The sequence below is a fragment of the Lissotriton helveticus genome, chromosome 4_1, assembly GCF_964261635.1.
Source record: "Lissotriton helveticus chromosome 4_1, aLisHel1.1, whole genome shotgun sequence".
In the NCBI taxonomy this organism is placed as follows: domain Eukaryota; kingdom Metazoa; phylum Chordata; class Amphibia; order Caudata; family Salamandridae; genus Lissotriton; species Lissotriton helveticus.
In genome coordinates, this window is record NC_136063.1 from 814,953,808 (window position 1) to 815,025,896 (window position 72,089).

A 72,089-nucleotide genomic window follows, 5' to 3' on the forward strand; every position below is an offset into this window, starting at 1 on the left:
GTAGAACTTGTCCTTGTTTCTGAATTTACGACGACAATACTTTCCACAACGATGGCTTTGAAAGCGTAAAACTTGTTCTCTTAGGCTTTTGTCTTCCTTTGTCTTTGGAACAGCACATGTAGAATACTGTTCTATGAAACTCATCACTAAGTCATCCGGATCTGTTCCAAATTTGGGTGCATCTTTGATCCATAGCAGCATATGTGTATGAGGAGCACCTCTTGCTTGATACTCCTTTCTTTAGAAGAAATCCAACACCTCTCCAAGAGGTGGATTTTTCTTGTTCATGATGAAAGACATCATAGCTTCAAATCTATGATTGAAGTACCTGCCTACATTCACTGGATCCAAAGAGCACAGTTCTCCGGGTGTCTTGAATTCGATATTTTCAATGTTTCCATTTGTCTCTCGTAGAAATTCAAGTAAGTCTTCCCAGCCATACTCGGCACAGCTGAGAGTGAGGAACCATGTGGGAGTTCCTAAGTTCCTCAACATACATTTTAAATCACCATGACGACGGTACCAGTACTCATTAGTACCACGCTGACATGCCATGAGATTAATCAGGTGAGAATCCAAAATACTGTCTTGCACATTGACTTTATCCATAAAGTCCCTTGCCGAGATATTTTGCATCTGTACACCACTTTTCAAGATGTGGTTCACTGCATATGACACTCCAGACAGATCACTTTCAAACAGTAGATGGAACAAATAGGGAATGCATTGACGAAACCTAGGATCTTCTTCATACAATCGTAAAGTCCGGTATTCAGAAGCAGGAATTTGATCAGGTCGCTCATCATATCTTCCTCCTTGACCTGTTGGAAATAGCTGTGGGAAACACCGAGCTTCCAAACTTTCCTCCCAAACACAAATGGGACTCCCTTTGGCTTGTTTTATTTGAAACAACTCAATAGCATTCCCCATGACTTCCTTGGAATGCAAAGGATGAACACTATAATGTTCATATATTTCTTCATTTTTAGAGGGTTCTACTTTCTCAATTTGTCCATCACACAAATCGCTGTCCTCTTCTTCACTTACTTCCTCTTCTGCAACACATACATTCTTGTAGTACTCATTGTTTTTCATCAAATACAATGTTGCCTTTTTGACTTTCCTAACATCCACTAAATCTTGCCAGATTTTCTTACTCTTTGTCGGAACCCCATTAACTAAGATAACCAGAGGTTCCTCTTCCACTTTCTCTACTCCAATTGTATTAATGTTTTTCTTCAAATCTAGAGGCAAATAAACAACTCTTCCCTTTAATCCTCTCTGTAAATCTGATGGGACAATTTCCCTGTCTTTGGCTCCATTCGTACAATAGCCTGAAAGGGATGGACACTTTGAATCAAAATAGATTCATAAGTATTTAAATCCTTCAATTCAGAAGGAATGTCAACCTATTCCAGATTATTATGAACCGCTCTAGCAGGCATCCGGTTTTGATTTAATTTGTTACAACAATAAGTACACACACGTTGATCCAATCCCAAATCAAAACAATTTTCTACCATCAAGTATGTTGCAAAATCCTTCCATTCACTATTATTTTCCCTTTCACTTTTTGCATATAAATCCACTAACTTAGTCTGATTCTTATAGTAAGTGCGTCGACAACACACACAAGTGAAATTAGGCCTCTCACTTGATTTCACCTGAAACGTGGCAATTTCCTTCTGAAAATTATCTGTACTGGAAACCTGTACACTCTCTTCCACATTACCTTCTTCTTCTGGGTCAATTTTAACATTCTCCTCTTTACTTGCAAAGTAACAAAACTCAATTTCTTCACAAATATTCTTCACATCTACATCAGAACCATGCAAAAGAGCACTGCTTAATTGTTTAAGCTTAATTGCTGGACTCTTAGCAAAATACAACATTCTCACTAATTTCCTCACTTTATTATGATGGACTGCTAGCATCCTGAAATGATGAAAAACACTCTGGCATACTCTCCTGGAAAGACAAGCCAGTGAATGACCATGCAAACCTGTCACTTCTCTCACTCTGCATGGATCTAATTCCTGCAACAACTTCATTTTCTGTTTTAAACTTTTCTTATTAAATGTCCGTACAAAATCACAAAGCAAATTGATGGAATCCTGTCGCACACTGCAAATACTACTACACTTCCAGGTGTACACTGGACCCTTAGCACGTCTCCCTAAAACTTCATCACCTAACACCGCTTCTGCCTCTGTTGACACAAGTTTTTCTTTTTCAACCGGACAACCATCTTTCACCTCATATGCTCGACCACTGGTGTCAACTGCATGCACCAAATCATTATCCTGAAAATAACTCTCCTCATTAAAAAATGCCTCACAACTTGAACTATGCATCCATTCTCCAGAAAAAACTTCACAAAAATTACTAGGATTAACTGTTGTCTTCCATCTACTATTTGATTTGAAATCATAAATTGCCTTGCTTAGTTTCCTAATTCTATTGATTATCAAAATAAATAACTTTCGCTTAATTTCGAAAGCCTGATCAATAATTTTCTCTACATTTTTTTTTCTCTTATAAAAAGCCACTTTCTGTTGACCTTTCTTAATATTTTTTAACAAATTGCCAATTATCCTGTTGCGGAACATTCGTCTACGAATGTCCCTAAACAGATTTTTCCTTCTACTACCATGCACAGAGTTATCTCCTGCTCTAGCAGTAACATTTTTGAGTGGCCTTTCCTTCCCATTTAAATTGTCTCTCTTCTTCTGGACTAAAATATGTTCTGTAGTGATACTTTTTCGTCTGCAAATGTTTCTTAAAAAAGATTTTGTTGTCTTACCCGGAGTTTTTCTGGTGACTTGACAAGTTTTTATTGTAGAGGACTGCTGCAAAGGTTTACCAAGGTGGGGTGTAAGTCGCTTTGCTTCTTTTCTTTTTCTTTGCCTTGAGGGCATTTTTGAATTTTTCAAAAGATCTTCAGTTGAATCTGTGGTAAAAAATTTAGAAAAAAGGTATTAATCACTATTACCAAACAGTAAATCAATAACAGTCGTCAAAAAATTAACACACTAGTTGTCAATTCTACATACAATAATGTTTAGTGCATTGACAAATTTAAAACTCACAAATAGTAGCAAAGAAATGGAATGCTTCTACATTTGACTTGTGCTCTTTTATATGTGAATCTGAACAAATTTTATTAGCATATTTCACTATTTTATCAAAGACACTTCACACAAGCTGTTTTTGAAGTTGTATTTAATTTTAAATAAAACGGTTAACATGGTTACTTTTCATTTCCAGTAACTTTTAAAAATAAGTCTTTATAGTTCCATAGGCTCGAGCAGGTCAGCTTCCCACCCTATGTCATACAATTCTGACAAATCGGCATCCTCATCATATTCTTCATCATCCACAGGATATAAATCATCCAAGGGATCCACTTCCACTGACGTTTTAATGACAAGTTCAATGATAGGATCAAGATCAACAGATTGCTCATTATCACTCATGGTTGATGTTGTCGTTATCTTTAAAGAAAGAGAACAACAATGAGATGTTGCAGAGTAAGAGACAAATCTCAGAGACTATAATAGTAAAATTGTTTAACAAGAGTAACATTTTGCAGATATTATTTAGCCATGTCCAGCGATGCTGAGGAGGTGAGGCCTATGTCCAAGTTTTCAGTGAACAGGACTCATCTCTTCTTAACCTTGGATAAGCCTCACCGACTCTGTGTCCCCTGCTCATACTTAAATGTAAAGGGGCAGATTTATGTTAACTGGCGCATCCCCAGGGATGCACCAGTTAACGTGCGCCGCTGCTCTGCCACCCATGGTGTGCCGCATTTACAATGCGGAGCACCATGGGGCAAAAACAGCACAGATGCGTCACGCATCTGTACCGCAAAAGCGGCGCATTGCAGAAATCACGTCGCAAGCGCGACATGACTACTGCAATGCACAGTGGCAAGCCACACATTGCATGGTGCATCACTCCTTATGCCTGTTTCAAACAGGCTTAAGGATTTGATTCAGCAATGCCATAAAGCTGACTCAGTGAAATCTTGTAAATTTCACTGTGTTAGTTTTACAGGGCTTTCATGCAAGTGAATGCCCACCCTGCAACAAAACGCCCACATGAAACCTGACGCAGGTTTCATGTGGCACAAGACTTTACAGCGTAACGCATCTGCCTAGATGCATCAAGTTGTAAATATGTCGTAACATAGCGCATCTTTTGCGCCACCGCTGCGTCACAAAAGTGACGCAACGGCGTCGCAAAAGAGGCGCACGGCCATCATAAATCTGCCCCTAACATTTTAAATGATTGGTTCAGGATGCCGATAAGGTGTGGCCTATTCAGAGGTTTGTTTGAGGTGAGGCCTACTCAGGGTTGCAGATGAAATTTAGGCTTGTTGAAGAGTACAGAGGAGATAATACATGTGCAGGCCTACCAACGAAGTGAGTCATGTCCACTGCACTCTTGAACAAAGGCCAGACCTCCTCTGTCTCCCTGGACAGGCCTAAACCTCATCTGCACAATGTGATTCGTAATGTTAGGAAACACAGGTGATGTAATTGAAAAACGTGCAATTTTTTTGCTCATTTCACAATCACATCACCTGTGTTTCCTTTGCTTAGGTATCTCATTGTGCAGATGTAGTCTAGCATATCAAAGAGTACGCAGAAGATGAGCACTGTATGCAACAACTTTGACACTTACAGAAGCCTCAGCTTCTCCATGCCCCCTACACAGTCCTAAATATATACATTTTAAGCTGACGGTATCTTGTTGCAGATGAAGTGAGGCCTATCTTGCAACATGGTGCATCTTTTGCACCGCCGCTGCGTCACAAAAGTGACGCAACGGCGGCGCAAAAGAGGCGCACGGCCATCATAAATCTGCCCCTAACATTTTAAATGATTGTTTCAGAATGCCGATAAGGTATGGCCTATTCAGAGGTTTGTTTGAGGTAAGGCCTACTCAGGGTTGCAGATGAAATTTAGGCTTGTTGAAGAGTACAGAGGAGATAATACATGTGCAGGCCTACCAACAAAGTGAGTCGTGTCCACTGCACTCTTGAACAAAGGCCAGACCTCCTCTGTCTCCCTGGACAGGCCTAAACCTCATCTGCACAATGTGATTCGTAATGTTAGGAAACACAGGTGATGTAATTGAAAAACGTGCAATTTTTTTTGCTCATTTCACAATCACATCACCTGTGTTTCCTTTGCTTAGGTATCTCATTGTGCAGATGTAGTCTAGCATATCCAAGAGTACGCAGAAGATGAGGACTGTATGCAACAGAGCAATGTACATTACTCACCTCCCTTGATATTTATTTAAAGAAGCAGACACCTTTTTGTCATTGTCAAAAATGTAAAAACCATTCCTTTTCTTTATGAACCATGTTCATGTCATAATTTGAAAACACAGCACAACTCCTATGTACAAGTACACCCTGTCAGTACTTAAATTTGCCAAGCACACATGCGGGCGTATTGACAAGAGCCTTGCACCACGGAGAAATGACTTAAATTTACCAAGCACTCATGAGGGCTTATTTACAAGGACCTTGCACCACCTTTAAAGTCACTTTTAACGTGGGGAAAATAACGTGAATGTGGCTCATAATCTTTGTAAATTTGCCCCCATGTTAACTATGAAACTCTTGCAGAACATATTGTGAAACCTTAATGACTTAAAGAAACTTGTTTTTAAACCGACAAACAAGGAAATTATTCTCCCATATTCATGGTGGAAAGTGAAATATTTATTTAAAGAAGCAGACACCATTTTGACCTTCTCATAAATGCAAAAAGCATTTCTTTTTTTTTTTAAACGATTTATTTTCTGGTCATAATTTGAAAACACAACACAGCTCCTATGTACAAGCACACCCTGTCAGTACTTAAATATACCAAGCACACATGGGGGCGTATTTACAAGGTCCTTGTACCACGGGGAAATGACTTAAATTTGCAAAGCACTCATGAGGGCGTATTTACAAGGACCTTGCACCACCTTTAAAGTCACTTTTAACATGGGGAAAATAACGTGAACGTGGCTCAAAGGCCTTGTAAATATGGCCCATGCTGACTATGAAACTCTATCAGTACATATCAAGTAACCTAAATGATTTCAAGAAACGTTCTTAAACACATCAAGTAACCAAATTATTCACCCTGATTCATGGGGAAGTGATTTAAAATGCCCTAACACACATCAAAGCGTATTTTAAGGCCCTTGCACCACTTTTGCGTCACTTTTAACATGGCTATGAAACTCAAAGAAACAAAATCTATTTGTAAAACACTTGACACAAAGCAACATTTTAAATACACAACTTTCTTCATAATTTTTTCCCTAAAGCCTACTATTCTCTATCTAAATTAAATGAATCTTTTCTCAACTTAGCAAATACTTTTTGAGTTTCAAAACAGTCTCAGACACACACCAATTTTTCTTTAGCAGAGCAAAGGGTATGCACTCCAGAGGCTGCAACCAACAAAGGCACAGAAATGCTGTAATTCATCACACATATCTCTCATGTCACCCAATCAAAACTCTTCCCTCACTTTTTTCAAATCAACACCCTTCCCCCCTCTGCCCTTTCTGCCTTTTGTCAATAGCAACCACCTCCTGAAAGACCTCTCATGTTTACAAGTTCACACAACAATGTTTCAATTGAACTCTGAACTCTCAGTACACCTGCATATCCAGTGCAATCTTTCATAAAATGATTTTTTCTTGACCACTCAAATTACATCTTTCAAAGAACTCATCCATGCACCCTAACTTTCTGTGTTCACCAATCAAAATCCACCAATCACTGCTACTGAATCATTAGCACTGAAACTCGACAGTTTTTTTCATTACAAACTCCTACTGTTTCAACTGCCATTTCATTCCCACACTTCATCTGACTGCAGCAGAACCTCCTCTCACCATGTTTTCTGTCTGGATTGTTGGACATAGTTACATCCACCGGGCTCAAAGGTATGCTGATAACAGAAATTTACACAACCTCAATTTACAAAATGTGGAAATCAACTGGATTGGCCACAGAGGATTAAGATGTCACCAATTGATACCATTGGTGAAAACCTTTTTGCATTTGCCAAACCCTGACCTGTTAATTGTGCACTGTGGAGGAAATGACTTGGGCACTTTGACTGGGGTAGGTCTGGAAATGCTTTTAAAGGACACCTTTGAGCAATTGATGGCACTTTTTCCTCAAACTGCCTTGGTATATTCAAATATATGCCAAAGACAGAAATGGAGGTGGTCCAACCAATTTTGTCCACAAATTGAGAAATCGAGGAAACATGTAAATAAGTCTGTTTCAGCTTACATGAGAGACCATGGAATGGGCTCCATCTACAACAATAACTTGCGTTACTACATGCAAGATATCTACAGTGGAGATGGAGTTCACTTCTCAGATGAGGGGAACAGAATTTTCATCCTGAATTTAAGACTATGTATTGGTACCTACTTATAAGTACCTAGAACTTACACAGAACCCAAAAGCTCTTTTTAGAGTTACCTTAACTATGATTACTCTTTTAAAATTTCAAATGTACCTTTTTTCACTAATTTTCACTTTTGTTCGCTTCCCGGTTCGCTACCCGGTTCGCGTACCGGCAGCTAACCTCGCGAAAAATTCAATTTTTTTCTTCTTTTTCGACATATATGAGCCTCCTCAGCCACCCTTAGAAAACCTAGGGGGTCAGGATACGTCTCCCGTGCCCCCTTATACCCTTTCCCAACATTCTTTATCCTCCATCTTGTGTCTAAATTCATCCGAAACACAAGATGGCGGACTCCCGTTACGCTATCGGTTAACTTCCCGGTCCGTGAACCGGGGCGCGCAACGGCAAACGCAGTTAAAAAAAAGGTGGGAAGTTAATATACAAAGAAAGCACTGCAGACAGTTTCACCAAATTTGAAATAGTTCCTAATGCATACCAGTCCCTACCATTTCCCCAAATTTGAATGAATTCCATCGAGCCATTCAGGCTCTAGCCCTGTCTAAATATCCTTAGGTAAATTACATGACAAAAACACATTGGAAAGAGTTGACATTTTCAACCAATGATAACATAACTTTCAAGTTGTATTTTTATGTGCTGTCATTTGATTGGTTTGGTACATGAATATATATGAAAAATAAGAGGGAATGACAGCCATTTTGACTGGAACTCCCTGAGGCACATTTAAAGAGCATTTCCTGGCAAAACCTTAGACACTTTTGTAAAGGTGAGTTAATAGTTTCTATGAGGAGATATGTTGTGCACCTAAAGTTAATTTTTTTTAAACGTTTTCTGTAAGTTATTTACTGTCCCTCAGTTATAGTTATAGATTAACTTAGGCTTCTCTGTTGTAGTCATGGTTTGAGTTAGACATGGTTTGAGTTAGAGTTTCTAAGGGGAAATATGTTGTGCACCTAAAGTTATTTTTATTAAAACGTTTTCTGTTAGTTATTTACTGTCCCTCAGTTATAGTTATGGATTGACTTAGGCTTCTCTGTTGTAGTCATTGTTTGAGTTAGAGTTCATCACATGCTGTACTTTATATTTCTACTTCCTGCCTTGTACCATACAATGTCCAAACATAAATTCACTGTTAAAAACTCAGAACTATGTTGTACACGTTAATTAAAAAATAAAAATGTAGAAGTTTCTAACTTATATCTCTATTTCTCTCTCTCTTTTTATGCTACCTTAACAGCAAATATGGATAAAGAAGCTCAGGAAGCCAAACTTCAATCAGAAATTCAACAGGACATAGATGATTTTTATAATGAGGCTGTGGACAACTTTTAGAATTCATGGACAATTTTGATAAAAAAGAGACAATTCATGAAAATAAAGATGAAGAAATTCCAGATGAACTTTTACTCGAAATTTCCAACAATTTTTAAAATTAACATAAATAAAATGTTATTTATAAATTAAAAATTGTTTGAGACATTATTTTTTTTTCCAAATATAAGATATAATAGTAGAGTAATTATTTAAAAAAGTCAGACTAATGGTTAAAGATTCAACATTTTAATATTACTATGTGCTCAGGGAGTGCTCAAAGGATCTGTTTCTGCTTTCCTGACAGACAATGTTATGGATTCCATATTAGAACATGCAAGACATCTAGAGAGGAGACGGTGTACACTGAATTTTAGACTCTTCATTGGTACCTACATGTTGGTACTTTCATCACCCACACAACACAACAGCTCTATTCAGAGCTACCCTACCTCAAAGCACTCTAAATATATTATTTTACTGTTTCCCTTGGTTTTCCCCTTGTTACGCTATCCGGAACGCTACCCAGTACGCGAACCGGATGCTAACCGCGCGAAAATTTGAAAAAAATGTGGGGTTTTTTTCTCTCGCATATATGGGCCTCCTCAGCCACCCTCAGAAAACCTAGGGGGTCAGGATACGTCTCCCGTGCCCCCTTATACCCATTTCCCACATTGTTTTTCCTCCATCTTGTGATTAAATTCGACCGAAACACAAGATGGCGGACTCCCGTTACGCTACCGGTTAGCTACCCGGTTCGCGTACAGGGTAGCGCCTCTACCGCGAAAAAACATTTTTTTTTTGCCCCGCGGGACCCTTTAATAGCCCCCTCATCCATCCTAGGGGGTCAGGAGGGGTCTACCTTGCCCCCTTTTATTAATTTCCCCCTTTAGTTTTTCTTCACCTCTTGTCTCTTGATCCTACCGAGTGACAAGATGGCGGCCGCTCCGGACTGTTTAGAATGTTGACAGACACCGGAGAGCCAATCAGCTTCGCTTCGCGAAGTTCCGTTACGCGTCAGGTACGCGAACCGGGGCGCTAACCGGAGCGCTGTTACAGATATATATATTTTTTGGAACATTAATTTATCAAAATCCACTGGAGCACATATATTGAGACCTAGCAAAGGCACATCTGGCAAACAATATCTACAATTTTGCCAAGTTTCGTGGAAATCCATTCAGCCGTTCGAGCTAAAAGTGAGTCCAACCGCCCTATGGAAAATTGCATGGGAAAAACGCGTTTTGGGACCCCCTTTTTTCTCGGCCCCCCCTTGACGAAACCCCCCAAATTTCCAGGGGCTGCTCAGAAACAAAATGTTCAATTTTCCTGAAAATTTCAGCCAATTCCGTCCTCAAACGCCAAAGTTATTCGACATAGAATTTTCAAAAATCCAATAGGAAAAAAATCCTAACTATATATACCTACTGGCGACCGCCAGTAGGTAATATATATATATATATATATATATATATATATGTAGATATATATGGTTTTAAAGGTGAAGCGACGTTATATTTTAGCCTTGTAGTAATATATAAAATATTGTTTTAAAACAAACAACTAATATTCACCAGTTTAGTATATTGAGTAAACTAACGTGTGCCCCCGCCATGCACTGCTTACTATCTCACATATTACATTAATGATGGCATGTGCTTTGCTCCAATTGGACAATCACATAGGCAATTTCCACCTACTTGACTCCCTTCAATCTGCTTTCAGGAAAGGCTGCAGTGCAAAAACAGCTGTGCTGAACATTGTGGATGACATCCACAAATCCCAGGATAATGGAGAGGCTTGCCTTCTCATACTCTTCGACCTCTCTGCAGCATTTGATACAGTTAATCACTCTTCCTCACTTAATTTGCTTCAAACTTGCTTAGGCCTTAATGGTGTGGTCCTCAAATGGTTCACTTCTTCCCTCCAACACAGGCCACCTGCCTATAGGTAGGAATTGCAATAGGCCCAAGGAGAGGGTCCCAAAATTATACACCAATAACTGGGGCTGACAGATGCATATATTCAAAAGACTCAACCATAGAATTAATTAGCAAAATTATTTTTCTTTTATTTTCATTATGTCAAGCATAGTTATCAAACTTCAACAATACATAACTAATAACATAAGATATCATCAAAAATGTATACAATGTCCCACAAGTAACATTCATAACCATCAGTCATGCTTACACAAGGTGCTTAGAGAACATACTAGCTCCTGGAGATTGGGGGTGCGCTGGATGCCGCCGCCTAGGGGCTTTGGCGGGAAGGCGAGCAAAGCTGCAGCAGCCGACCCTCATCAGAGCCTGGGGACTACAGATGCCACTAGGGTGGAGATACAGGAGGATGGCACCATGGCTCTGGCTCCCACTGAAGAGCACTCAGAAACATGAGGAGGTACAGCGCAGCTGGAAGAGGATGAACACGAGACAGCTTTTGAAGGACTCAGTTGAATATTCTACACACAGTTGGTCTAGTGTACTGTTTTTCCATCTACAGGTGTGTGTGTTTTGTGTGATAGATAGTTAAAGCCTCCTGCAGGAGAATTGGGAGAATGGCATCCACTGATGCAGTCAGTCTGTATTTTCTACGAAAAGGCGTAAAATATGTTGTACTGGCATCTTGTAAGACTTGTTGGCTTCAGCGTTCTGTATTGCGGGATCTGATTTGCTGGGGTGCCACCTCGTAGTGGTGGTAGCTGAAGCAGTTGGGATATAGTTAGGTTGTAGGTCCTGACCGCAAGAATACGCTTGGAATTGCAGTGGGAAGGATTGTTGTTCCACTTTATGTTCGGGGAGGGGGGAAGTTCCATGTACCGCCCATTTGGGAAGTCACAGTTTTTTATTGTTCTGTTTCATGTTCTGCAGCAGTGCAAAATGTGATTGGCTTTCTGGGCCTTCTGTTGACCCTTCCGAATTATGAGGGAGAGAGGAGGGTGAGAGGGAGCACTTATCCAAAGTATGGTTCACTGATTTAACATTGTCACATGGAATGTCCAGGGGCTCCTAGACTACGCCAAGCACTATTGGAGCCATTCCTTCCTTAGATTCCACAAGATCCAAATTGCCTGTTTACAGTAGACATCCCTTGGGAATGATGAGGTGCAAAAGTTGCAAAAAAAGTGGAGGGGTCAGGTGTACTCTGCATTCTTATGCTAGGGGGTGGCCATTTGGGTAGCTCTGGGGATCCTCTTTTGGCTCACTTATCGTGATACAGATGTGGAAGGGCTATATGTACTAATACAGGGTTTTCTGGAGGGAGGGAGATCACATTGCATAATCCATATGCCTCCAACTTATATGATAGGTTCTTCTTTGAGAGGTTGCAGGATCTACTATCATATAGTATAGGATCCCATTCATTTGGGCGGGAGATTTTAATTGTGTATTGGGTAGAGTGGGAGACCGCTACCACCAGGTTGGGCCTAAATCTCCGATGAGACAGCTCTGGAAAGGGCAAAGTGGATTCTGGGGCAACAGGATGGGTGGTGTCTTTTGCACCCAGAGGACAGCAGATATACATGTGACTCCCTAACATATTATACTTAAAGCCGGCTGTACAGCAGTTTGGTGGGTGGCCTGGATCGCTTTAAGATCAATGCTGTGATGCATATGGCCTGGTTTCTGTCTGATCAAACCCAGCCCTGTTGGCATTGGAATGGACTGAGGAGTTGGTTGGTTGCAGATTGTGACGTATACCTTCTGACTTGCTGGAGTATCCCGTGTGTAGGGAAGACAAGCGAACTGTCCTGACCACGTACATTGGCAACAATTGAGGACAATGTACACTATGGCCTTTAAATAGGAGGTCTTAAAAGGCTATTGTAAGGGAATTATGTATTAGTACTGTTTGTGGGGTGCGTAGGATACTTAAAACAAACTTAAAAAGCTAGGAGCATCGATTGGCCACTCTTCAAAAATTGGCGGATTTCGCTGCTGAGGAATATGCGGCTGTACTAGTGGCTCATAGAGAGGAACCCTCCATCTGGGACACGTTGGACAAAACAGATCTTAAATCCTACGACCAACTGCTGCATAGGGAAGGGAACAAGTCTGGTAAATTGTTGGCATGGATTCTATATAAAACTTTGCAAATAAAATAAATATATAAAGAGGGAGGTGGAGATGCCCCGTATTATCTCAATACGGGACGCACAGGGTCGGCGATGCTCTCTGCACCACGAAATGCTAATGCAGCTTCTAGACCACTTTAAGGTACTCTATAAGGTGGGCCACTAGATGTTGAGGGCAGGACAGAGGGCTTTCTGGCTCGAGCAGGGCTCTCACAGTTGCAGAGGACAGCCATGTTAGAACTGGAAAAGAACCTCTCAGTGGAGGAGGTGGGCGAGGCCATTAAGGATTTACGCAAATCTAAAGACCCCGGTGGAGATGGGTTCCCAGCGGAATTTTATCTGGCTTATTCCTTGACTCTTAGAAAGAAACTGCTTGAGGTTTATTGGGAATCTAAAGTTCATGGACATTTACCACGGACTATGGGAGAGGGAGTGGTATGCTTAATGTTGACACCTGGAGGGGACCAATCCACCTACAGGCCACTAACCATGCTTAATAACAATCTAAAAATATTGTGTAGGATTCTGATGACATGACTGGGGGTGGTTATCAAAGACCTAGTCCACTAGGACCAATGTGGTTTTATGCAGGCGTGCAGTACTGTGCATAATATTCGTAGATTGACACATGTGCTCCACACTATCCTCGATGGTGAGGAGGAGATGGCACTGATCTCACTGGATTTAGAAAAGGTCTTCTGTGCCTGGATTCAGCTTTTATGCACCGAGCCCCCAATATGTATCAGGGTAGGAGGGCAGCTCTTGGAGTACTGGCCGGTAGGGAGGGGCACTCACCTGGGCTGTGCCATCTCACCTTTGTTGTTCGCTTTGGTGATTGAGCTGCTGGGACAATTGCTGTGCACAGAAATGGCCCCCTGGGGCATTTGGGTAGGGAATATAACCATGTAGTCTCACTCTGCGTGGAGAATGCTCATGTGTATGTTCATGAACCGGGAGAGTCCTTCCCTTTGTTGGTGAGGCATTTTGGTGATGTCTCAGCCAGGACTAAAACTTATCATTCGCAAGTCCTTGGTGTTTCCCTCAGGGGAACTGATTGGGAAACTGCCACATCAGCTACTAGCTGTAGACCTACAATGGAAATTGGACGGGTTTTGCTACTTTGAAATTTGGGTTACCCATAGGGGGGCCCAGAGCCAGGTGTTGTCCAGTCTGGAAAACTCCATATCCTTTTGGAATCAGCTCCCCCTCTCTCTAATGGGCAAAGTGGAAAAAGCAAAAATTGTCTTTCTACTGAGGTGTCTGTATCTTGTGCAAAACTATTTCCTTCCACTTAAGGATCATTTGTTTAATGGTTGTACAGTCTGTTGCTGACACTTCAATGATCGAGTAAGCATAGTAGAGTGGAACTTGCTACACTAAAACGGGACATGGAGCATGGGGGGTTGGTGGGTCTGGACTTATAGTTTTATTACTACGCTGCTCATCTACAACATGCTGCCCAATGGCTGGCGGAGTCTGACAACTGGGAGAAACGGCTTCTAGGATCCAAGTTTGGGGGGACCCTGCCTCAGCTGCAAGGTCAGAGGTCCAGTTACCATACTTGATCACCAACACTGCAGGGATCTGTGAAAGGGTGGTTCAGAGGGTAAGGCTCCCTTTCGTAGGGAACTGAAAACTGTGGGATCATCTGGCACCCTTTAGAAACATTGACTCCACTATAACAATTGAGCTGTGGAGGGGAGAGGGCTGTTTGGAAGCAGGTGACCTTCATATCATTTCAGGATGCGCAGGACTCATTTGGGGTGGGACTGTCTCATTTTCTTCACTATGCCAAGATGGAGAGTGTGTCCAAAGATCTCTGAGTGGATTTCTTGTCGGCCTGGGCCACTGGGGGTTCTTGAGGGCCTCATTGGATGGGGGAGGAGCGCCATCTCATCACTCATTTCTTTAAAGCCCTTAGGAGCGACATGCAGCCATGACAATATCCTGAGCAACTGGCCTGGGAGGAAGACATGGGCGTGCAGATCTCCAATGCGGACTGGAATATGGCTTTGAACCTTGTTAGCACTGTCGCCTGCAATAATGACTTCAAACTATTACATTTCTATTTCATACACCGCACATACATCATCCCACACAGTATCAACAGGATAGACCCCACAAGGAATGCTGCTTGTTCGCGATGCAGGAAGTTTGGCGCCCCCTTTCCACATTTAGCCCGGAAGTGTACATTAGTTCAGTCCTACTGGGCCCTGGAGGTACCTCGCATAGAGGCAGCCACGGTGATTAGTGTCCAAATGACTCTGCTTGCCTATTTGTTGGGAGTGGTGTTGCGCCCCAGAGTTCGTAGGATCTGTCACTGATTGGCTCAACTGGCTCTGCTCCTGGCAAAGTATTGGGTGGCTATTAGGTGGATGGGGCCAGGGCCACGCTACGCACCTGTTGGTTGAAGGATTTGATGGGGAGGGTGGCTGTGGAAGAACAACACATGCGCCTCTCTTGTACTTATGACATGGCGTCCGCTGCTATATTACAGTGAGTACAACAGGTGGGTATGTACCAAGAAGATGGGGGCTGCCCCATGGAGGGTGGCTTGGAAGGGGAAGATTGAAGGGTTCCAGAAATGTCTCTCTCTCTGTTGGTTTTCTGATGACCAAGTAGACATTAATACGTAGCTCCATGTTTTGGAGCTCGATGTCTTGGTTCTATTCTGTGCTGTCTTGGAACACCCTTGGATATATGTATATTCCATATCTTTTTTGTAGATCTGGTTGGACTGCATACGTTTTTAATTTATGTCTGCTGAAGATTCTCTTCCGGATTTGCCAACATTCAGTGTATGTTTGCTGTACGTGAAAAATCACTAGAATACTGTTTTCTTTTTAACTGACAGCCACAACATTTCAGTTGATGTTGCAGCCAGTCAATCAGATTGGTCAGTATCACAGGATTGTTCCAGTGCCATGGTACTAAAATGGTCAGTGTGGAAAAAATGTAATCTGGGCCAATCAGATCACTTAATTTTTTTCAAGGAATCGCAGGAGTGTAGTGCAACCAACCATCCAGATGCCACCAATTTTGCACCTTTATTTCTCAGAAGTGGCAGAACAAAGTTACACCAAATCACAGAAAGCACACCTTTAAAGTAAAGATCTACATTTCTGGCAAATTTGGTAAAATTCTGTTCAGCCATTTTTGTCTAAAATGCTTCTTAAAACGCCTAAATGAAATTGCATGGGCAAAATGCTTTTTGGGACACCCCCTTCCCCCGCCCATCGATTTCTCTGCCTCAGTTTGATGGATCACCCCAAAACCTTTGAGGGATGAGCTGAGAAAGATGAACTTTTTTTTGTTTGTAAAGTTTTTTTGTTACGATTCATCAAATTACGCCAAAGGTATTAACAACACAAAAAAATTATTTTCTTTCCTGTATATATTAGAAATAGAATTTTATAAACCTTAGAAAGGCACTGAAAAAAACAAAACTTACAGGGACCTTATAGCTAGGCTCAGATTTTACTTGTACAAAACCATTGACATTCAGCAATTGTAGTTAGCTGAGCAAACTGTAACGTACTCCCCCGCAATGCACTGCTTATGACCTCACATATTACATCACTCGTGATATGGTCATGCCTGTTTCTGCTTCTTTCTTAACTTTATTTTGCCTCTTTTTTATTTCCCTCTCACACCAACTCATAAAAATATTAGCTTAAAAGCCAGCAAACCTGGTATAAATAGGTGTTCTGAAAACCTGTTGGTATACATTGTTTCAGGAAAAAAACAGTTCTGGTTCAGTTCAAATATGGTCATCTCCAAAATCATCAGAACATGCTTGATACAACTTGCAGATTTAGTGGCAAAGGAGGACTCCAAAGCCTTTTATTGTGTTCAAAAACAGTTAGCCCAGCACACTTTTTGAAAAGTCAAACAATTATCAGATTTATAGTACAGTTATTGCACAAAGGCAAGTCGATGTTATGTTTTTCTTATTGAACTTCATCCTTTATTTTCCTTTTGTTTTAAAATGTTTTGCAACCGCCAACGCGTTTTGTCCACACATGGACTTCTTCATGGCTACAAAAGTACATAAAAAACACTTATTTACAATACTAAAGACAGACATTTAAAATCCAAGACAATTATATACATCAAACATCGACTTCATTATTTAGATATTCTCTAAACGGAAGAGCTTTTCTCATACAGTTTTTTGTTACATGAACTTTTATTACAATTTATTTCATCAAGAAAAATGTTTTTTGAACCCAAGTTGGGGTGTCACACACCACAATAACAATGGGAAAAAAAAGATGAAAAAGGGAGGAATAATTCTGAATAGTCAACAAGGAGAGCCAATTGTACAAAATAAAAACCATATATTAGATTTGCAGAACCCAATCTATAGCAGTCCTGTTTTAATCAATCAAATATATACATATATTCAAAAAAGTTTTCTGAACATCAACATACCTCGCAATGTGTTTTTATGATGCGCTTTCACATGACCAATTTGACCGTATTTGTGACCAGTCAATCTGTAAAAAAACTGAACATTTGCAGAAAGGACAGTCAGATTGGGATTTATTCTTTCAAGTATGTCATACTTCATAAGGACTACTTGACCACATTATTACTACCTTTGGCAAGTTAGGTAGGAATGGATATCCTGGTCCATTGACATGCCCACTAACACTTTCACTCAATCTATCAACATATTTATATTTAGGGCCCGTGAATAAAACAGATATGTTTTAATAATCTGGTCTTTTTCTAGGATGACATTTCTTTATTACTCGTTATGAATAGAAACATAATCCATTCAAGAAACCACAGAATTATTTTTATTTTTAAAGAGACACAGGTTTTCTGGTAGCTTTAACCACTATACTATTTGTCTTTTGTGAGACGAGCAGGAGCATTTTTATCTATTTGCGTGACATTATTGATTATAAGTAAAACCACAACATGGCACCTACTTGAGGATAATCGGCGGCCCGTGTATCTGGTATTTTTTTCAATTTTCCTTTGTATGTATGCCTCTTTTGCGCCAAGTAACTTACAATGTTGTATTTTATAGCCTGAAAAGAGAGGTGCAATAAATCACTACTTATAGAAGTGAATCAGATCATACATTAGGTCACCTTCCTAATGTCGCGACAATGCACTTTTTTAATTTTAAAGTCATATATTCCAGAAACACAGCAGAAATCGTACAAGTGGTTTGGTCTATCCCTTTTATAACATGCCCGTCGACCCGTCGAGCATATTTTTTTAAAAAGTCATGAAATTATTATAGCGTTTAGTCCGTTTTCCTATGGTACTAGCCACTGCACATTTAGTCTTCTCCGCACCAAGTGGCTGCCATTACCAACTACTTCGACATTAGCCAATCTCTTGTCTATAAGTATACTTAATATTTGTCATGGTGTAAACATCTACACATTATGTCTCCTTTACACCGTGACAACAGGATAACTTTTTTTGTTTTTAAGCCCATATATTACAACAGGTCACAGCTAGATCACACATTTGATTTCTCCGTTTATAGCACAGAAGTAATCGGTGTACATTAAAAAAAACACGAAATTGTTGTTACGATGGCCCAGTTAGCATGCGATTAAGCTTAGATCAGGCAAACGCCCGCCCTCTTGGAATGCATATATTAAAGCATGTCTCACACCGCGGAGTACCGATTATGTCTCCTTTACACCCTGACGACAGGATAACATTGTTAGTTTTAAAACCATATATTAAAACAGGTCACGTCTAGACCACACATTTGGTTTCTCCGTTAATAACACAGGAGTAATCGGTGTACATCCAAGAAACCACAGTATTATTATTACGATTGCCCCGTTAGCGAGCGATTAAGCTTTGACCCAGCAAACGCCCGCCATCTTGGAATGCATATATTAAAGCATGTCTCACACAGTGGAGTACCGCAAACCCACATTCCAATCATTTGTTATATTTGTTGATAAGTCCCAAACTCAGGCGGATATTTAACGCCAAAGATTCTAACAGAGCACGTCCCGAATTCTTAAAACGTAAAACCGCTAGGGATTTAATAAAGACCAACAATTGCACTGCATCACCCTAGATATATAGTCTCCCATGTCTTATCTCACCCAAGAGAGTCAGTGTGTATTGACAAAGTATGCTTTTAGGATTTATCTACACAATGCAGTTATTCATATCAGTGGATTTTATCATTCCTTAAACGCAATTGTTAAAAATAATCTGACACATACACTATGGTCAAATTAGCCATTTTTATTGGCTCCCGTTTCCTCACTATGAACAATTTATCAGTAGCAGTGAGTATTGCAGTAAAAAGGATGATGAAACCTGTAAGCCACATCCAAGATATTCTAGATATCCAAAAGATCATAAAATTCATTATTAGGATGTAACCTGTAGCTTATGATGAAAATATAAAAGATTTCCCCAGTTCCTCACAGGAAATAAGGAAATTCGTCATTAACATTTAAACCCAGTGTCACACAGCGTAATCTACAAATCCACTGGGATTCCATTTGTCTGAGCTGCAAGGTCCTATCGCCCCCTCTAACATTGATCCCAATACAATCAATCGCATGAAATGTGATGTTTTTATCATTCGGATGGTGTTCAAAAATATGTTGCACTACTGGATTGCTCATATCTCCATGCCTTATGTTTCTGACATGCTCTTGAATTCAAGTCTTAAGACACCAGACACTTCTCCCCAAATACATTTTGTTACATGCACAGATAATCGCATAAACTGTGTAAGTCGTATTACAGTTAATGAAGGTCATTATTTGATGTTCTCTTGGTCCATTGTATCTAAAGGATTTCTTTTTATTCACCCCATATTTACAGATAGAGCAACTCCCCCAAGTGTAGAAACCCTGCGGTTTCTCTGGTAACCATGTTGATGGTGATATTTTGGGTGGCTTGACATGACTTGGACATAACATTTTCTTTATAGTTGACCCTTTTCGATAGACAACTTTTGGTTTTTGCAAGACTAAATCAGGTGGCAGGGTGTCAGATTTAAGCAAATGCCAATTTTTTCTTTGTATGTTATAGACATGATTGCTATGAGTTCCATACTCAGTGATAAATGCACACTGGCCTTGAGTGGCGTTATCAGGCACTTGTGTCTTTTTCAAAAGAGTGTCCCTTCTTTCACGATTTCTGATTTTATTCTCAGCCTTCTTTAAGCACTTTTCATCATAGCCTCTAGCTTCAAAGTCACGCTTAATCCTACATATCTTCTGCTCAAAGTTGTTATCCTCACTACAGTTATGGCGAATTCTCACCATTTCACTGTAAGGTATAGCAGCAATTGTTGTTTTCGGATGACAGCTAGTGGCATGCAACACACTGTTGCATGCCATGGGTTTTCTATATAGATCACTCTGAACAATACGATTTTCACATATAGCCTTAAATCCTAGAAGGTGACCTCATGTCTGGAGCAATTTATAGTTAGCCTGATATTTCTGGTATTGCTGTTAAGATAAAGAAAGTAATCATTAAGTTTCTCAGAACTTCCTTTCCATATCAGGAAGATGTCATCTATATATCGTGTATAGAAAAGGACACTATCGAACCATCTCCCAGCACCAGGGCCCCAGGCATTCTCAACCTCATACATCCCCATAAAGAGGTTAGCATAAGATGGAGCAAACCTGGAGCCCATAGCTGTCCCCTGCTTCTGTATAAACCAGTCTTCTCCATGTATGAATGCATTTTGAGTCAGGATCATTTCTCCCATTGACAGCAACATCTGGGTGTGCTCCAAATGGCACGCATTGCGTTTAAACAGACAATATTCCAGTGCCCTCAGTCCTTCTTACAACCCTACACATGTATATAGACTCTCCACGTACATTGTAAACGAACGTGAAGATGTCTTTTTTCTTTGTGAAGCATGGAAAAGACCCAATAGGTGACAGAGAGCTTCATTTAAGACCAATCACACACAACAAGTGGTAAATATAACAAATTATCTCATGCAAAATAAAATATTATACTATGGATTTAAATGGTGCCAGAGAGCACATGTTCATATCCTGGTGTAATGTTTCATCCTAGGCATCCTCCCTCTCAGACCAACTCATAAAAAGATTAGCTTAAAAGCCAGCAAACCTGGTATAAATAGGTGTTCTGAAAACCTGTTGATATACATTGTTTTGGAAAAAACTGTTCTGGTTAAGTTCAAAGATGGTCATCTCCAAAATCATCAGAACATGATTGATACAACTTGCAGATTTAGTGGCAAAGAAGGACTCCAAAGCCTTTTATTGTGTTCAATGATCTTATATTTATTTGTTTAGAATGCTTTAATGTGATCATATAAGTACATCAATTAAGCTAAATATGCAGGCACTTCAGTCCAAGCAGAATGCATGAGAGAATGAAATAAGAACAGTCATTAGTTTCATTAACCAGAAATTAGCAAATAACAAAATGTAAAACCAGCAAAGCTTAATAATGCATAAACTGGTGTATTAATATACCATAGAGCTTCAATTGAAAAATATAAGCTTTTTACCAAACCAAATGCATTTTAAATTTTCATAAGAGGAAGAAGAAAGATAAGAGGTAGAAAGAGAAGAAGGGGGTGAGAAGGGAAAAAGAGGGAAAGCAACATCACCCTAAAACAGTGTTAGCCTGCTAAAGTTTACAACATTTATGGTGGCTCATAATTGGTAGCACTGGATATTGATTGAGCAGACTGTTTGGATAAGAAAGATGTAAGTGGTGACCATAATAAAACCATTTTAATTAATAACGGAGTAGAGGTAGCATATGCACAGTCTAATCGATTGTGATGGCATAATAGATTCCGCTGACCAGTAAAAGAAATTTTAGTGGAGTCTTTCCAATTTGTGGTGATGGTCTGTAGGGCTATAGCTATAATCAAGTCTACGAACATTCCTGCCTACCCTGGGAGTGCCATTAAGGGGAGAAACCTCCCAAGAAGATATGTAAGATATCAAAAGGAAAAGGCGTGGACAAACTGTCATTCAACTTCTCCCATATGAGCATCCAAAGCTGCTTAACCAGAGGGCAAAGAAAAAACATATGTAAAAATCACTCGTACCATATGAACAAGACCAGCATTTTGCAATATTAGTCAACTTAAATCTCTGAATAATCGTAGGGATGAGGAATAGTTTATTGTAAAAATAGTATAATGACTGTGTTGTGCTTGCTGAGAAAGATGAAGTTTGAATGTTAGCCCAGTTGGATTCCCATGTCTGAAGAGAGAACTCTTGGTTAAGGTCTGCTTCCCACAAGAGCTCCACCATGGATTTAGTGCTCAGAACAGAAGGGCAAGACAAATTCCTGTATATGCGCCAGAAGCTTTCATGTGAGAGGAAAAATCTAAATTGAGAGAGAGGGGATTGACCCCCTGGAAGAGGGATGGAAGCCTGAGAGAGAAGAGGAAGAGTCTTGAGATGAAGGTAATGTGTGGCAGAATAAGAAGATATGTCATACTTTTCCTGAATCTCAGAAAAATCCATGAGAGAGCCTTCAAGTATATGGCCAATGGTAATACTACCTTTGTTATTCCACTCTCTCCAAGAGAGAGCTCTGGTATTTAGTTTTAGGTGCCTTTTATACCAGATTTCCATTTGTAAAACAGTATCCATATGGTAATTAGAAGAAACAATTAAAGGTTTAGCAAGTATGGTAGAGAAAAATGACTTATGGGATTGAGAGATAAGAACCGCCTTGTTCAAAGAAAATGGTGTACATTGAGCCTGTTCCAATTGACCCCAAGTAGTCAATTATGCTGGAGAGGTTAACAAAAGGGAAGTCCAAATTTGTTTGAACATAAAGGCAGAAAGGTACCGTCTAAGATTTAGAAACTTGACACCTCCAGTTTCCTTCGATTGATGACATCGTACTAATGAGATTCTAGGCTTGCGACTGGTCCATAAGATTTTGATTAAGTAGGATTAATATTCTTAAAAAAAGAAAGTGGAAGGGATACTGTCAACATAGATAAGTAAAAATTACCTATCGGTAACAACATCATTTTAATGGTTGCCAGTCTACCCCACCAAGACAAAAATAATGGGAACCCACCCTCTATCAAAGCCAATTTTAAAAAAAAAGGTTTCATTTAGGTTAATTTTCATAGTATCTTGAATGTTGTTTGTAGATAAAATACCTAAATATTTTATACTTTTCGAATTCCACGTAAAGCCTGTGTCCTGAAACATATCTAGAATGCAATATTTATTTAGAGGAAGGACCTCTGAGTTGTCTATATTAAGCTTATACCCAGAAACTATGGAATATTCACATAATAATGAAAAAAATCCAGGACAAATGTGCTTGGGTTAGTAAGGTATAGTAAAATATCATCTGCATAGGCAGTATGTTTAATGTCTATATCTTTAAATTGGAAATCTGTGAATTGTGAAGAACAGCTAATTGTTTCCATGAAGTGTTCAAGTGACAAGATAAACAATAGTGGGGATAAAGGACAACCTTGTCTAGTCTCCCTCTGGAGGGAACAATAACTGGATTGATGACCATTGACCCAAATAGAGGTGGAGGCATCAGAATATAGTATATTGATATATTGAAGGATATGAGGACTGAAGCCATGTAATTTCAATGCACTGAAAATGAACTCCCAATTCACATGATCAAATGCCTTTTCTGCATCCAGCGTTATGGCTGCCACAGGGAAGTTCAACTTGGAAGCCAAATGAATTGTATTAAGAAAAGTTCTAGAATTGTGTGTGATGGAGCAACCTTTCATGAACCCTGAATGATGTATATCAAATAAGTCAGGGACAGTCTGAATAATACAGAGTGCCAATAATTTTGCAAAAATCTTACCGTCTTTGTTTATCTGTGTAATAGGTCTGAAATGACTGCACAGAGAGAGATCCCTGCCTTTCTTTGTGATTAAACAAAGCATGGCTTGAGTAAAAGACCCATGTGCTCTTCCCATGATTAAAAAATGGGTAATGAGAAGCAACAGCTTAGGAACCAGCAGTTGTTTGAAATATAGAAAAAAGCACACTAAAAATTCAGTAGACCCAGGGGTTTTGTCTTTTGGAAGGTGAATCATGGCATTTGACATGTCTTGCTCACAAATTGGAATATCCAAAAAGGATAGATCTATATTAGTTTAGCTGACTTGGGAATGGAATGGAAGAAAGCATCTATCTGATCCTCTGAAGGAGGGGACTCAGAGGTATATACATTGGCGTAGAAGTCTGTAAAGCATTCTAATATTATGGAATCACTAACACACCTAACCCCAGCTGTATGTGTTATAGCAACAATCTTAGTCTTTGGCTTTTTAATTTTAAGGTAGTTGGCCAGAGATTTTATCATTAAACTTTAGCAAACTGTCACAAGCATCATCCTAAGACTGTTTATTATATAAAATTTTTGCCTTTATAATTTTAGACAGTGTCATTATGATTTGAAGAAAAGTATCTGTGTTCTAAGGATTTAATTTGCTTAATAGATAGTGTTGATTCTTTAAGTATCTTCCTCCTTTTATGCAACAAAATCTTGTATAAATCCCATGGCCATTCTCTTAAACGTGTCCCAGACAAAATTCATCTGTGAGTCTGAGGGAAGATTATTATCAAAAGATTCTTGTGCCAATGCTGTAAACTGCTCTGTAAATTGATTATCCAGTAAAAGGGTATTATTATATCTTAAATTACGTGTAGTGGGCGTAGAAGTAGGGTAATCCAAATCTACTATGACTTGGGCATGATCTGAAATAAGTATTGAACCCATCTCACCGTGTGTCAAAATTTGAAGAGTGGGCTGTGTACAAAATATGTAATGTATTCTAGAGTGGGATCTGTGCACAGGAAGAAGAAGGAAAACTCTAGGTGAGAGATTCCCCAATTATCTATCAGCCCTCTAGAAGAGATGGCCCTGTGAAAGGTCTTGTGCATTTTGTTTGCAATAAACTTGGTTTGAGATTTCCGATCTAAAAAGGTGTCCATAAGCTGGTTGCAGTCACCACCCACTATGAGATTTTCGTATGCATGGGAAGAAAGGAGAGCGGAAGGTGCATTCTAAAATACTAAATTAGGACCATAAACATTCCAAATAGAAAACTGGGTATTATTTATCTTAATCTCTAACAGAAGCCATCTACCGTTGTCATCTTTGGCCTCGTTCAGCAATTTAATACATAGCGATTTATGAAATATTATTACAACGCCATTCTTATTATTAACAGCTGGGGAGCAAAAAACACTCCCGGCCCATTACCTAGGCAAAGAGTTTGAATCCTGTTCTTTAAGATGTGCTTCTTGTAATAAAGATACTTGACACTTCAATCTTAATAAATGAGACAACACGAATTCCCTTGACGTTCCAGGAAACAATTCGCAAACTACTCATCAGAGAGATAAATAAGGAGCTATTAAAAAGCTCATAAGAAACCAGTAAGAACTATAAAACATGACCAACCAGAACAATTTTGAGAAAAAGTAGTGGAGAACCTAAAGACAGAAAAGTTTTTATAAAAAAGATTCTAAGAGAAAATTTAAGATAACACATAGAGGGTAGTTTGAAAAAGTACAGATACCTTGCCATCCGTATGAAACCAAGTTATAAGTAATAGAGAACCAGGAAAACAGAAATGCTTACCAAGAAGTTTGCTGCATAGCAATGAGGAAAAGAAAAGGGATAAGCGAGAAAGGAAAGTGAAGTAAAAGATGAAGAAGAGACGAGAAAGGCATGGGGAGATCACTAACTCCCATATACCCATATAAAAGAGAGATGACAAGAAGCTTTAGCCATGAGAGTAAAGAACAAAAAGAAATAATGTCAAAGAGATCGGGGAACAAGAAAAACAGATACCGCTTAAAACGGAAACATGGAGATTTAAAAAATATGATCACAACAGGTAGTGGGAAGACATTCTAAGGGAAAAGAAAAGCTTAACCAACATCGCACCATAAGGACTTACCATACAATAGGGAGACAGCACATCTGAACAAAACATGGACATTGGATATGGGGACAATAATGAACAAATACATCTTCATTGATACAAGAGGGATTTGGGGTCCTGCAAGATAAAAAAACAAAAAGTAGAGAAGCCCCTTGTTAGATATTTAAAAATAAAACATTCTACGTTTTGTTAGTTCCATCTTTTCCCCTTCATGTACATGTATACGTTTCTAAAGCTCGGAAGGATCTTCAACTGTATTTGTCCTGTCTTTATAACAAGAAAGGCCATAAAAAGCATTCATGGATTGAAGCATTGGTCTGAGATGTAAAAACTCCTTCCTATGATTAGCAGTAGTCTTTGAAACATCTTGACTGAAAAACATCTTCTGGCCAGTTGATCCTGTTGAGCCTCAGAATCCTCCGGAATGCCATAAATTTGTAAATTGCGCCTGTTGTGATTCTCCAAATCCTCTGTTAACATCTTGAGATGAGTGACTTCTTTGGATAAGATGTCCACCTTAGCAACAACATCCTGAGCATCACTAATCCTCCGTTCAACCTCTGAGAGTCTTGCGTCTAGATGAGACCACTTATCCTCAATTCTTTGGAGTGTCGCTCTAGTGTCTACATAAAAGGTCTTATATTATTCGGCTCCTCCAGGATGTCCTCTAATGTCGAAAGTAACAAGGATTTGGTCAGAGGGGAAGTGTCTTTTTTAACCCTTTTATTAGCATTACCTCCAGATTCTTTGCAACCCTTGGCAGTGGAATTGATAGAGGCCAATGATTTAGTTGAGTATGCATATTTGTAAAAGCCCAAGAACCAGCAGAACACCTTATATATTCCATCAGTAACCACCAACACAATGGATATATTTGATGGGCAACTACTATTGAGGAGAATCTATGAGAAAAGACTTCTTCAGTGACTAAGTAACGTTAGGAGTCACAGAAAAAGCAGACCAGCGATTGACAGGTAATACATTCTTGAAAGAGCCCCTTAAAATTAAGTCTGTCATATGAATATTGGAGAAGTATCCAAAATAGCAGTAGCATCCATAAAGAGTAGGAAAGCAAAGGAGAGATTACATTTCTTCAGCTTATATATTGTTTAGACACGCTAAACCAATTGTGTGCTGACTCCTGAGGTAAAACAAGCTTTGGAGCTCTCAAAATGGTGGCTGGAGTACAGAGCACAACGTGAGCCGCAAGGGAAAAGCCATATCTAAGTCTCAAAACCTACCTCATCGCTCCCGGGAGCTTCTGCTACATTTCTGCATGGTTATGAAGCTGTAGGGTGCTGAATAGCCGTCTTTCCCCAAATGTTGTTTCCTCGATATGCAGTTCTGCCATTGTGATTCTATGGAGACTCTTTACATCAGTAATATAATAAAATATATATTATCCCATGTCATGTCAAGTAACTAGTTTACAACATACTTAGTTTCCTTTATAAAAGATGGTAACTCTAAAACCATTGGTGCCAAAATCGTGACAAAATACTCATATAATCGTTCAATGAAGGATCCAATACCAGAAATTATTCAATGAAATGGGTAAAAGGCCCCCACTCGTGATTTTTAAGTAGGAAATAAATCAAAGGAATCCTGTTTTTTTAAACCCAAATAGACATCATGCTCATTATCAAGAATGTCATCATCCCTCCCCTTCAGACGTTTTCTATGTGGCAACACCTTTGCATTGTCTGTTTTAAAACACACCTCATTTAAAGCTTAAAAGTGGTAAATAGCAAAACCCCCCACAACCACTTTCCCTCCTTTATCTGTTTCTCAGATAATAATGGAGAAACTATTTTGTTAAGGTCATTCAGGTCAAGTCTTTCATTGTTTGTCAAGTTACAAATGGTTTTGCCTATTAACATTGTACCTAAATTATGGTTTACAAGATCATGAAAAATGCGACTTACATTATTATTAGAAAATTGTGGGTTAAATTTAGATTTTTCATTTAGGGCCACTCTCAAATAACATGGAATCCTCAATGTCATATGTCTTTGCTCCCTCTTCCACCTACTTTAAACTGTGAACATGTTGAGCATTTTCAAATCACTAATGGAAATTGTTTATATATTTTGGGTGATTTGAGAAGACAGTGATATAATTGATTCCCTCTCTAAGCAGAACAGAAGAAATTAATCAATTACTTTGAATATCTCTAAGAGAAGTCTAACACTGGCTGAAGCAGCAGTTTATCAAAAAGCTTAATCCTTTGTATACAATGGATAGTTTGACATGATAGGAACAAAAGCAGAGTTGCACAGATTTATTGGAAAGTTGCAACTGATAAAAATTATTTGAGCACTATTTAATATGTTATTGGCACCATGGTGAAAATTATCCGCGGCCAGAATACCTGTACATGGATGACACCCAGATTCACATAAGAATTCCCAAATATATGAGTGCAATGTTCTCAAAGACTGCTTTTCCATTGTACTCTGGCGCAGATTTGTCCTTCATTCCTCAAATTAATAATATCACCGAGAACAATTTAACAATGTTATGCTGGTCTTCCCTTAAAAATAATAAGCAATAAGTAAACATTTTGCAGTCTCATTGGGAATGTGAAACCACATTTTGCCAGCACTGTTGTCAGTCAAGGAGAGCTGAGTTCAAAGGTTGAATCTTGCTTTCCCTTAGGACCCAACTGGACGGGGAACATCCTTTACAACGCAACTTTTACAACGAAGTACCTTTACGACGCAACCATTACAACGCAACTTTTACAACGTCTTGCGCTGGGGGGCGCTCTAGGATAGGGAATAGTTTCCAACACCTTCCCTAATATCCACGGGGACTGGAGTTGGAATAGTAAATTAAACTATTCACTATCCAGCGCCCCCCAACGCAAGTCGTTGTAACGACTTGCATTGTAAAACTTGCTTCGTAAAGGCATGCGTTGTAATAGCATGCGTTGTAACGTCATACATCCCAACTGGACACCTAGGGTTGCCTTCTTAGATTTGCCTAGAGATGTATCCCATCTAGATGCAAATTATTTAGGGAAAAGTCACTATACTTTCAAGACTCGACCTACGGAACACTCTGTCCCTGCCTCTTTGTCTGAAGAGACTGAAGAAAACAGACTGAGGAAAATGCTGGTAAACCCTGAAGACCCACCTCTTCTGTCCAGCTTTTAATTTCGAATCTGCTTAATCTGGCCAATGATGTTTTAACCACACACCCAAACACACGTCTTCGTTGTGCACTTTGGAGCAAATTTTCAGCTGCACTAGCACGTTCAGAAATTAAGGGCCATATGTATCAACATTCCTTTTTGCGATTCCTAAATAGCGATTTTTAAGGAATCGCTATTTAGAAATCGCAAAATGGTATGTATGTAGGAAATCGCTTCTTTTTAGCGATTCCTTAACATTCCTAAATTGCGATTAGCAAATTGCTAATCGCAAATTTCCCATTCATTTCTATGGGCCAGGAGGCCCATAGGAATGAAGGGGAAATCTGCGATTAGCAATTTGCTAATTGCAAATTGTGAATATTTTCAAGGGTGCAGGGGTGTCTCAAGAACACCCTGCTGCACCCCTGAAAATGACAAGTGGCGCACATACACGCCCTAAGGGCATGTATGAGCGTTATATGGCACCTTTGGATTTTAAAAAAATTGCTTTTTTAAAAGAATTCGCAACTTACCACCAACTAGAAGTTGGTGGTAATTTGCGAATCCTTGTGGGCATTTTTGAATTAATTTTTCTTTGATACATTGCATTTAAGGAATCGCAAAATTTGCGATTCCTTAAGTGCAATCGCAAAATAAGGAATGGCAAATTTTGCGATTCCTTATTTTGCAGCCAAAATGTTTCATACATACCATTTAGCAAATTAGCATTCGCAAAGGCCGAAATTCTGCGAATTTTGGCATTTGCGAATGCTAATTTGCTTGATACATATGGCCCATAGTAAGTTAAATAAAGTCAGTGATTTTTTCCAAAATCACACAATTATTTGGTGTAGAAATCTGTGCAATGCATAAACATTACCTAATACAATATCTTGATAAAATCCAAAGAAAAACAACTCTCAAAATGCAAATTCTTCCAAATATATGTTCTGTTTTGTACATGTTTTACCCAACCCTAGCATTCTGGTAACTAATAGTTCTGCTGATTACTCTATTGGCAAAGTCAATTTACTTTCAATAAATTCCAATGCAAAAGCATTATCCATAAAAGGTTCAAGTAGAAGCAATTCCATTAAGATATAAATACACCAAAGACACCTTAAAATCCATACTTTAAGGCATTTGGCGAGCAAAATAGAAAGGCATTATTCTCTATCCCTGTATTTCACATTATAAATTATAACGTAAAGTACAGGGATAGAGAGAAGATTATCATTGATAATGGAAGTGCATTACAAGATTTTATTCCATAAAACGTTTGGCAGAGTAATAAGAAGTTCCCATTTATCTCGACTTTGCTCCTTGTTTACTTTCTATCACATATTTCCATATGTAAACCATTGCCATAGCCCTATAGTTCTGACAGAGCCAGCTCATTCAACCACAATTTAATGTAGAAGATTCTTAATTCTAAGGTATATTTTTGTGTAAGCGTCATGTCCTTTCTAATTTTATCAGGATGCTCACAGTAATTCTGCTTTAACCGGTCGGTCTATGGATTTTTTATTTTTATGCTATCGTGTTTGCTGGGGTTTCTGGCATAGGCCGTATATGTGGAAGAGCAAATAAAGCTGCCATATTTTGGGATATGAAAATTATTATCTCGACTGAATCTTGACATCTGGTAGTTAGGGTTCAGGCCATCCCAGATCTTCAAGCCAGAAATTATATTGTCTTTTGCACCCATTTCATAAGTATGATAGTGTGATAATTAACACAGCTGCATGAGAGTAAAAAAAGCGTTTCACACACATTCCAAAATGTACTCTTCCTTGAAAACACTGCCTGACCAGAACCACGTTTCAGTGTGACATTCTTTTCTCTGTGCACAAAATACCAAGGCCCTTCAGTATACAAAATTAATTGTTCAAATCAAGATATTTCATGTCCCCAGCTAATGGCCATTGTAAGCGTGCATGTAGGAAGTATATTGTTTATTCAAAGAATGAGTAATCGGACAAAGGTTCATTGATATTTAGATCAGTGCCAATGTAAGGCTGGCAGTCTAAATCATTCAGGGAATCTATTATAACTAAAAGTTAATGGGGAGGATTTTCAAGCACCTTGCGCCACCGGTGCGTCACATTTTGTGAGGCACCGGTGGCACATTTTCCTGCCACATGAATATGTCTTCCTATCCTTGTGAATACAAGGACAGGAAGAGCTACCCTGTGTGACTTCCTGTCCTTGGAAATATGGCCCTTCACCCAGCACTTTGAGTGAAAGGGGCGCTCAATTGGTGTTGCTGTGGGTTTTCCCACGCTTCAATAATGGACCCAGACACATTTCCAGATTCATGAGAAATCGTAAACCTGGAATTGTGTTTGAATGACACGCCTTCCCAGGGGAGGTGTAGGGAGGTGCAAGGAGGAGAAGTGTTTTCCTCTTTCTATGCGTGCTGCATTCTGCAGCACACATAGAAAGAGGAAATCACCTCTGACGATTGTTTATGTACAGGAAGGTGTACCTTCCTGCACATAAACAATCAGTAAAACAATGACGTTTTGCAAGTTCTATATGTGCTAATGCAGCACACATAGAAGTTGAAAATTTTAATTTCTGATTGTTTATGTGCAGGAAGGAAAACCTTCCTGCACTGGCCGACAGACTGGGAGGCTATGTCTGCTCTCTCCAACCTGGCAATACGGTTTGGGTTGGAGAGAGCTTCAGTGGGCATGACGGTTTGGCCATTCTGAGACAGCCGGCCAAACTGTCATGCTCACTGAAAACACTGCCCAACACTCCTCTCCTTCCAGTACAGCCACCTCCCCAGCCCCATCCCGAAGACTCAGCACACAGTCACTTAGAAGTAAAATAAAACGATAATAAAATGTGTTTATAGTATTATCTTTTAGGGTGCTGCCGGAGGGGGGGGAGGGTGAGACTCCTCCACCATAGTGGAAGAGCTGCCGCTGGTTCATTTGTAGCCTGTTTTTGGTCGCATCTTCCCTGGTGTAGCTCAATTGCATCAAACAGGCCCTTGAAATATGTTCTGCCTTTGACATAGAAGTCTCAAAATTAGTACAAATAGTGCACACTGAAAATGAATACTATAGACCAACAGCCAACTGATAACAAAAGGCAAATTCTTGAATAAAATAACAGTAAGTCAATCCCAAATTCAACCACAGTTCCATAGTCCCTTTGAATTCACACAATCATGTTATTATTACCGCTACAATGATTAAGCAACATCAATTTCCAGGAAATCATGACATTCATTTCTATAAAAGGCAGTAAAACAATAGTGGATATGATTACCACCAGCCATCTTGAGACTACCTTTCACCTACATGCACCAACAAGCATTGGAAATGCCAGTAGGTAATAGCATGGAAATAGATATGTATTTGTGTGAAAACAAAGAACTGTAGAATAATATTGCTGTAGGTTAAAACTTCAGGTGACAGTTGCACTATAAAGCCATACCTAAAAATACATAGTTAAATGAGTACTCTCCTCCCATCTGTGCTGCTGTTTGTTAGAGAAAAATAACATACATTATCTAGTTATGCAAGACATTTCAATGGCATTCCAATGGCATGTGTGTGCTTCTGAAAGTTCAAGCTTAAGCAGCTGGATAAATAAACAGAATGATCACAGCTGTGTGGAGGGAAAACAATTAATTTTTGTGGAAGCACTCAACGTCTGCCTAATAAAAAGATGTACTCCCGGGTACTAACCTGTCGATAGAGTCGAAGCCCTTCTCTAGTTACCTCCCAAAGGGCCCCTTACCATCCAATTCAACAAGCTTTTGAGAGAATGGTACACATCAGGTCTCCTCATTGAGGATGAGCATTTATACCTTAAGGTTTACAGACCAACATTCCCTGTCCTATTCACTCTACCGAAGGTGCATAAACACTTACATTTCCCTCCAGGCAGACCCATAGTTTCCTGCATAGGAGGCACAACAGAACGGTTAGCAGAATATGTGGATGTTTCTGCAATCCATAGTGTAGAATCTTCCTTCCTGTATTCGGGATACCAAGTACATTCTTAGCCTTCTAGCAGACCTCACATGGGGAGACGACATTACATCGCAATCTTAGACGTGGTGTCTCTTTAAAGTAACATCAAATCGGATCTTGGCATTCATGCCGTGGGTTGGCATCTCAATAAGAGGTCTGCAACCAAGTGGGAACATACCAGGATGTTATTATCAATGATGGATCTCATTCTGAATAATATTTCCTTTATGTTTGAGACCCAATGGTGCAAACAAACTCAAGGCGTGGCCATGGGTTTGAAGTTCTCACCATAGTTCGCTAACCTTTTCATAGGGTTTTTTTAAACACAATGGGTGTGGCACACGAGGGGCAACAACTACAATCAACATATTGTTTACTGGGAACGATACATTGACGACTGCCTTATGCTCTGGTCAGGAACAGAATAGAATTAACAGAGAAATGATATGAATTCCAAAACATTGGGGGTCAAGTTCACACACCATCACAGCAGGACCAGCATAATCTTTCTGGACATAGAACTTTAAATAAACAACAGCATCCTTCAGAGTAAACTGCATCGCAAACCTACATCTTGTAATGCGATTCTGCACGCCAGTAGCTCACACCCTTTGCATCAAATCTATGCTATCCCCTTTGGAGAATTCACTATGACTAGGAGAAACTGCAGCAAGGAGGGTGTGTTTCTCTCTTGCCTTGAGTCCATGAAAAACAGATTCAGGGCAAGAGGATACAACCATTCCACCCTGAACAGGACACCCCCAAATCAATTGGTCAGACTGATCACGAATCACAATGAACTATCACAAGATCTGCTTAAGAGCATGAAAAAGCATTGGCACATCCTTAGAGCTGATAAATCATTTCAAGAATGTACAACTCACACACCCCTCATTACATATAGAAGAGGCAGAACCCTAAAGGCTGTGCTTAGCCCTACTGTTCCCATATCTAAAAGGGACAGCAACTGGCTCAACCTTCACTCTTAAAGTTTCCACAAATGTAGGTGCTGTAGGGTATGCAGATGGGCTCTCAACAAGGTGTTCAGTGGGCCTGAAAGAGAATTAACTGTTTCTCCAAATTTGAGGTGTACGTGATCGCATGTAAATGTAACAAACAATACGTAGGCAGCACTATCAGGACACTGAAAGACAGCATCAGTAAGCACACCAGGGCACTGAAAATGTGCGATGAAAAGTACCTGATGGCAATCCATGCCACTGAATGCAAGGCTCAGGACCCATATAAACAATTTGCATTCTTTGGCATTGAACACGTCCCACCTAGACCAAGAGAGGGGATCTGAGGCGACCTGGATCATGCATCTGAAAGTAGTAGAGTTTGGTCTAAATACTGACCATGAGATGCAGTATTTTCTGAAGGACTAGGTCTACCCACCCTGAGTTTAGCCTTCCAGCCAACATTATTTGCCCTACAGTAAACAGTAATACTTATATGGTTCTTTGTCTGGTTTAACTACCCCCTCACTACATTTGTCTGACCATTGGTTTGACTATAACCAGCATGCAATGTCGTGTCAACACTGTTTATGATGTCTCATCCATGTTGTCTAATCTGATGTATAACAACCCATATGTTCAGCACTAAGTTGTACATTCTTGCTGACTGCGGCCCGGATGTAACTATGCTACCGGTTAAATCCAACCCTACTACAGTTGCGTGCAACCCACGCCTGGTGTGCCCACTTTCTCTTGCAATCATTGAATGTACATTTCCATATTCTGTTAGTTACTCATTAATGATGGTTCTATAGTAGCGAGTGGCAACTTACTGATGTATTCTCGTATGTGGGAGGACCCTGTGGTCATCGATAAGTGTATCAATTGAGCCCTGCTGTAACCATGCTCTCCCAAAAATCACATTCAATGTTGTCACTTGCCACCTACAATTCATGTACTCATTGTTCCTCTGCAATTACTGGATGGGTATCTTGAATTACTTAGAATCAGTGAAGTTTGATATCCACATTGCATGTAAGAAAATACGTTGAGGATCACACTCATGTCACTGATCATGGCTCATCCTCCACTTCACTGTCTCCTCTACCCTCTGCTCTACCAATACTTATGTTTATTCAGCCGCAATGCTTTTTACTCACGACTTGGAGAAGAATTCAAGCATCCTGCTTGGGTTGCTTTTGCGCTGTCCGTGGACACACTTCCTGGGTCCACAGTCTTGAGAGCGTCTATTTTATGTTCTCTTAGGTTATCGCTCAAGTCTTCTTACGTCGCCTTCATCTTAAGAAGAGTGGTAACAACGGGACCTCACTTTCGGTTCAATCTGTTGTGGTCGTTGTTTCCACCAGCGTACTCGCTTTGATCAGGTATGTCCAGCCTCCTGGAAAATGGGTGTTTTCCCACTACTTTTAGATCCCCCAGGCTATGATACATTACGCATGTGTTCAGGAACACATTGTATTCCGGCCGACTTGCCTTGCTACCCCTTCCCCATCCCGGAAACTTTTTTCATTGTCAGTGTCGGAGTCTCCTATTCGAGAGTTCCCTCTCTCGAGGGCAAGTTTCTCACCCTCCCGTAGCTGCAGGCACACCAATATTACAATTATTGTGTTTAATACATAGTTGCTTCCAGGACCCATTATACACGTGACTTCCTAGCCATGTCTACTAACGGTACAACGACCTGGCGTGACCGCTGTCTCATCGCTGGGAGATGTGCCTGACCTTTTCTGACACTGTCAGCCAGATTAATTCTGGATTACCACACACGCCATATCTGTAAGTATAGTTGAACATCATAAATACAGTCCGACCCTACTCTTTTCGATGCATGGCCAGTTTTATGCCTGTGGTCTTGTTTTATCTTTCAGAATTGCCCCCTTGGGCATTCACAGAGGGTCCCCCGCTGTCGACTTCTCCATACTCTGTACTCAGTAGCTCCCAGCCGGGACAGAATTACAACCGGTTTGGCTGTGAGAGTCTCATCCGGTGTGCACCAATTCCTTTTGCCATTTCTTTAAGCCTGGAATTCACTCACCTTTTCTGTTTTCCTTAGTGAAGCGCACTCGGTGAGCAGTCAAAATATAGATTTGTTTCATATCGACCTACACTAATATCGAGTTTTTAATATCGTACGGACAGACTATCGATGTCAAGAATATCGTTGACCAGAATATCAACCTTGAGGTAAGTAATATCGATTTTTTATATCGAAGTAAGTAATATCGAAGTTAGTAATATCGAAGTAAGTAATACCGTTAGCAAAAATACTGTTGTTAATAATATCAATATTTATATTAGTGTTATGTATTTTAGTATGTATTTTACATGTATGTTTAACAAATTTTGTTATGTATTTTTACTATTTTTAACTATATGTATTAAGGGGCCGATTATGATGGCGGACGGACTTGAGTCCGTCCGCCACCATAGAGTAGGAGGTGCCTGCCGCTTTGTGCACGCAAATGCAGGGGGGTATCATAGGTACCCCCCATGTGCACCCCCCACCCCCCCTTCACCCAGGGGGCTCGCAACGGGCCCCCGAAGTGAAGGTCCGTATGCTTTTCCACGGCGGAAAAGCCGCCGTGGAAAAGCATACTTTTTACTCCATCCTAATATGGCTGGCGGTGTCTGATAGACACCACCAGCCATGTTACAGCTTATCCGCCGCGGTTGTAAGTCAACCGCGGCGGAAAAGCGGCGGACTGAAACCAGGACCCACCAGCCATCCTAATGTGGCGGTGGGTCTTTGGTGGGTCCGCAGAGGATTTTCCGCATCCTCCGGGCCGGCGGTAGCTTCCGCCGGCCCGGAGGATGCGGAAAATCCTCCATCATAATGAGCCCCTTAATGTTTAGCAATGAGTAGTTTTTTTAAGTAAATGTTGTGTTTTAGTATCAGAGCGGGTTGTAGGTTTATAGGGGAATAGGGTGGGAAGTAATTTAACTATAATTAATTAATTATTATGTTTTTATTGATTGTTACTGAATATTCATTTATTGATAATTAATTATTAATTGGTAAATAATTTATTATTGATTAATTTATCATTATATTAATTATAATAATGTATTGTTTTATTTATTCATTGTAATTGTTAATTAGTTATTCATTGGTAAATAATTTGTATTAATTGATTAATTGATAATTACATTAATTATGTTAAGTTTTATGTGTATCCGGTTGTGGGTTTATAGGGGAATAGGGTGGGAAGTAATTTCATTATCATAAATGTATTAATATTTTTATGTATTTATTGTAATTGATAATTCACTGTTAAATAATTATTAATTGTTTATTAATTTTCAATAATTTAATAATGTATAAGTATATCAATTATAATTAATGTATTGGCATTTTTTATTTATTGCTATTGTTAATTAATTTATTGTTAATTTATTATGAACTGGTAATTCATTTTAATTAATTGATTAATTGACAATTAAATTATTTATGTTTTTTGTTATGTGTATTGGATTGTGTGTTAATAGGTGAAAAGGCTGGGAGGTAATTTGATGTTATTTAAGTAAATATTAATTTAATTGTTTTGGTATTTAATATTAATGTTTTAGTTAATTAATTTGTTAATGTTATTTATTTTACAAACTTCACTTAATTATTAGGTATGTTAATTTAACCCCTGCGCTAATCTACATTTTCCACACTGTTACATTCACTGGAGTTGCAATATACATTTTTTGCCCTACGCTATCCAACACTGTCCCTACTGTTGCACTCCCTGGAGTGTGAATAGAAATTTTTACACCTACGCTATCCAACACTTTCCCTACTGTTGCACTCCCTGGAGTGGTAATAGTAATTTTAACCCCTATGCTATCCAACACTTTCCCCACTGTTGCACTCACTGGAGTGGTAATAGTAATTTTTATCCCTATGCAATCCAACACTTTCCCTACTGTTGCTTTCCCTGGACTGGGAATAGTAATTTTAACCCCTACCCTGTCCAACCCTTTCCCTACTGTTGAACTCAATAGAGTGGGAATAGTAATTTTTACCCCTATGCTGTCCAAAACTTTCCCTACTGTTGCACTCCCTGGAGTGGGAATAGTCATTTTAACCCCTATGCTAGCCAACACTTTCCCTACTGTTGCACTCAATGGAGTGGGAAGAGTAATTTTTACCCCTATGCTAGCCAACACTTTCCCTACTGTTGCACTCTCTGAAGTTAAAATAGTAATTTTTACCCCTACGTTATCCTACATTTACCCTACTGTTGCACTGTTTTTAGTTGGAATAGTAATTACATTACCTCCGCTATCTAATATTTTGTGTATTATTTTAGTTAATGTAGTGTATAATTAATATTAAAAAGATAAAAAATAATAAAATTTGTTTAATTCATTAGATATATTTATTCAATTTGTATTTATAGGTTTTATGTGTATAGATGTATTAATAATTTATATTTGTTTAAAAAAAACGTATAAGTTATTCAAATAAGTATTATAAATTATTATTAACTAAATATATATATACATTATATATTATATGTATATATATTTAATTTATATTTACATTATATATATATATACATATATATTAATTATATATTTTTTTAACTTTTTAAAATATTTTTACCTATGTTTATTTTATTTATGTGTATTATTTACTTTATTTCACATTATTATTTTAACTTAAGCAAAAAAACGATATTTTTAACAACGATGTTTTTAACATTGATATTTTTTTCCAATATTTTTGTACTTACCATAATGTAGATAGAAAGTCGATATTCTTGACTTCGATATTCTTGCTTTGATATTTTTGTATGTCGCTATTCTGAACTTCGATATTTTGTCAGTGATTCAGCGCACTCTTGGCTCCACAGCAGCGTCCTGCATTAAGGACCCCACATTCTGGCGGATCGCATTCAACTTCTTTTAGATTGCCGGGACAGATTTGCTACCAGCTTAGAGGTGAGATTTCCTTGACATCAGAACAGTTCTGCCTACTTTTACTTGTCTCCTGACACATCTTCTTCTGAACTTCTTCCACAGAACACAGATTCCTCCTGGCTTTGCCTCATAGGTAATATGTTTTTCTTGTTCCACCCATCCCCTTGGTGATGCGTTACGCATTGACCACGGGCAGCATGGGTTCTAGGTACCCACTATTTTTTGGGCATTTCTGCTCTACTGTCCTCATTGGGATATTCTCATCATCTCACATTTGAGTTCCTGGCGTACTGCTTCCCAGAGAAGCCCCGGTTCAATTCTCTTCCTTCTCGTCTTTTTACTTATCTTTTAACTTATCTTTACTCATGCCTTATTTATCTTTACTCATGCCTGTTCCCCAGGATTTCCTCCCTCTCTCTTCCTCCTCACTCCTTTCTACTTTTGAATCATCACACCAAACACCAACATCGCCACTGTTCAATTGTGTGTTTAAATTGTGTCACGTTTGTTCACAGCTGTTAACTTCACCGGGGTCAGTGATGGACACGTGTATGTGCAGATTCCTGCTTCACATAGGGTATCATGTCACATAGGGTGTACACTCATTCACCTCTGTCGCCTTACACAGATTCAAATGACCCTTGTAGGGTTCTTTCTGCTCAGTTTCTGTTTATTATGTATATCTTCAGCCCTGAAGAAGTCTTGGGGTACCTCCCCAGACGAAACACGTGTTGGCTGCGCAATTGATCACCAGTAAAAGAAGAACACAACACACAAGACTGTTCACTTTTATTCAAATATAGATTGTTTTTGGTATGAAAGTACTACTTCATTACGTTGGCGTGTGCACAGGCTTGCAGCAACCCTTCTCTAGTGGTGGTCACATAATTGTCTGGTGACAGCTGTGCTGTTTAGTCAAACCATAGACAAATCTATACCCTGTTATTACTCATCAAGAGATTAAGAAAGATTTCCTATGCACCGCAGCCCCAGATTCTCACCAAAATTAGGCTCTAATTAACATACAGATGAAAAAAAATCCTCTTTAAAGTTACCAAGGCTCCAAATGCTAGTAGGAAAAAAGGAATTTGATCCATATAGAGGCTCCTTGCAATGCAATGTGTTAGGGTGCTCTGCAAGCTGTCTGGTCCAGAAGAATTCCTCTGTACAAAGGGGCTGTGTGCAGTGAGGCACAAACATTTGCCTTGTTAATTGAAGAATTAGATGTGTGCTTCATTGTTGAAAGTAGCATATGCAGACATGAAAGCCTGCATTGGACTCGATCTCTTTCACAGCAATCCCTTTCTCAGGTTTCTGGAATTGCGTTAGTTGTAAAACAAAATAAAATAAATCACCAAAAGTGGCCCAGTATAAGGGTGATATGTCGTATGAAGCAGTCCAACGGACCACTATCTGACACCTAACCCTCACACCAGAAAGTTGCGCAAGCACAGTGGAAGCAGTCTGAAAAGGACAGGTTCTTATTTGTGAACATTAACCATTTTCCCATTGAACTTGGCAATCAATTTGGGCAATCAATTTGTGCGAGATATACTTTGCCCTTTTGTGGTCACAAACCATACCATCCTCATAATCATAGGGTTTGAGACTGCAAAAGGATAATTTCTTTTTTTTTCTTTCTTATTTCAATCCATACCATAAATACACAGTAAATTCATTTGAGACATATAACAAAGCACATAGAGTTAAGAAAAAAAACAATGAATCCAGCAAGGTAAAAACAGGGTTAAATACATAAGTGAGGCAGTAAAAACATTATTACAAGAGGTATTTGTTCAAATCTTTCATGTGTTTGATCATTGGGCCCAATATCTGTGAGCCCATTTTTTTTCTACGCGATCCTTTGAAAAGGTTAAGACTATATTCACGATTCAAAACAGCATAAAAGCTAGCTCTCCACATCTCAAAAATAGGGGCTACCTTCTGTAGCCACATAGAGGCTATACATAGCTGAGCCACAGCCTTGGCTATAAAAATCAAATAACAAAAATTATAGGCCGGCTGCCCCTTAGGCAGGCCACTCCTTATGCCAAGCCACATTATGGATGATGTGATTCTTATTCCAACCCCTGTGATCTCCAAGAGAAACTTTTCAATGCGCTCCACTTGCTGAGTCATATGCTAATAAATATGTAAGATATCTGCCAGCTATGCCAGCTATGCTCCACAGCAGAAACACTTCCCATCATTAACCCCACCCCATTAAAAGCATTATAGCAGGGGTGTGATAAAGGTTAAACAAAGTCTTAAAATCCTGTGCCTTTAAATTAGCGGAGATAAAAATCCTCCCAGCTGTATTAATCGATAGCTCCACACAGAAACCTTGAACCACATCCAGTTATCCCATTTAAAGGTTTTGAGCCTCTAGATCAGTGGTTCCCAAACTTTTCACTCGGGAGGACCCCCATTGAGTCACTATTGGAAGCCGGGAACCCCCAAGCAATTTGTACGATTTAAATGTCAAGCATTAACACTGTAATTAAAAAAAAATAAACACACACGTGTGCACATCAAACAAGAACCAGACTTGAATTACTAAAGATTTTTGTATTTTTATTTTTAAAATATTTTCAAAAATTGAACAATCTTAATGAGAAGGTTGATGCTGCATCTTGCGACTTACTTTTCATTGTTTGGTTTTATTTTGCTGCCCAAGGCTCCTCCTCCTGCCAAGGATGGACTGGATTCTTAAAGCTCCTCTGGCAAATGTTGTCATACCAGTTCCTGTAGAGAGCACACTAAGTGCAACAAGTGAGTTTCGGGTAAGTGCAACAAATGAGTTTCGGGGAACTCTTCCTCAAGAAAATTGGGGGGAAATTATGCATTTTACAACACATTTGACATTATATATTGAATTGTATTAGCTTTTAAAGCATAGTAAATAATAACCTTACTATGAACCAGGATACAACATTCTTTTTTCAATGTTCAATGATTGACAATCTTCAATGATCCCCTCATTACTAACCTCCAACAGTGCCTCTCATCTCTCCATATTTACAACAAGGGGTGGTGAGGGACAGAGTCTCTGAATTAAGCAGAATACTCTCACCCAGTCAAAAGATCAGGGCTAGATCCAACACCGTTTTTTAGCTCATTGCACCATCCCAGTTTCAGAACCTGGCTGTATGCAAATCAGTCTGTTCCTGTCTCAGTGCATGATGGGAACAGGGCAAACCAAACTACAAAAGCCAATTCTTACACTGGGAAGGAAACAAGCTTCCGGGGACCGGTTTCTGGCATTACAGCCGTCTTCGGCCCGGCTTGCTTGAATCCTGATGGTGCAATGAGCAAGGGACTCATGTCTGAGTATACCCTTCCACGCTTAGGGTGGACAAAAATATTTACAACAAGGGGTGGTGAGGGACAGAGTCTCTGAATTAAGCAGAATACTCTCACCCAGTCAAAAGATCAGGGCTAGATCCAACACCGTTTTTTAGCTCATTGCACCATCCCAGTTTCAGAACCTGGCCGTATGCAAATTAGTCTGTTCCTGTCCCAGTGCATGATGGGAACAGGGCAAACCAAACTACAAAAGCCAATTCTTACACTGGTGTTGGATCTAGCCCTGATCTCTTGACTGGGTGAGAGTACTCTGCTTAATTCAGGGACTCTGTCCATCACCACCCCTTGTTGTAAATAATTTTGTCCACCCTAAGCGTGGAAGGGTATACTCAGATGTGAGTCCCTTGCTCATTGCACCATCAGGATTCAAGCAAGCCGGGCCGAAGACGCCTGAAATGGCAGAAACCGGTCCCCGGAAGCTTGTTTCCTTTCCAGTGTAAGAATTGGCTTTTGTAGTCTGGTCTGCCCTGTTCCCATGATGCACTGGGCCAGGGACAGACTAATTTGCATACAGCCAGGTTCTGAAACTGGGATGGTGCAATGAGCTAAAAAACGGTGTTGGGTCTAGCCCTGATCTCTTGACTGGGTGAGAGTACTCTGCTTAATTCAGGGACTCTGTCCATCACCACCCCTTGTTGTAAATAATTTTGTCCACCCTAAGCGTGGAAGGGTATACTCAGATGTGAGTCCCTTGCTCATTGCACCATCAGGATTCAAGCAAGCCGGGCCGAAGACGCCTGAAATGGCAGAAACCGGTCCCCGGAAGCGTGTTTCCTTTCCAGTGTAAGAATTGGCTTTTGTAGTCTGGTCTGCCCTGTTCCCATGATGCACTGGGCCAGGGACAGACTAATTTGCATACAGCCAGGTTCTGAAACTGGGATGGTGCAATGAGCTAAAAAACAGTGTTGGATCTAGCCCTGATCTCTTGACTGGGTGAGAGTACTCTGCTTAATTCAGGGACTCTGTCCATCACCACCCCTTGTTGTAAATAATTTTGTCCACCCTAAGCGTGGAAGGGTATACTCAGATGTGAGTCCCTTGCTCATTGCACCATCAGGATTCAAGCAAGCCGGGCCAAAGACGCCTGAAATGGCAGAAACCGGTCCCCAGAAGCTTGTTTCCTTTCCAGTGTAAGAATTGGCTTTTGTAGTCTGGTCTGCCCTGTTCCCATGATGCACTGGGCCAGGGACAGACTAATTTGCATACAGCCAGGTTCTGAAACTGGGATGGTGCAATGAGCTAAAAAACGGTGTTGGATCTAGCCCTGATCTCTTGACTGGGTGAGAGTACTCTGCTTAATTCAGGGACTCTGTCCATCACCACCCCTTGTTGTAAATAATTTTGTCCACCCTAAGCGTGGAAGGGTATACTCAGATGTGAGTCCCTTGCTCATTGCACCATCAGGATTCAAGCAAGCCGGGCCGAAGACGCCTGAAATGGCAGAAACCGGTCCCCGGAAGCTTGTTTCCTTTCCAGTGTAAGAATTGGCTTTTGTAGTCTGGTCTGCCCTGTTCCCATGATGCACTGGGCCAGGGACAGACTAATTTGCATACAGCCAGGTTCTGAAACTGGGATGGTGCAATGAGCTAAAAAACGGTGTTGGATCTAGCCCTGATCTCTTGACTGGGTGAGAGTACTCTGCTTAATTCAGGGACTCTGTCCATCACCACCCCTTGTTGTAAATAATTTTGTCCACCCTAAGCGTGGAAGGGTATACTCAGATGTGAGTCCCTTGCTCATTGCACCATCAGGATTCAAGCAAGCCGGGCCGAAGACGCCTGAAATGGCAGAAACCGGTCCCCGGAAGCTTGTTTCCTTTCCAGTGTAAGAATTGGCTTTTGTAGTCTGGTCTGCCCTGTTCCCATGATGCACTGGGCCAGGGACAGACTAATTTGCATACAGCCAGGTTCTGAAACTGGGATGGTGCAATGAGCTAAAAAACGGTGTTGGATCTAGCCCTGATCTCTTGACTGGGTGAGAGTACTCTGCTTAATTCAGGGACTCTGTCCATCACCACCCCTTGTTGTAAATAATTTTGTCCACCCTAAGCGTGGAAGGGCATACTCAGATGTGAGTCCCTTGCTCATTGCACCATCAGGATTCAAGCAAGCCGGACCGAAGACGCCTGAAATGGCAGAAACCGGTCCCCGGAAGCTTGTTTCCTTTCCAGTGTAAGAATTGGCTTTTGTAGTCTGGTCTGCCCTGTTCCCATGATGCACTGGGCCAGGGACAGACTAATTTGCATACAGCCAGGTTCTGAAACTGGGATGGTGCAATGAGCTAAAAAACGGTGTTGGATCTAGCCCTGATCTCTTGACTGGGTGAGAGTACTCTGCTTAATTCAGGGACTCTGTCCATCACCACTCCTTGTTGTAAATAATTTTGTCCACCCTAAGCGTGGAAGGGTATACTCAGATGTGAGTCCCTTGCTCATTGCACCATCAGGATTCAAGCAAGCCGGGCCGAAGACGCCTGAAATGGCAGAAACCGGTCCCCGGAAGCTTGTTTCCTTTCCAGTGTAAGAATTGGCTTTTGTAGTCTGGTCTGCCCTGTTCCCATGATGCACTGGGCCAGGGACAGACTAATTTGCATACAGCCAGGTTCTGAAACTGGGATGGGGCAATGAGCTAAAAAACGGTGTTGGATCTAGCCCTGATCTCTTGACTGGGTGAGAGTACTCTGCTTAATTCAGGGACTCTGTCCATCACCACCCCTTGTTGTAAATAATTTTGTCCACCCTAAGCGTGGAAGGGCATACTCAGATGTGAGTCCCTTGCTCATTGCACCATCAGGATTCAAGCAAGCCGGGCCGAAGACGCCTGAAATGGCAGAAACCGGTCCCCGGAAGCTTGTTTCCTTTCCAGTGTAAGAATTGGCTTTTGTAGTCTGGTCTGCCCTGTTCCCATGATGCACTGGGCCAGGGACAGACTAATTTGCATACAGCCAGGTTCTGAAACTGGGATGGTGCAATGAGCTAAAAAACGGTGTTGGATCTAGCCCTGATCTCTTGACTGGGTGAGAGTACTCTGCTTAATTCAGGGACTCTGTCCATCACCACCCCTTGTTGTAAATAATCTCATCTCTCCATAGCCCCACTGTCACATGTATTCAATTTATTTTATAGCACCTCTCATACCACTGTAGTGTGTTAGAGCACTTCACATCACACACATACAGAGACAATGAATCATACATGTGTAGATCAGTGAATTGAAAATGTTACATAAGGCAAAGGGGACTACAAGGTGTAGGATTCACATGTCATCCATACTGGTAGGCATTTTTTAAGAGTGCATGGTCTGGAGAAGCACAAACTCAGGATTCAGAACATAACACAGGGGTTAGCATTGACTTTAATAATAATAGGGATTAATTTCTACCCAAACAAACCTTTTTAGCAGCATCGGGATAATGAAAGACTGGGAAAAAGCATAACTTACTAACTTGTACCATGCACTTTGCATGCAGCCCTTTGATGACAGTTTATAGCTCACTGTGCTAGATTATGATGGGAACTTGTGAACTGCACAATAACAAAATAATCTCTGTGTCAAAAGCAGGAACCCACTGACCTATGCACAAATCAAAATTCATTTTCTTTGAAAATGCATGGTAGATATTCTTTGCAGCAGGCATATTAACCATCTGCTTCCTTAGATGAGTCAAAGCTGCCACTGGACAAAACCCCCATCTCTCTCCAGCATGTACATTAATCACCAGAGTTATCTTGACACTTGTATTGCTGGCCAAAAACTGCTGATTATACAAGGAACTTTGCAGTGCTTTTAAAACTGCTGCCTGCGGACCCCCTGGGAATGTGTCACGGACCCCAGTTTGGGTATCACTGCTCTAGATCATCCCTCTGTGTATCCAGCAAGCAGTTATATTAAACAGATACAATCCTTGCGTCTGATGGCCTCAGCCAAAGGGTTTGACTCTATCATCCTGTGACTTTTACATAAGAAATCACAGATTTGTAAAAACTTTAAAAACTCTGGGGCATATTACCAACAAATAGCGATATTTATCGCTAAGTAGGGTTAGCGGCAATATTTTTATCGCCGCGCATCTCCGGTCTTTATCGCTGAGATAACTTGCTATTAGCAAGGTTTATCTCAAAAGCGATTAAAATCAGGCGAAATGCGTGAATATCGCTGAGAATACAGCGATATTCACGCATTAGCGACGAAATGTTCTTAGTCATGTTATCCACCTACCATTGGATAACATGGCTAAGAACTGGTCTGAGCAGGCATTGGTTTTTGGCGATAGCGGGAATATTTCCATTGCTACGCCTTCCTTGCTAATAATCGATAGCGACGTTGGCGACTGCTTTCAGTCGCTAACAGGTTGGGTACACCCACTTTGCATGTCATTAGCGATAAATATCGCTGACATGCAAAGCGGGCCCCAAACCGCTCGCTATTGCCTAAAAGCTGTCGCTAACATCAGTTAGCGACAGCTTGCTAATAGAGAGATAGAATTATCGCCGCTTAGCATCCGAAAACGGCCGCTAAACCGGCGATAATTGCCTATCGCCACCCTTGGTAATATGCCCCTCTGCTTTAGACAAGTGGTATTTATCAGCCAATATTGCAAAAGAAAAGAGACTTCCATCATTATAAAAATCACTAATTTGCATGATCCCTTTACATCTCCACCTATATACTATTCTATTCCAAAAGATAGCGGGTAATAAAGTTGATGCAGCTGTAGGTGTGTAATAACAGACCCCTCAATCTGGAAACATCTCCTTACGGCCTTTCAGTCCTTAAAAGAACCTTAAAACAGGTGTTTTTTATAGTAGCTAGGCTTCAGCATCTTAAATAAACAGTTCTTGGCCTCCGCATCTAGCAGCATCTGATAGATAGATGGGGTCTCAACCATGTTTTTGACCTCCTCTCCTGTTAAAAAATCTGCATATTTTTCTACATATAGGCATAGTAATAAAATGCAAAGTCAGTGACTGCACGGCAGCCTCTCTCCCAGGGCAGGGTCATGAAACGCTATGCTCTGCCCGGTTTCCCTTGAGCCCATAAAAATCTAGCACATAATGACTGAAGCTGCTGTAGCTGCCCCGAGTAAGCTCCAGTAATACTGATTTAAAATAGTATAATTCTTTAGGTAAGATATTAATTGCATCTTCCCACCAGTGACAAGTGCTGACACTCAAACTTCTCTAACTGTTGTTTAACACTCCCTCCCTCCACCCTCAACCAGTTCTTTTAGACATGTCCTGATTCTGATACCCAAATATATGACCTCATCGGTCACCCTGAGGTCACCACTAAAGACTTGATTTGTACAGATAATCTGATATAGACCCAAACCTGTGCGCAAGTTGCACTATCTCGGGAATGGCTGTAGCTGGGTCATAAGTTACAACAGCTATGTAATCCGTGTAGGCAAATACTCAGAACTGTTCTTGTATACAGACTACAGGTTTAATAGTTTGGCTTCCCTCCAACATGGTTAAAAAAGGGTAATGTGTCGCACAAATAGCAATGGGGAGCACGGACATCTCTGCCTCGTGCCTCTAGATATGCGTATCGGTTCAGACTCTAGGCCCATTATACAGATTCCAACAATTGGGGTCCTATAAATAACCTAAATATGGTTGAAAAAACCTAGTCCAAACCCCAAACGTTGCAGAGGCGCACATAAAAAGTCCCAGGAAACATGTTCAAATGCTTTCTCGGTGTCCATTAATACCAGGCCGAATGTGGTACCTTGAGCGTTAGCTGCATCAAGCAGGGTCACCACCCAGTTGATGTGGTTGACCGTGCCCCTAGCAGGTATAAGCCCATGTTGTCGTATCGAGACCAGCGGAGTGATAACCTTAGCCAAACGAGATGCCAACATTTAGTCATAAATTTTCCCATCACAGTTCAGCAGGGATATAGGTTGATAGGAACCAGGAAGATCTGAAGGCTTATCCTGTTTTTTTTTAAAAACAATAATATTTGCCTCATCCCAAGATGGCGGTGCAGCCCCAAGTTGTGCCTCTTGGTAGGTGGCCAATATATTGTCTTTTAATTCTTGAAAAAAGGTTTTGTAAACCTCCAATGGTAGTTTATCTGGCCCAGATGACTTGCCACTAGCTAGCTTGTTTATAGCTTCTTCAAGCTCCTCCATGGTGATAGGAGTGTCAAGAATAGCTGCTTCCTCCTGGCCCAACCGTTCACTGCTTAGACTCTGGTGCAAGGCCTCACCTGCCTGCCAACCAAAGTTATTTTCTGTGTATAATGCCTCAAAAAAGGTCTGCAAAACACTTAAAACCTAGAAAGGGGTGTCAACTGTCTTATTCTGTACATCTTTCATAGCCTTAACTCCTTGTGCCGCTTCCTTCGAGTGAAGCACTGCCCAGTAGCCTCCCCATACTCATAGCTCTCTTCCTTATATAGATTATATTTAAGGGCAATTTCCTTACTCCAATATAAGTTGACTTTGGCCTTGCTTCGGGCAACCTCCGTTTGCAATGGGGTGGTCTTAACACCTGCGTGTATTCCCCGCATAAGATTCTCTCTGGCTACTTTGAGATTTGTATATATGTCTTGGATCAAAAGGTGAGGACCTCCCGCCTAAACCCTGGCTTTAAGGCCCACCACACATAAACACATAGGGGTAAGTTAAAAATTGCCTGATCCAATTATTCATATCGCTGACTAATGCTGCATCCAGCAAGAGTTTCCTGTCAAGCGTGAAAGATCTCGGAAAAGAGAGTGTGTTAATTGCAGGAATATCAGTCACCATCAAGAGGTGCTGTTGAGATTAACAAAAAAAACTAACCTCACTAACTTATTATACGGGTGGGAACAAAACGTAAAACCAGGGTCTGGGTCCCGTAATCCATCCCATGCGTCAGTCAAGCCATAATCAACCAAAAGGTGCTGTAGTGCCCTAAAAAATTGGGTTCCCTGCCCTTATAGTTCTTCCTTCCTGACTGTAGATCCCGACATCCCAAGTGCATATTAAAATGGCCACATAAAATCAAAGGGGTGGACCATGATGCCAATTCTAGATTAAGCACCTCCAGTAAACTGAGCATAAGGCAAACTTAACAGCAAATGTCATACATTCAATGATGACCCAGTGGCCTTGCTTATCCACCAGTGTTCTGCTCGTACCCTGGATCCCGTGTTTAGCCAAGACAGCTACCCCATGATTCTTCGTAGACTATTGTGTAAATGTCAACACCAAGTAGCCTAATTCAGCTAAAATCTTCAGATTGCCCCACTGGATGTGGGTTTCCTGTGAGCATACCAGGTCGGGTTGCATCACATGTAATTCAGTAGTGACCTGTTTCCTTTATCCATTTTTATTTAGCCCACAGACATTAAAGGAGCAGATACGCAATCCTGGCGGAATCATCCTTTCCCCCATCATATACTGCCAAATTCCTACAGTTGCTTCACACTCCTGTGTTCCTCTATCTTTCGCATGTTATGGATTGCTTTTTACCCATCCACCAACCCCCCAACCGTCCTTCCAAACCTGCATGCTGCCCCATACCCCCTTGAGCCCCCTGCCCACACCTCCTCCCCATCCCCCTGTTACAGGGCCTCCAACGAAGCCACGCTACCACCCCTGCCCAGCCTGCAATGAGGCATTAGGACCAATGGTTCCTAAGATGCAAAGCTCCCACTACCTGGATCATCCCTGCCACACACATATTCATATGCAAAATCTAATATCACATCCCCTCACTGAATACAATTAAAAAGGGTGATGTATAAGACAAAAAGACTACTGAGAGCCTGAAACCCTGTCTAAATATATTGCAAAAGTTCTTTGGTCTGCACTTCCTAGGTGAAAAACCGAGCATGCTCGTTATATATAACCTTCAACTTGGCAGGGTTATGCAGGAAGGCTTGGGCCTCCTTGTCTTATAGGGGGATGAGGTGTCGCAACTGCCATAGTTTTTACAATGTCAGGTGGCAGAACTCTGACAAAAAACTCTGACCCCTTTCCAACATTCTTTCGATCTGGGTGTGCAAGTTCGAACACTGCTTGGCAAGCCCAAAAATGAATGATTGCTATTCCCTTTTCTAAATGTGAGTCGCCCCTAAGGTAGGCCTAAGGTGCCCATATGGGCAAGGTGCATTGTATGTAAAAGGTAGGACATGCCCTGATGTGTGTGGCATGTCCTGATTGTGAATTACAGCCTACTTTTTTTTCACTATTGCAAGGCTACCTGTTCTCCATAGGCCAGAATGGGCAGTTTGATCATTACATCCTATGACCCTAACTGACTCAGGGAACATGGTGGAAATTCGAGTTAAGTATGCCTGAACTCAGAATGATAAAATACATCTTTTAGTGAAGTTGGATTTAACATTCTGGGGTCGATTCCGATTCGGGAAAAAAAGTCCGTATGATTCGTATCCGGAGCCCTCTCCGTACGAATCGTAAACATGCCGTACGACCCGACAAGTACGATCCGGAACGGGGTATGAGGAAGCGAATCATACGGTCCACGTCAGTAAGGGCGATTCATACGGAAAAGCACACAATCACATACACACCGTACGGTACGTACACTCCATGATCGCGGGGTACGGCGCGTACCCCTGCGATCATGGGGTGTATACACCGTACCCCTGCAATCGCAGGGTTTACACACCGTACACCCTGCGAACATGGGGTACTGTCCGTACACCCATGATCGCGGGGTACGGTGCGTACACCTGATGATCGCAGGGGTACACACCGTACCCCTGTGATCATGGGGGTACGCACCATACCCAGGAGGCCGTTCCGTACCTGTTTCGAGGCGAACTCTGCTTTTACGGCTGTTTTCTGCTCCCGTAGAAAAAGGGTCATACAGTGCGTACCCGACACGAATCATACTTGCTGGGTCGGAAAAACCAGCCGCGAACCATACGGATGTAGCGTACAGTGGGTTCCGAGGGAGAATCGTACAGGGATTTGATTTGTATGGTCTCTGTACAATTCGTACGGAGTCCATCTCCTGGTACGAATCGTACTTCATCGTACGTACGGGGGACGTTGCAGGGTACGATTCGTACAGGAAAAACTCTCCGAACGGCTATTCAGATCAGCTTTTCCCAAATCGGAATCGACCTCTCTGTGTTTGAAAATACCACTTTTAGAAAGTAGGTATTTTCTGACCTAACCATCCAGCCTGCCTCTGCTAGCTTGTGTATTAGCTGTCTGGTTTGTGAGTGACAGGGGCTGGGGAGCCATGGTGAGTCAGCAGGGCTGAATAGGCACATCTACACATAGATGGGTGGGAGGAGTAGCACCTCGGTCTGAATAGGGCTGGGCTCACCTTCCACAATGCTGGCTGCATCTCCTGTGGTGTGTCTGTGGACCCTGGCCCACACTGACAAAGGAAGAAGGTGCACCCTGGCAGAATGCACCCCAAACTGGTTTGAACCAGGTCCAGGGCCCTCTGCCTTCAGAGGACAAATGAAGTGCTGGTATAAATATTGGGGCCCAGACCCCAAGACTTTAGATCTCGCTGGAATCAAGGAACCTGCCAAGAAGAAGAGCTGGAAGAGCTGCCAGGAGGAGTACTGCCCCTTTGCTGTGTTGTTGTTTTGTTGGGTTGGCCTGCAGCTGCTACTTCTGCCTTGGGCAGTGAAAGGACTGAACTGAAATTTCTCTACTTGTGCTGAGTATCTCCAAGGGCCTGAAACCGAGCTGCCCTCCTGTTAAGAAGTCTCAGGGACTGCAAAGACTTCACCAACCTCTGGGTGCCACTCCTGGAACCGTTGTTTCATCTGCCACAGAGAAGAGGGAACCGCGACCGACTTTGTCATCCGACTCCGTCGCTGACCTTGTGTCCTGAAGGCACTGCAGGCTGCACCGTCTCCCCCTGCACTGCACGCCTTGGTCTCACTGACACCATCTGCATGATCGTCAAGGAGCCACTGCTCGCACCTCATTGAGAGGCACCGCAACCCGCATCGCCTCGCTTCACTTCGCTGGCCTGTTATCACCGACACGGTCACAGCTGGCTCGACACCCGTGATTGCCTTGTCACGCACAGCTGTCCGGCTCAGACACCACCAATTCCTGCCAACCGGGTCTGTCACTCGCATCGCAACTTGCCAGCACTGCATCGAGCACCGTCTTGCCCTGCACCCCGTGCCTTGGTTAAACCGACGCCGTCTGCACAATCGTCACTGAGCCGCTGCTCGCACCGCGTGGAGAAGCACCACACCGTCCACTTCACATCGCAACCGCGACGGATGCCAAGACCTACTCGCACTTCCGTGTGAGCTGCACTAAGAAAGGTACTGTGAACTAACCTGTCCCGCTGTTGCTGGCCTGTACCATCGTGGTCAGTTGGAATTGCGAGACTCTGTTGTTTTCAGCATCACGGTATGCTCGGACTGAGCTACCGACTCGTACGAACTGTGTTTTCAACGTAACTTCGGAATTTAAAGACATTTTGCAATGCAACTATTTTTAAAGTACTGTACTGTGGATTTTTATCGTATTTAGTCTTGTCTAAGTATATAAAAATATAAGATATTTTTCTAAACTGGTGTGGTGTCCTTTTGTAGTGCTTACACTGTATTATTGTATTACTGTTGGTTATGTGCAAATGCTTTACACATTGCCTCTGAGATTAGCCTGACTGCACGTGCCAAGCTACCAAGGGGGTGAGCAGGGGTTATTTTAGGAGTGTAACTCCATTATCCTGACTAGAGTGGTGGTTTCTGCCGGGCTTTGGTGCAAACCTTAGCCAACCAGAAATCCCATTTGTAACAGTCGGTAATGGGATGGAGAGGGTTGGAAGGAAGCAATGAGGGCAATTTGGGGTAAGACAAGGGGTGGAAGACTCCGGAAGAGGGGGAGGGAGGAGGAGGACCGTGCAGGGGGTAAATAAAGAGGCTGGGTGAGGAGACAGGGGAATCCTGGAAAGGAGTAGGAGGATGAGAGCAAGGTCACTGCTAGAGGGGCGGCAGGTGGGAGAGTTAAGTCAGGAACCTGGTGGGAGTTTGCAGTCCCAGAAGGCGGAGGAAGAGAGGGGGTCAGTAAAATAGGGGTGAGAGAGGGGACAGGACGGCGAGTTTGTTAGGTGGCAGAGAAAAATTAACAATCCTCATGGACATCAGAGAAAGAAGGGGGTCGATGGAGTAAGAGGAGAGTGGGGAATGTGCTGGGGGAGGGAGTGTGTAAAGAAAGGAAATTAGCAGTATGTGTGAGTATAGGGCAATATATTTCAAAAGCATTCATAGGTAAAGATAATAGTTGCGATTGCAGGCATAGATAATAATGAAATTACATTAAAGGGCCTAGTGGGTTTTAACACACATTTAGCTATATAGCCAATAGGAGTTCTTAGTTTTAGCAGGTTCTTACACAAGACGTTGTGGTTCTGTCCAAAACCGACTTTTAGCAGCCCATTCATGTTTGTGGTTCACTGCTCTATTTACTGAAAACTAATGCCCTCGATTCACTCCTCGGCATAGTATTCTTGTTGGCCTGTGCAGAGCAGCCTACTGTTCATGTGTGCAGATAGGGTAGGAAGCAGAGATGTGCAAGCCTCCTGATCTCCACAGGTACACTGCAATACCAGGGTGCACATTTGACTCCCATTTGCTGTGCAGCAATCTCCACCCCTTTCTGAAATACAAAGAGAGGTAATGGTTCATTCCTTTCCCCTCACTCCAACTTTTCCCACCTAGGCATGGGTTGGGGTGGTGTCAGCATGTTTGCAGACTTTTCCAGCCAGTGACAAAGTTGGAAAAGGTGGAGTCAAATGAGGAGCACCCAACCTTTTAATCCTTCTCTTAAACCTCATGCCCTGATACCATCTATGGCCTCATAAGGCAGCAGCTTTAAAATCTTTATCCACCAGACCCAGGCATGGCCTGTGGGCCCCAGGCTGATGCTGGTCAATTCCATGAAACTGCTTGGCCTCCTCAACCAGGAAGAGGCTAAGCACCATTAGGCCAGGCCTCCTCCAACCAGCAGCTGCCACCTTAGAGTTCAAGAGAGACTTGTGTTTTCAGCTTTAAGGAACATAATGGAGCTACTGAGGCGGTAGGAAAGTAGTGATGGGGAGGTGGGCGTGGTTTGAGTTGAATGTATATGTGTGTGTGAGTCTGTGTAAGTATTACTGCGCATGGCTATATTTGAGAACGAAGGACAGACAAAATGTTCACCCCCCCTTTTCCTCCCTAAAATTCTAATATTAAATTTTCTTCCCTTTCTTTACTCCCTACAAACCTGATATGGCTTGCTACTTTCTCAGTGTAGTTTGCGTTGAAGGCATATGGGGCCAGATTCACAGAACTAACTTAAGACAAAATCCTAAACTTACTACCAAGTTAGGAGTCCTATCTTTAGGCCTCCTGAATGCCTTCTGTGAATACCGAAAGTCTTAAAGTTAGGATTTTTCTCAGTTTAGGAGTCCTAAAGTTAGAAGTCCTAACTTTACTACTCCTAAACTGAGAAAAATCCTATCTTTAAGACTTCCGATATTCACAGAAGGCATTTCGGAATCCTAAAGTTAGCACTCCTAACTTTTCTACTCCTAAACTGAGAAAAATCCTAACTTTAAGACTTTTCCCAGTCCCCCTTCAATATCGGGCCCTCCAATGTCTGAAGGCGCACCACCTGTGGAAAGGTCTGTTGTATGCCCAATCGGTGCCGCTTTCTACAGAAGCGATGGAAGTAGTCCCTTGGTGGCTGACTCACATTGAAGCATGGAATGGCCAGGCGATATCCAGCTCCATGCCAGCAAGTTTGGTTGGGGCGCCTGTTGCAGGGAATTCTCCACTGAAGGAGTTTGGTCATTAGAACAACAAACTCTTCATATTAATTGCCTAGAGCTCCGAGCAGGGTCATTTGCCGTCTGTTGTTGGACCAGGGACAAGGTTCAGTCCTGTGTCCTTCTCAAGATGGACAATTTTTCTGTGGGGGCTCTCGCTCCCGTGCCCTGTCAAAGCTGGCAAAAGATGTTTAGGATTTTTGCCCATCATGTCCCGGTGATGGCGGCATACCTTCCGGGCCAGACCAACCAGGTTGTGGATTGGCACTTGAGGCACCTTCACGATTCCAGCCTGTGGAAGTGGGATCTGTAGGTGTTCCAACGGCTGTCAGATCTGTGTGGTCCGTTCTCCGCCAATTTCTTTGCGTTGCGTCTCGATCGTCAAGTGCGGCGGTGGTAATGGTGTCTCTGCTTTGGAGATCGCAAGTTTAGCTTCCGGTTCTACTGGAACTTTTTTGGGATTCTCCAATCCAGCTCCCCCAGTTTCCTGCCCTACTTCTGAATCCTAATCTCGTACCACACCACTTCATTGCTCAGGGTTCCCTGAAGCTGATGGCGTGGTGACTTTCAGGCAGCGCTGTTCGCTCCCAGGACTGGCTGAACTCTTCTTGTCAATGGCATGGGCAGACAGCACCACCAAACGTTATCGTTCCGCCTGGACAAGATGGGTTTGTTGGTCTCTTCAGAGGGATCTGGATCGCGTCATCCAGATCTTACATTTCTTGGCTAATCTGGCAGCAGAAGGTTTGGCGTGTTGCTTAATCAATGCAATTAGATTGGCAATTTCCGCTGGACACACCCCAGTAGAATGGGCACCCATGGGGGAACATCCTATCATTTGCAGATTGCTTCATGGTATTCACCTCTCCTTGCCTCCAGAACCATGTTACTTGTCCTTGTGGGACGTCAACTTGTCTTGAACTTTTTTCTGTACTAGCAACCGTATAAATACCTTTCTGTGAAAGAATTCTCAGCTTAACTGGCGATGCTGCTATGCAAGGGCTCCTGTAGGAGAGTCTCAGATGTGAGAGTCTTGAACATTACTGTAAGAGTTTTTTCCATGCACGGGGTGTTTTTCACGGTGCTTCTTTGCACCAAGTCGCTCACCCACACTGTCTCATTTCCGGCATTCCCGGACGTCCCAAAATTGTCATGATTTGCCTCAAGGCGTACGAAGAACTGACTCAGGAATTTCACCCTACGGGTTAACGTGAGCTGCTTATTGCTCTAAAGAAATTCCATAAAGCTGTCTCTACTCCCACCATAGTAAGGTGGGTGCAATGGGTCATGCATCACGGCCCCCTTTTGTACCGCTTTGTTCACTATAAGTTGGCTGGGTATGCTCAGACGTGAGTCCCTTGCTCACTTTGGCACTGGATTCAAGCAAGCCTGGCTGAAGACGGCTGTAATGGCAGAAATCGGTCCTAGGAAGCTTGTGTCCGGTCCAGGGAAGGCATGGCTTGGCAGTTCGGGCTGGACTGTTCCCATGAGGCACAGGGTCAGACTGATTTGCATATGGCCATGTCTGAACTGGGGTGGCAGAGTGGGCTAAAGAACGGTGATGGATTAAACCCAGATCTGTTGACTGGGTGTGAGTGTTTGATTGGTTCAGATGCTCCGTCCATCACCACCCCCTTTTGTACCGCTCGGGTCATGCAAGAGGCAGGCATTGACACAAAAAAAATTGGGGCTCATTCGGCCAGGGGTGCTATGGCCTCTAAAGCATTTTCTTTGGGGGCTTGCCTGGAGGACTTGATGCTCACAGCGGACGGGTCATGGGGCTCGACCTACAAGAGGTTTTACTTCATACCAGTAATGGAGGTCACTCAGTTGGTGGTGAGTAAGCTTTAAACTTGCATAATCTGAGCCTCCGGTCCTGAATAGAATGAAAATGTGCCTAGCATCGTAAGGGTAAGTTTCAATTCTATTAAGGACACAAAGGCGAGGATTATCCCGCCAGGACACTTTCAGTGCAAACCCTCCCAGTATGGTGGTAAGTAACCCATTTATGAGTTACAAGAGTTTCGATAACTGTTTGCAACTGCCATTCCTGTGGTTTTCTTCAGTTGTCAATGACGGAATGCTGGTATCCTTGTGGTCACACAGTTTTGGCTCGGACCCTTGCGTTGTCTCTATTTTCAGGGGAACGATGGTTCAAAACAGAACCAGTGAATGTGCTGTTGGCGTAACTCGCACAAAGAAAGAGGAACTGACAGTGTGAAGGGACTATATGTGCTGAACATGGACACTGTGAAAGGACTATAACGTTGTGGATCTCCCTATGGTTCATAGGAGTTGATGTTTTTTCTTCAAATTTTGTCCTTTGGGCTGCTAGGAGATTTGTTAAACAATAAAGCAAAGAAAGATATAGCACAATACTCGCCTTCGGTTCCTTAATAGAATTAAAAATTACCTTTACGATGCTAGACAAATTTTCATTCTCCACTCTTGGAGAATTTTCTAAAAGGAAAAAATCTTAGGAATTCTACTTTTACCACCCAACTCTAAATCAACATTTGTTTTTCATTTGGAATAGTGTTTCTTGTTTGACTCTAAGAAGGCTTCACTTTTGTTTTATTGGTGCTCTCTAACAGTGGAGATCTAATTTTAATGTGGTTTCAACTTCTGAAAATGATTAGTACTTGTTGGAGTGAAGGAGATTATTTGGGCCCAGATTTACTAAAGTTTTTCTGAGACCCTCTTGCCATGCCAAGTGGCGATAAGAGGAGTGATTATGAACTTTCTTGTTCAAAAGCTATTTTGCTCCAAAAGACGAGTTTGTATATCATCGAAACTGCTTTGCACAAACCACTTGTTAAGTTCTGCATAGGGGGCGTGTCTGGGTCAGCACAGTGTGAAAACTGTAGCTTCTAGACCAAAGAGTGACCTACTATATTAGTGTGACCTGGCTATGCATCAAATCTTAACTCAAAGGGAAATAAGGGATCAACTGGTATATCACCTGTTATACCTTCAAGAAGCATGTATGCTTTACATTAAAGCAGATATCTTACATGTCCTAACTGTCATCGGCATGTAGGAATTTGTACTGGAGGGTGTAAATCTGGTACAAATCCTACAGTAGGCACAGCTAGCTCTCATTTGCATCATAGTGTGAGACTGAGTGTCACAAAGAACAGCAATTTTTAGCACAAATTTCTTCCATGACATCATCAGCCTTGCTAAATCTGGTACTGTGCTACTTTATGTCTTCCATGCAATGCAGCACAGCACATTTTGTATGCAGTACTCTGTTGCCTACAAAACAGTAAATCTGGGCATAGGTTTCACTAAAATCAGTATATAACTTGGGTTTGCAGTTGCGTGCACCTTACTTAACAAAATGATTACTTTTCTCAAATTAGCATTTTAATAAGATTGTCTGTGTTATAATGTATTCTTACACACACTGTTAAAGTTGCATGTTTCTATTTCTTTTTATATGGTTGCTCCAGCAATCAGATTTGCAAGAGTGCCTCGACTAAGATGTTCCAAGTCAAAAATGTTTTTCAGAAGAAAACTAAGCTCAAGTAATCAATATCCATCCTCTCTGTGTCTGCTTCTTTTAGCATTCATGCGCCTACCTTACAATTTGATTAGTCTGCAGCATTAAATCCATGGCTATGACTCACCGCATCAGGATCATTCATTGCGTGTTCGTTCATTGCATCAGCGATTTCAGGGACTCAATTTCTCTACCGAGAATACCCATGTTCCCGAGTTATTTATTTCTATTTTCAGTATCAACAAAATAGTGACGAGGGTAGAGAGTCTAATCTTGTGCTATCGGGTTTCCTTGTAAACCTGTTACAATCATCAAACACTGCGAATGTGTCAGGGATATGTCCCTTTAAGGACGCAAGAGAGATGCCGATGTGTTATGTGAAAAAATGTATTTCTCTGCTAGGCGTTAATCTTGTAATTTGCCAGTCTGAGAAATGTATCATGATTGGTCTGTGTAGCCTGTAAATCCTTTCATAATTTTCAGCGAAAATTTATGAATAGTCACATTGGGTTTCTTATCATTGTCCAGGTCTAAATGAAAAATGGAGTTGATTTATAACCTGTTTAGATTTTGTAGAAATAATTCAAATATATTGGCAGAACAAAACTTCGGTGTTGTACTGTAATGTTTGCTTCGTCAATGAACAGTAATGTGTTTCGGTACAAACCTGTCTTTATGTCACATGTAAGAGCTCTTCAGTGTCCTTCACAAAAGCAGCATGTGGGCTTAAGGGAATATTGGGCTAGTGACAAAGGTCGAGGCAACATTTCTGAACAGGTCTTGAAAATACTTCTGGAAATGTAATAAATAGCATATTACTCTATGCACCTCTATCTATCTATCTATCTATCTATCTATCTATCTATCTATCTATCTATCTATCTATCTATCTATCTGTCTGTCTGTCTGTCTGTCTGTCTGTCTGTCTGTCTGTCTGTCTGTCTGTCTGTCTGTCTGTCTGTCTGTCTGTCTGTCTGTCTGTCTGTCTGTCTGTCTTGGCTGTCTGGCTGTCTGTATATTCACTGAAATAAACAAAAGTTAAAGTGATAGGATAGGTGTTGAAATAAGGTAAAACCTAATGTTTTTCTAACCAGAACAACCTCAGAAATTTACCAGTTGTAGTTTATTAAGATAACTACAACTCATGCCTCCACAATACACTGCTTATTATCTCACATAGTACATCACTGATAATACTTTATATTACATCATTGATGACATAACTGATGGGGAGAGGTGTGGCACAGCAGCCAGACCTGCTAACTCCGTAGCGCAAGGCTCACAGTTTGATCTCCGGCAGCAGCTCAGCTCAGCATCATGTGACTCTGGGCAATAGCTCACTTAGGGCCCGATGTAGGTAATCCCAGATTACCGATTCTTAAATACCGAATCATACCGATTCGGTATTTAAGAACTGGCAATCGAGATTTAGGTAATTTTTCCGATTTCATTACCGAATCGGTAAGTTTCGGTAATTACCGAATCGGTATTTACCGATTCGGTAATTGCCATCCATTCCTATGGGCCTGTAGGCCCATTGGAATGAATGTCAATTACCGAATCGGTAAATACCGATTCGGTAATTGGGGGAAACATTGAAGGGTGGCAGGGTGTCACTTTGACACCCTGTTGCACCCCTCAATTGTGCATGGGTGCACATGTTGCACACATACATGCCCTTAGGGCATGTATGTCTGCAACATGGCACAGTTTTAAAAGCAAAAAAAAGTTTTTGGAAAGGGTTTTCATTATTTAACACCAACTTCTAGTTGGTGGTAAGTAACGACTTCTTAAACCCCTGTAGCACTGATTTAACTGCTACCTACATGTCAAAATACAGAATCGCTAATTTTACCGATTCGGTATTTTACAGAATCGGTAAAATGACCGATTCTGTATTTTAACATGCCCCTACATCTTCATCTTCAAATACCGGTCGGTAACGGACGAAATCGGCCGTTACCGACCGGTATTTGGCTACCTACATCGGGCCTTTAATCTCCCCGACTACCCCCCCAGCGCCTGGATACCCTTAGGGGTGATAAGTTAGCGCTTTACAAATGTGGAATTATTATTATTATTAGTACATCGTGCAATCATTGTGATACTGTCTTATAGGGTTTGTGGACTTAATATAATTTAACATGCCACACCTGTAGACACATTTCTGTTCACTTTAATGGGATTACCGAGTTAAAGATTTCAAACAACAAAATATCAAGTGAAAAGGTTGATAGGCATACATTTGCCACTGTCAAAACAACTTTTGTCAGGCCTTATGGACCACGATTCATAGTTCAACAAAATATGCTGCACAGATTCCAGAGTAGGGCATAAGGGCATATGATCTTATAGCCATGTTTACAACATGAGCATGAGATAAATGACCCACACAGGGAGCGCCCCTACGTCTACATTGTTCAATAATCTGCAATGCCATAAATCTTTAGTGGAGTTCTAGAAATAAAAATGCACAGCATATGCAATTTGTCTAAACCACTGTATTCACTAAAATACGTTTAATCTCTCACTTAAACAGTCAGTCACGCACACACTTAATCATCCATTCACACACTCATACACTTACCCATTCTTCAATACACCTTTGCGTATTTGTAATTAACAATCTTAAGCTTTTAAAAAAATCACGCAATCTCCGGATGATGTCATCAGTGATATCATTTGAGATGTCATCATTGATGTCACTGACCATGTCATGAATTATGTAATATGAGAAATTATCAGCAGTCTGTTACGGGGGGGGGCAGATATAGTTAGCTCAACTAACTATAATTCAGTGAATTTCAAAGATTTTTTAAATGCTAATTTCTAACTATAACCTCTCTGAAACCTATGTTTTTTTCAGTGAATTTCGGAGGATTATTAAATGCTAATTTCCAACCATAACGTCCGTAAAACCTGTGTTTTTTTCAGTGAATTTCAAAGGTTTTTTTAAATGCTAATTTCTAAGAATAATATTTAAAAAATACTTTTGCCTAGTTTTTTAATTGTTATAAAAATAATGTAATGTTTTCTCTTTTCTAAAATATAAGTAGAAACTTTTTTTTAAGTGGATTCGTGTACCTGTCTAGACCGGTGCGCAAATCAAAGAAATTTGCTGCCATGTTGGTTAAGTCATGTAGGGTGCACGTATGGTATGCGACAGATGCACTGAAAGTTATGTGCACTATTTGTCACAATGTCCTCTCATGAAGTTCTGATAAAAAATATTCCTGTGGGACGTCGACGATGTTGAAACATCTACAAACAATGCATCCTCGACGTCTAGCTAAGGAACAGCTTAGATAGGAACAAAAGAGGCAAGGAAGTGACAACAACACTGCTGGACCTAGCATGTCAAGTGCTTCAACATCATCTAGCACAGCCAACATCTTCCATTGAGTTCACTTGCGTGACGCAGCGTTGTATAAAATGCAAAAAAAATCTGTTTTGGTGAGCAATCACTGGATGCTGTCCTGGTTGCTATTAGGCACCACTGTTATTAATATTATTTTTTTCTATGCAATGAGTTTATAATTGCATAATGTTTTCAACATTTTTACTGTTGGTTCTGTTATTTTTTTTAAAACACCAATAAAATAAAAACAAGTTAAAAAAAATATATAGATATAAAACAACAAAAGAAGAGAAAAATGCTTCTTTTTCGAACCGTCTAATTGGTTAAAATTGACAAACTTGTATGTGTTCTATGAATGACTGATTGCATGAGTGTACAATTGACAAACTTGTATATGTTCTATGAATGACTGATTGCATGAGTGTAAAATTGACAAACTTGTATGTGTTCTATGAATGACTGATTGCATGAGTGTATAGGTAGAGGCTGACTTAATGCATGAGTGAATGTATAGTGCCTGGATGACTGGAAAAGTGGAAGGGTAGTGCTTGGGTTATTCTATCAGTGCATAAGTAGTGCCTGGGTGATTGCATGACTGCAGGGGTAGTACCTGAGTGATTGAAGGAGTACATGGAAAATGCCTGGGTGATTGCATGACTGCATGGGTAATGTCTAGGTGAATAGAGGAGTACACGGGTAGTGCCTAAGTGATTAGATGAGTGTTTTTAAAAGTGCACAGGTAGTGGCTGGGTGGTTGGACGAGTGCATGGATAGTACCTGGATGACTGTAGGAGTGAAAGGGTAGTGCCTGGCTTATTCCATGAGTGTATAAGTAGTGCCTGGGTGATTGCATGAGTACAGAGGTAGTGCGTGGATGATTGGAAGACTGCATGGGTAGTGGTTGAATGATTGCATGAGAGCTGCCGAAGTGCCTGAGCACATGTATGACTGCATGGACACTGCCTGAGGGATTGAAGTAGTGTATGGGTAATGCCTGGGTGATTGTATGAATGCAGGGGTAATATCTAAGTGAATAGAGGAGTGCATTGGTAGGTAGTGCCTAAGTGATTACACAAGTGCATAGGTAGTGCCTAGGTTATTTTATAAGTGCATGGGTGATTGGAGGAGTGCATGGATAGTGCCAGGGTGACTGGAGGAGTGCAAGAATAGTGCCTGGGTTATTCCATGAGTTTATAAGTAGTGCCTGGGTGATTGCATGACTGCAGAGGTAGTGCTTGAGTGATTGAAGGAGTGCATGGCTTATGCCTGTGTGATTGTATGAGTGCAGCGGTAATGTATGGGTGATTGAAGGAGTACATGGGTAATGCCTGGGTGCATGCAAGAGTACATGGGTAGTGCCTGGGTTCTTGAATGAGTGCATAGGTAGTGCCTGGGAGATTGTATGATTACATGGGCACTGCGTGAGTTATTGAAGGAGTACATGGATAATGCCTGGGTGATTGCATGAATGCAGGGGTAATGTCTAGGTGAATGGAGCAGTGCATGGGTAGTGCATGAGGGATTAGACAAGTATATAGGTAGTGCCTTGGTAATTTTATAAGTGCATAGGTAGTGGCTGGGTGATTGGAGGAGTGCATGGATAGTGCCTGGATACCCGGAGGAGTGCAAGGGTAGTGCCTGGGTATTACATGAGTGTATAACTAGTGCCTGGGTGGTCGCATAACTGCAGGGGTAGTGCCTGAGTGATTGCAGGAGTGCATGGCTAATGTCCGTGTGATTGTATGAGTGTAGGCGTAATGTCTGGGTGATTGAAGGAGGGCATGGGTAATGCCTGGGTGCATGGAAGAGTACACGGGGAGTGCCTGGCTGCATGTAGGACTGCCTGGGTAGTTCCTGAGTGATTGTAGGAGTGCATGAGTAGTAGCAGGGGGTTGCATGAGTGCAGGAGTAGTGGGTGGATGATTTGAAGACTGCATGGGTAACACTTGGTTGATTGCATGAGTGCTGCAGAAGTGCCTGAGCACATGTATGACTGCAAGGGCACTGCCTGAGTTATTAACGTAGTGCATGGGTAATACTGGATGATTGTATGAATGCAGGGATAATGTCTGGGTGAATGGAGGAGTGCATGGGCAGTGCCTGAGTGATTAGATGAGTGTATAAGTAGTGCCTTGGTGATTTTATAAGTGCATGGGCACTGCCTGAGTGCTCGAAGTAGTGCATGGGTAATGCCTGGGTGATTGTATGAATGTTGGGGTAATATCATGGTGAATGGAGAAGTGCATTGGTAGTGCCTGAGTGTTTACACAAGTTCATAGGTAGTGCCTTGGTGATTTTATAAGTGCATGGGTAGTGGCTGGGTGAATGGTTTCAAATCTCTCTGTCTTGCCCACCAATCTTTCTGGGAAACTGGTCCATTAATTAGTCACCCTTTAATTACTCCCTACTTACCCAGCAGACAGCTTAGGTCCACTAACGCTCTACTTGCTGCTGTGCCAAAGATCAAACGGTCCAGATCAGGAGGTCGGTCCTTTTCCCTAAATGCGTCCAAGTTGTGGAACAGTTTGCCTTTCTACCTAAGGTCCAATTCGGACCTCACATCTTTTAGGAAGCAGCTGAAAACTTTTTTGTTCAATAAATAGCTTTTTCCTCTTTTTTTTAATTTAAGCCCCACTGAGATCACTTGTTAGCATTCAGCGCTAGGACGCCTCGGGGCAACTATCTGCGCTTTAAAAACAACATTTTCATTTCATTTCATTTCAATGGGGGAGTGCATGGATTGTGCCAGGATGACTGGAGGAGTGCAAGGGTAGTGCCTGGGTTATTGCATGAGTGCATAGATAGTGCCTGGGTGATTGTATGATTACATGGGCACTGCGTGAGTTATTGAATGAGTACATGGATAATGTTTGGGTGCATGTAGGACTGCCTAGGTAGTTCCTGGGTGATTGGAGGATGCATGAGTAGTAGCAGGTTGATTGCATGAGTGCAGGAGTAGTGCATCGATAATTGGAAGACTGCAGAAGTGCCTGAGCACATATATGACTGCTTGGGCACTGCCTCAGTCATTGAAGTAGTGCATCGGTTATGCCTGGGTGATTGTATGAATGCAGTGTTAATATCTGTGTGAATGGAGGAGTGCATTGGTAGTGCCTGAGTGATTACACAAGTTCATAGGTAGAGCCTTGGTGATTGGAGAAATGCATGGATAGTGCCAGGATCACTGGAGGAGTGCAAGGGTAGAGCCTGAGTTATTGAATGAGTGCATAGGTAGTGCCTAGATGATTGTAGGATTACAGGGGCACTGCGTGAGTTAATGAAGGAGTACATGGATAGTGCCCGGGCGATTGCAATAATGCAGGGGTAATGTTTAGGTGAATGGAGCAGTGTATGGGTAGTGCCTGAGTGATTAGACGAGTATATAGGTAGTGACTTGGTAATTTTATAAGTGCATAGGTAGTGGCTAGGTGATTGGAGGAGTGCATCGGTAGTTCTTCGGTAATTGTAGGGGTGCATGAGTAGTAGCAGGGGAATTAAATGAGTCCCAGGGTAGTGTGTGGATGATTGGAAGACTGCATGGGTAGTGCTTGGTTGATTGCATGAGTGCTGCTGCATAAGTGCCTGAGCACATGTATGATTGCATGGGCACTGCCTGAGTAATTGTAGTAGTGCATGGGTAATACCTGGGTGAATGTAAGAATGCAGGGATAATGTCTGGATGAATGAAGGCTTGCATGGGCAGTGCATTCCATGAGTTATTCATGAGTGTATAAATAGTGCCTGGGTGATTGTATGACTGCAGGGATTGTGCCTGAATGATTAAAGGAGTGCATGGCTAATGTTTGTGTGATTGTATGAGTGCAGGGGTAATGACTGTGTGATTGAAGGAGTGCATGGGTACTGCCTGGGTGCATGGAGGAGTGCATGAGTAGTGTGTGGTTGCATGTAGGAATGCCTGGGTAGTTCCTGGGTGATTGTAGGAGTTGCATGAGTAGTAGCAGGGGGTTTCATGAGTGCAGGAGTAGTTGATGGATGATTGGAAGACTGTATGGGTAGTGCTTGGTTGATGGCATGAGTGCTGCAGAAGTGCCTGAGCACATGTATGAATGCATGGGCACTGCCTGAGTGTTTAAAGTAGTGCATGGGTAATGTCTGGGTGATAGTATGATAGCGACTGGCTAATTACATGAGTGCACACATAAACAGTGCATGGATGAGTGTATGAATAGCACCTAAAGGTACATATGACTCGTTGAGTAGTGCCTAGGTGAATAGATGAGTACACCAGTAGGACCTAGATGACTCTACAACTGCAAGGGTAGTACCTGGGTTCTTACATGAGTGCATAGGTACAGCCTGCATGATTGCATGACGGCAGGAGTAGTACATAAGTAGTGCTTGGGTGATTGTATGACTGCAGGGGTAATATCTACAGCTTTACTGGAGAACATAGGAAATGAGTGGGTGATTTTATAAGTCCATGAGTACTGGCTGAGTGATTACAGAAGTGCTAAGGAACTGCTTGAGTGATTACAGGAGTGCAAACGTAGTGCCTGGGTGATTTTATCAGTGCATGAGTATTGCCTGAGTGATTACATAAGTACAAGAGTAGTGCCTCCGTGATTGAGAGAGTCCTGGGTGATTGAAGCACTGTATATCTAATGCGTTGGTGATTGCATGAGTACAGAGGTAACAACTGGGGGATTAAAGAAGTACATAGGTAACGCCTGGCTGACTGCATAACTACAGGAGTAATATCTGGTGATTTACATGACTACCTAGAAAGTGACTGGGTGATTTTATAAGAGAATGGGAACTTCTTGGCTGATTTCAGAACTATTGAGATAATGCCTGAGTGAATAAATGAGTGCAAAGGTAGTGCCTGGGTGATCTCATAACACTGTGACTACTAGCCGAGTGATTACATAAGTACAAGGCTAGTTCCTCTGTGATTGAAAGAGTACAACATTAGTTCTTGAGTGATTTTATAGGTGTATGAGTAGTGGCTACATGATTCAAAGAGTGCATGGGTAATACCTTGGTGATTGCATGAGTGCATAGCTAATGCATGGGTGATTACATCAGTGCATATGTACTGCCTGGATCATTGAAAGACTGCATCGGTAGTACTTGTGTGTTTTATAACTGCATGAGTGCTGGGCCTAGCGAAATATAAAACAGCAGACTATTACATGACTAAACCATAAGTCTCTCCATATCGTTAAAAGAATGCATACATATGTCTCTGCCTTTTTCTACAATATTTCTGAAATACAGTGCAACCTAGAAACTGAGACATGTATTAGATCTGCCTGAGTGATTGCAAAACTCCATGGGTAGCACTTGGGTGATTGTATGACTCCAAAAGTAGTTGTTGGGTAATTGCAGGAGAAGATGGATAGTGACTGGCTAATTACGTGAGTGCACACATAAAGGTTCAGTGCATGGATAAGTGTATAAATAGCACCTGAAGGCATAGATTACTCACTAAGAAGTGCCTATGTGAATGGATGAGTGCAACAGTAGGGCCTGGGTGATTCTATGACTGCAAGGGTAGTGTCTGGGTTATTACATGAGTGAATAGGTAGAGACCGCATTATTCTATAACTGGAGGGGTAGAACATAACTAGTGCCTGGGTGATTGCATGATTGCAGGGGTAATATCTGGGGGATTACTGGAGTACATAGGAAGTGAGTGCGTCATTTTATAAGTCTTTTAGTACTGCCTGTGTGATTACAAAAGTACTAAGGTACTACCTGAGTGATTACAGGAGTGCAAAGGTAGTGCCTGGGTCATTTTATAAGGGCATGAGTATTGCCTGAGTGACTAAATAAGTACAAGCGTAGTGTCTCCATGATTGAAAGAGTACAAGGATAGTGCTTGGGTGAATGAACCACTGTATAGCTAATGCCTTAGTGTTTGCATGAGTACAGAATTAACCTCTGGGGGATTAAAGAAGTACATAGGTAAGACCTGGGTGACTTCATGACTACAGGAGACATATCTGGTGATTTACATAGCTACATACAAAGTGACTGACTGATTTTTTAACTGCATGGGTACTTCTTGCGTGATTTCAGGACTACTGAGGTAACACCTGAGTGAATAAATGATTGCAAAGGAAGTGCCTGGGTGATCTCATAACACCATGACTGCTACCTGAGTGATTACGTAAGTACAAGGCTAGTGCCTCTGTGATTGAAAGAGTACAACATTAGTGCCTGGGTGATTATATAAGTGCATGAGTAGTGGCTACATGATTCAAAGAGTGCATGGGTAATACCTTGGTGATTGCATGAGTGCATAGCTAGTGCCTGGTTGAATGCATGAGCGCAGGTGTAATGCCTGGTTGATTGCATCAGTGTATATGTACTGCCTGGATCATTGGAAGACTGCATGGGTAGTACTAGGATGTTTTATAACTGCATGAGTGTTGGGCCTAGCCAAATATAAAGCAGCAGACTATTACATGACTCAACTATAAGTCTCTCCATATTATTAAACACTTGCATACATATGTCTCTTTGTTTTCAAATCATAATCATATCTAAAAGAAATATGTAGACACTCTTTCTGAAATTTAGTGAAACTTACAACTGAAACATGTAATAGATCTACCTGAGTGATTGCTTAACTTCATGGGTCGTGCTTGGGTGTTTGTGTGCATGCAAGAGCAGTCACTGTTAATTGTAGGAGAAGATAGATAGTGACTGGCTAATTGCATGAGTGCACACATAAACATTGAATGCATGGAAAAGTGTATGAATAGATGACTAATTGACTAGTGCCTAGGTGTATGAATAGATGACTAATTGACTAGTGCCTAGGTGAATAGATGACTGCAACAGTAGGGCCTAGATAATTCTACAACTGCAAGGGTAGTGACTGGGTTATTACATAAATGCATAGTTACAGACTACATGATTGAATGACTGCAGAAGTAGTACATAACTAGTGCCTGGGTGATTGCATGACTGCAGGGGTAATATCTGGGGTAAGTCATTGGAGGAGTGCATAGATCCTGAAAAGTAAACTGAAGGATTGCAAGGGTATTGCTTGGGTGATTGAACCAGTGTATAGCTAATGCATTAGTGGTTGCATGAGTTCAGAGGTAATATCTGAGGGACTATAGGAGTACATAATAGATGCGTTGGTGATTTTATAAGTGCATGTGTACTACCTGAGTGATTGGAGTAGTACTGCAGTAGTACCTGAGTGACCATAAAGGCCTTAAAACTTGACAGGCTACGCATAACACTTCAAACACACCTAGATATATGTGGCAAATTTCAAGTGAACTTTTACACAGACTCCTATAAAGTACCTGATAAGAAATAGAGTGGACGCAGTAGTAGGTTTCCAGAAGTAGTATTTATTGTAGGGTATAGAGAACCATCACAGCCAAGGCACAATCAGGAACTGCAACTGACAGAACATTCAGGTGACATCACTAGGTTCTGGTTAGCTCTGCCAGCATCACATCACTACACCTCCCCCTTATGATAAGATAATTTTAAAACAACATAAATGGGAAAGGGGTACATAATGGAAAAGGGAAAGGTAGAGAAACAAAGAAGCAATTTGATGAACAAACATAGGAGCCTACACATAATCTCGTAATTTGCTTTTTCTAGCATGGACCCTGGTGCTGTTCCTGGCACCATCCCTCCCAAAACATTTTTGCCAGCTTTTACAATTTTAAAAGGAAAACATGGGCCTCTGGCAACACGAGAGGTGCTCCACCAGATTCCATTAGATAACTTCACAGAATTCTTGTGGACCTCTACAATCTGCTGGGAATCCAAAAACTTAGAGAAGCCTTTTCTGACTGAGACAGGATGTTTTACTCTAACTCAGTCTCTGACACGCAGTCTGTGGGTTTCCTTCCCAAGGGTAGGTTCATGATTCTTAAAACATGCCTCAGTTGATTTTTTTTTTGCCAGACTCCCACATACACTTCATGTCACAACCTTGGTGGAAGGACTTCACCATCCAAAAAGGGTGAACTTGTGGGGATGCTTTTCTCCCCCTCATAAGTTTGAAAGGACTGAAATTGGTGGCGACATGATGCGAGGTGCGGTATGACCAAACCAGATCTTACACAGCTTGGAAAATACAAGACCTGTATCGGAAAGTTGCCTGGACACACTCTACCACAACTCTATTGAATCTCTTCGCCTTGCCATTGCTTTGAGGGTGGTAAAGGGGGATTCTGGTGTGTTTGATGCCACAGGAGCGCAGTAACAAATTAATCTCCTGCAAGACGAATTGGACACCATGATCTGTAAGAATCTACTCAGGATATCCTTCCCTGAGGAAAATCTTATTCAGGCAGTTGATGACACTCTCTGGGGAATATTCTCAGGGACGTGCGATAATCATCGGCAAAATAGGTTAACGCACTGTCACATATCTCCGTCTATCGCGGGAAAATACCTCTGTGTCAACGTCACATTCTCAAAATGGCAGTGACATGCGATACATTCCCCATAACGCGTCTAATGTCAGCGATAACATTACCTGGACAGCAATACAAATGCAAACCCGAATGTGAAAAAAGTTGAGTTGGGCCCAACAGCGATAAAAAAGTCATAGATAAGCTGCACCAGGCCTGCAAGTCCTGCAAGTCATGCTGCAAAAATCAGTGCAAAAGCGGCAACAAAAAACACAAACAACTGCAAAGCACCATGGAGGTAGCTGGAGCAAGTACAGAGGACACAAGAATCCCACAAGTCCCACGGAGGACCAGCCTGGGACCCCAGGGTCAGGGATGAACATGGAGAAGAAGACGAGGAAGACGCAGTTCAGTCCGCAGGAAAACAGGATCCCGATAACGGGGGTGACACTGCCACCACTTAATTGCAATTGGTGACATTTTCAGCACTAAATGTTGCACTTACACTTGTAAGAGTGATGTGCTAATGCAGAGGAGTGACATGCACACAGGGAATGTGTCTGGGAATGTATTTATTTGCACATGCTGTGCCTGTGGTCATTGTGTCCTGTCCTATGACAGCTAAGGACAGTCCCAATGTGACGTGCTCATGTGAAGAAATTGTCAATGATAGTGTCCCTTTGGGCTATTCCTGCTACTGCTGCACTGGGGTACGGTCCACCTGCCTCATCCTCTTAACCCCTTCGACGCTGATGACGAGCTGGGCTCGTCATGAGGTAGCCTCCTCGCACGCTCATGACGAGCCCAGCTCGTCATGTAAAGTGCAGTTTTAAAAAACTCAGCACAGGAGCGGAATTTCGCTAGCGCGCATGCGGTTAATCATCGCCTGGTGCATCTGGCACATGGATCCAAAGGGCATTGGTGCATACACATATGTTTTGCAACACACAACATGCAATGATCATCTTGCACACTATTTGTGGGCTATACAGGAGTCTTCCACCTGTGATGTCCAGGCACCTGAAACGTGACTTCAACAAGCTAAATGAGCGCTCCACAACGCCCCTGGTGCATTTGTGGGCTGCATTGTACTGCCTCTATACCTGGGTGTTCAGAGCTTTGAGGGGTATCATCATCCATGGGCAGAGTGCATATCCTTGATCACCTGTGACAGGGGAGGGAGATGTGTCAATCGGTGGTTCTGCATTCTGTGTGGGCAGGCTTATCAGTATATTGGTGTGTGATGTGTGGGACTTTATGTTTGACATGTCTTGCATGTGGCAAAGGAGCGGCATCCATGTGTATCACATTGCCTCACAGCTGCTCCTCACTCCCCGAGCCTATTTACTTGTGTGCGCTGCCTGGTAGCACCACTTGCACTCCTAAGACACACCATTGTCATGACTATCTGGGCATGACCCCAAGCCTAACAATGACACTGTGATATTGGCCATTAAATGTGGTCAGCCACGTGTGTGTAGGCCTATGTTGAGGATATGGCGGACACAGAGACAAACGCAGTAGTTGCTTTGGTGACCATCCCGGAAGTGAACCATGTCCTGAGCCTCGGGCTATTAACTTCCACTCCTACACTGGCCCAGCCCACTCTGCTTACGCTTACAGGGGGATGACATAGCTACATGTCCAAGGTCTACCCCACTGCGTGAGGTAACATGGTTGCATCCACCGTCTATGAAACTACATACACCAGCAGTATATGTCCACCTGGACATGTCTGTGCTCTGCATACCTAAGTCTGTCCAGCACATCACTGCCTCACTTGGCATTGTGATCATTCTGATTCATGGGTCACTTCTCAAATACTTAGTTCCCGCCTCTCATCACATCCTGCTATTGTGTGGCAGAGGGTCCATGACATGGATGGTGTGTCTACATGGCTGGCCCCTGTTACCACAGTTCCTTGTGTTGTCATGTCTGGTAGGTGGGCATGTTGGTTGGCATGTTGTATGT